Source organism: Tauraco erythrolophus, chromosome 16, assembly GCF_009769465.1.
Source record: "Tauraco erythrolophus isolate bTauEry1 chromosome 16, bTauEry1.pri, whole genome shotgun sequence".
Lineage (NCBI taxonomy): Eukaryota > Metazoa > Chordata > Aves > Musophagiformes > Musophagidae > Tauraco > Tauraco erythrolophus.
This window is the reverse complement of record NC_141480.1, coordinates 20,546,025-20,607,706: the sequence shown is the minus strand read 5'-3', so window position 1 is coordinate 20,607,706 and position 61,682 is coordinate 20,546,025. Positions and strand designations below refer to the sequence as shown.

The 61,682-nt window shown below is 54.3% G+C and overlaps 2 protein-coding genes and 3 pseudogenes across 2 annotated transcripts; all 5 read left to right on the top strand.

The window, feature by feature from the left end:
• Positions 1-3,684: 3,684 nt before the first annotated feature.
• Positions 3,685-6,242, top strand: LOC147527690 (protocadherin alpha-6 pseudogene; annotated as a pseudogene).
• Positions 6,243-13,781: 7,539 nt separating this feature from the next.
• On the top strand, positions 13,782-18,853 carry LOC147527689 (protocadherin alpha-2-like; annotated as a pseudogene).
• Positions 18,854-26,220: 7,367 nt separating this feature from the next.
• On the top strand, positions 26,221-40,266 carry LOC147527688 (uncharacterized). Its single transcript, XM_086621863.1, is given in 4 exon segments — positions 26,221-26,994; positions 26,996-28,693; positions 33,193-33,280; positions 37,541-40,266. Coding segments are annotated over 4 exon segments (5,286 nt in total).
• A 6,750-nt stretch (positions 40,267-47,016) lies between these two features.
• LOC147527687 (protocadherin alpha-2-like) lies at positions 47,017-51,870 on the top strand. The gene is made up of 2 exons (XM_086621862.1): positions 47,017-49,494; positions 51,799-51,870. The coding sequence occupies exons 1-2, from the start codon at positions 47,017-47,019 to the stop codon at positions 51,868-51,870; spliced, it is 2,550 nt and encodes an 849-aa protein (XP_086477988.1).
• Positions 51,871-53,701: 1,831 nt separating this feature from the next.
• Positions 53,702-59,738, top strand: LOC147527686 (protocadherin alpha-2-like; annotated as a pseudogene).
• The last annotated feature ends 1,944 nt before the right edge of the window (positions 59,739-61,682 follow it).

The window sequence follows — 61,682 nt, the reverse complement described above, 5'->3', positions numbered from 1 at the left end:
CACAGGCTGCCCAGGGAAGGGGTTGATCCACCATCCCTGGAGGTATTTAAAGACGTAGTGGTTAGGGTAAATGGTTGGACTTGATGGTGTCAAGGATCTTTTCAAAGGTAATGATCCTCTGATCATCTTTTAAAATAGTATTGCTTAAAGGTGTGTAAGATTTCCATCTGAGATTGCTGAAGCCTTGCAAAACATGAAGGGTCAGCTGCGGAGAGTCTGCTGGACACCGTGTGTGCCATATCATCTATGTGTTTTCCGATGGTGCTGTCATTGATGGAAGAGTCTGCAAAAACAGGGCTGAAAGGAAACTGAGACATGTTCATGGAGATGAATGTGGCAGTGGCACTGAGTACGTTTCTGGGCATATCCTGATGTGAAGGGTGATCTCGAGCAGTGGGAAGAGTTGTGTGAGGGAAGTGGAAATCCTTGTAAGAGCATGGGCCATGTCTTACGACAAGAATGGGAAATTATGCGCTTTTCTTGAGAATGCATGTTGAGAGTGGGAAATGGAGGATGCCTAGAGGAAAGCATGTGTCAGGATGGGCACAGAGTGTTCTTTTGCAGGATCCTTTCCCAGGCTCCAAGGGTCTGGAGTTGGAGGCCTTCTGGATCCTTGAGATAGTGACATGGTATTGAAACTCCCACAATGTCTTTAAGATTATGAAGATCTACCACCACAGACATGTAATTATTGCTGCTGCCTGACTGATGTAGGTAACATGTTGGTAAGTGGCGATGAGATGCAGACTTGCTGAACGTTGCCCGATGAACCGTTTCCCGCTTGTTTTGAGAAAAGTGGTGTGAGAGGGTAGGGCTCCAACGTGCTGTCGTTGTGTAGTGGTGGGCGTTTGTAGTAGCTTCCACAGCTGTTGATGTTGCCATGATGGTTCATTGTTCCTCTTCCTTCTCATGCAGGATTTGTAAGCAGGTGAGATGAGGAGATGCGTGTAATGTGTGTGTGCTTCATTTCCTCTCCTTGTGCATGGACTGTGTAGGACTGGATAATGTCTGCTTAGGTGGAGATTTCATTTCCCAGGGCTTGGGATAGAGTATTCAAATATAAAAACTTGGAAAACGCCCAACACACAGAGTTGCTTGCTATACCTCATAGGACCTCCAGAAGTTGTTGATATCCTTGTGCCTTGGTGTTCTCTGTGATGTGAAGACATCTCCCATACACACCTTTGATCCATTGTCTTTGATGGGGCATCGTGTGGTGAAACAGAAGCTTTTCCAAATTTTGATCAGATTTGGCGAGCCTTCTCTGAACCTCTCCTTGGTTACCTCTCTGCTCTTAGTCTTGCTAGTGAGAGAAAGAAGTGCTTAAAGGCTTTTGCAGAATGTGAGTCATTTTTCGTATCCTAGTCTTCTCCAGAAAAGGGGTGATAACTTTAAGGGCAAGTGTCTCTTAGAAGGCATTCCCCTCCCCTGCAAATGTTTATTTTTGAAAGAACTACAAGTGATGTTACAGGTAAGTCAATGATACCTAAAGAAGAAGAATGTGAGAGACAGATGTACTTTTGTTCCTGTTGAGTGGTGGTATCTTCATCTTGGATTGTCTGAATGTTGCCTGGATTGGAGTTGGACTCGATGGTCCCTATGGATCCCTCTAAAATGTGGTATGTATGATTCTGTGATTGGAGCAGCAAAGCACCACTGCCTGCTCTCATTCCTTTACTTGGTGCTTCCGGATACGGTGTGGGCAAGCATCAGCCAGCGTGGCTGGAGGAGAGACCCTAATGCGTTTTTTGGGATGGCTGTGTTGGGAGTTAAGGGGATGTTCTCAGTGCAAATGCTGTGATGTTACCTTGGTTGGCTTTGAAGGGTGGCTGATGCTTCGAGTGAGAGGGAGTAGACAAAGGCCCCGGGTGCCGTGGTTACTTGCTGTGTTGGCTTCTGGCAGTGCATGCCTGCCTGAAAGGGAAAGCAAGAGTTCACCCTTCATTGTGGAGGTGAAAATGAGGCCAGAAGAACAGCTCTGGTCGAGGTACATGAAGAGTGCTTGGGAGCTGTGTTTGCTCCGTTTCTTTTTCAGCATCGTGGAGAATAGTCATACTGGGCTGTGATAGATTAGAGTTTTGAAAGGAAAGACTCCTCATATGTGGGGTTTTTTTTTTTTTGGGGGGGTGCATTGTAGCCGTTTTACACAGATGCCCAAAGTACCTGGGGTTTAGTCTTGTATTTTAGAGGGTGATGGATTCATTTATTGAGAGGATGGGGGCTGAAGAGTGTGATTTTCTTCCAGAAGGGGAAGTGAAGGGTCAGAGTGTCTGTCTTTCACAGACAGAAAGGAAGAGGAAAGGAAGAGGAAAGCAGGAAGTTTGTTCCTGCTCTGGAAGGATGGAAGGCGTCAGGACAGAGGAACGAGAACTCTTGCCAAAGGGCATGTCCGTGATCCATGGTGAGCATTGTGTAGACATGTAGAAAATATTTTGGTAAAGGCAAAAAAAGGAGACAAGGATGGAAGCCGAAGAGAAGAAATGGCAAGGATAGGACAGGGAGAGGGAAAAAGGAAGGAGAAAGAGAAGGAATAGATAGAGGAAGAGATGAAGAATGGAAAAGGAGGAGAAAAGAACGAGAGATAAAGAAGGAATGAAAAAAGAAGGAGAAAGAGGAAAAAAGGTGGGAAGGAAGTAAAGGAAAGAAGGAGAAAGAAAAGGAAACCAGAACGAAGCAAGCACTAGAGAGAAAGAACATAGAAAGGATAAATGAGTTTACATACATGCACGGATGCAATCACTGTACGCAGAAAAGTGGTGAGGGAGAGAAAGGGAGAAAGAAATAAGCAAGGAAGAAACGAAGCAAGGAAGAAATTAAGGAGAGGAGATGACAAAGAAGAGACACAAGGAAGAAACAGTAAAGGAGATGACGAGATTGCAGCAACGTTACCTTGCACCAAAATGAGAGAAAGAAAGGAAAAAGGCTCCTTTCTTTTTACTTGGAATCTATGCAAGTAAAAAGCAAGGAAGGAAGGAAGAAAGAATAGAAGGAAAGGGAGGAAGGAAGGAAGAGATGATAGACAAGATGACCAGCACACACCGATGTCACCTCTAGACGCCGAAGGGAGCTGGTCCCCTACAGCCTCCGCCTTGGTTAGAGTACCGCGCTCCGGCACTGATAGCCCGTCATTAGCGCTGATGTCCCGTAATTAGCGCAGATGGCTCCGTCTTTGATGTTCGCCGCCGCGGCGCCCGAGGCGACTGTTGAGCTGCGGGCGGGGGTAAAGAAGAGCGAAGGATGGAAAGAGAAGGGAAAGGGGATGTGAACAATCGGGCACGGCCGGGATGAGAACGGAAAGGAGAAGGAAGACAAGAAAGCAAAAGAGGAAAGAGCAGAAAGCCGAGAGAGGAGAAGGAAGGAAAGAAAGTAGAAAAGGAAAATGCTAAAGCGGGAAAGAGAAAGGAGAACCAGGAAGAAGAAAAGCAGGGAGAAGGCAAGCGCGGCAAGCGAAGTGCGGGCGGGAGCGTGTGCGGCGTGGGAGCAGCACACGGTGTCGCTGCAGGCTCAGGAACGGCGTGGGAGCGGCGAGGCGGCTCCGCCCCGGTGCGGCGGAGAGCCCGGCTGTGAGCGCGGGGGGGGCGGCGCGGCGCGGGGCGGGGCGGTGAGGAGAGCCGGGGCGTGCGGGCGGCGGCGGGGAGCCGTGCGGGGCCCGGGTAAGGGCCGGTGTCGGCGGCGGCGGCGGCGATGGCGGGGTGGTGCGTGTGGGCGGTGCGGGTGGTGGTGCTGCAGGCGGCCTGGGCGGTGGTCGGCGGGCAGGTGCGGTACTCGGTGGCGGAGGAAGCGAAGGGCGGGACGGTGGTGGGGCGTCTGGCGCAGGACCTGGGCCTGGAGGCGGGCGAGGCGGAGGCGCGGCGGCTGCGGCTGGTGGCGCCGGGCCGGCGGGCGAGCGTGGAGGTGAGCGGGGCGAGCGGGGCGCTGGTGGTGAGCTCGCGGCTGGACCGGGAGGAGCTGTGCGGGAAGAGCGCGCCGTGCGCCCTGCGGCTGGAGGTGCTGCTGGAGCGGCCGCTGCGCGTCTTCCACGTGGAGCTGGAGGTCACCGACATCAATGACAACGCCCCGCTCTTCCCCGCCGCCCGCAAAAACCTCAGCATCGCGGAGCTGTCGCTGCCGGGTTCTCGTTTCCCGCTGGAGGGCGCGTCGGATGCCGATGTGGGAGCCAACGCGCAGCTCTCCTACACGCTCAGCCCCAGCGAGCACTTCTCTTTGGATTTACAAAAATCGAATGAGCGAAATGCTGTACCCGACCTTGTTTTAACGAAACCTCTGGACCGGGAGACGGTGCCTGTGCATCGTCTGGTGGTGACGGCGAGTGACGGGGGCCGTCCGTCTCTGACGGGCACGATGGAGCTGGTGATCTCGGTGCTGGACGCCAACGACAACGCGCCCCAGTTCAACCAGTCGGTGTATAAAGTGCAGCTGCCGGAGAGCGCTGGAGAGGGCACGCTAGTGACGCGGGTGAACGCCACAGATCCGGACGAGGGAATTAACAGTGAAGTGACCTACACGCGACGAACTTCATTCCCCTGAGTGGAAGAGATGTGATCTCCATCAATCCGAGGACGGGCGAGATCCGACTGACGGGCGCCCTGGACTTTGAAGAAGTCAGTGTATTTGATTTTCGCATTGAAGCGAGAGACAAAGGTTGGCCCCCTTTGTCGGGTCACTGCAGCGTTGAGCTGGAGGTGCTGGACGTGAACGACAACGCGCCGGAGGTGCGGGTGACGTCGCTGTCGGTGCCGGTGCCGGAGGACGCGTCGGTGGGGACGGTGGTGGCGCTGCTGAGCGTGTCGGACCGGGACTCGGGGGCGAACGGTCGCGTGCGGTGCGCGGTGTGGCCGGCGGGGCCGTTCGGTCTGGTGTCGACGTTCGCGGGGGTCGTACTCGCTGGTGGTGCGGGAGGCGCTGGACCGGGAGCGGGTGTCGGAGTACGAGGTGGAGGTGCGGGCGGAGGACGGCGGGTCGCCGTCGCTGCTTGGCAGGCGCGGGCTGCGGGTGTCGGTGTCGGACGTGAACGACAACGCGCCGGCGTTCGCGCAGGCCGTGTACACGGTGCTGGCGCGGGGAGAACAACGCGGCGGGCGCGGAGCTGGCGCGGCTGTGGGCGCGGGACCCGGACGAGGCGGGCAACGGGCGCGTGAGCTACTCGGTGGCGGAGGGCGGCGGCGGGGGCGCGGGGCCGGGCGTCGGGTGGCGCTCGGCGTCGAGCTACGTGTCGGTGGACGCGGAGAGCGGGCGCCTGTGGGCGGTTGCGTCCGTTGGACTACGAGGAGGTGCAGGTGCTGGAGTTCGAGGTGCGGGCGGTGGACGCGGGGGAGCCGCCGCTGTGCGGCAACGCGACGGTGCAGCTGTTCGTGGTGGACGAGAACGACAACGCGCCGGCGCTGCTGCCGGCTGCGGGCGGCGGGCCGGGGCCCGAGGCGGCGGGGGGTCCGGGTGCGGGTCCGGAGTCGGGGGTGTTGTGGGCGTGGGCGTCGTGGGGGGCGCCGGCGGGGCAGGTGGTGGCGAAGATCCGCGCGGTGGACGCGGACTCGGGCTACAACGCGTGGCTGCGCTACGAGCTGTGGGAGCCGCGGGGGAAGGGCCCGTTCCGCGTGGGGCTGTACAGCGGCGAGGTGAGCACGGCGCGGGCGCTGGAGGAGGCGGACGGCCCGCGGCAGAGGCTGGTGATCGTGGTGCGGGACCACGGGGAGCCGGCGCGCTCGGCCACGGCCACGCTGAGCGTGTCGCTGGTGGAGGGCGCCGAGGCGGCGCTGGCGGCCGCGGGCTCGTCGTCGTCGTCGTTCTCGTCGTCGTCGGGGTCGGGTGTGCGGGCGGCGGAGGGCCGCGCGTCGCCGTCGTCGTGGTCGTCGTGGACGAACGTGTGGCTGGTGGTGGCCATCTGCGCGGTGTCGAGCGTGTTCGTGCTGGCGCTGGTGCTGTACGGGGCGTGGCGGTGGGCGCCGCGGGCGGCCGTGCTGTCGGGGCCCGGGCCGGCGACGCTGGTGTGCGCCAGCGAAGTGGGGAGCTGGTCGTACTCGCAGCGCCAGAGCCGGAGCCTGTGCGTGGCGGAGGGCGCGGGCAAGAGCGACCTGATGGTTTTCAGCCCCAACTTCCCGCCGCCGCCCGGCCCCGCGGCGAAGGAGACGCAGCCGGAGGCGCCCGCTCTGCTGGACACGGTCAGTGGCCCTTCCTCGCCCCTTGCCCCGGGCCCCTTCTCCCTTGTTCCCCTTATGGACCTGGTGGCCCAAGTTGCTCTTCCGTGAGGGCCGCTGGTCAGGCGTTGGTGGGAGGGTGTCTGAGTCCGTGGGGCGTGTGGGCAGTGGGTGCTTGGTGGATGCTTGACGATGTTAATGGGGCCTTTGCCTGTGCCTCGGCGTCGTTGTCGGAGCCCCTCGGCTCTTGCTTTGCGGTTCTGGGTGTGAGCTGAATAAATCAGAGTTGATTGGGATGAGAGGTGCCAACAACATCAGTTTTCAGTATCATGACAAGCCCAGCTGAAGAGAATTTCCTGATCCCCATGAATATGACACCTCTGTGTGTTTGTATGTACCCTTCATTGCTGGGAAGCATCTGCAGAAGCTGGAATGAGCCTTGAGTTGGGCGGGAAGAAAACTGTGGCATGTGGAACGGGTGAATGTTGTTATGGCAGTGAGTAGGGCCTGGCCATGTCTTGATGTGAAGGATGACCTTGAGCAGTGGGAAGAGTTGTGTGAGGGAAATGGAAATCCTTGGGAAGAGAATGGGCCATGTCATAACACGACAGGAATGGGAGATGGTGTGCTTATCTGGAGAATGCATGTCCCAGAGTGGGGAACGGAGGATGCTTCAAGGTAAGCATGAGACAGGATGGGCAGAGAGCCATGCTACCCAGAATTCTTTTCCAGGCTCCAATAGTCTGGAGTTGGAGGTCTTCTGCATCCTGACATAGCATATGGTATTGAAATGCCAACAATGTCCTCTGACATTATGAATAGTTGGTACTAGAGAGAGTCCCTTGTGCTGCTGTCTGATTGCCGTGGCAATGTGTTGACAAAAGCAGGTGAGATACAAGCTGCTGAACACTGTCTGATGCTGTCACTGCTGATTTGGAAAAGTCGTTGTGGGACAATAGTGATTCAATCTGCTCTCCTTGCATAGTGGTGGGCATCTACAGGAGCTTCATCAGCTGTTGCTGATGCTGTGATGCTTCTGTTGTCCTCAGTAGAATTTTTAAGTGGCGGTAAAGGAGGAGGGTGTGAGCTCTGTGCACTCAACTTCCCCTTCTCATCCACTTCCATAGGTGGCCTCAGTAGAGATGGTGTGTCCTCTTGTCAATATTCTCTCATTACAATAGGTGCACGTACATACCAGACCCTGCAGAGCAGCCCAGCTCAGGTGTTCTGTCATAGAAATGCTACGGAAATCCTTGGGAAAGACCACAGGACGTGTCATAAGAAGAGAAGAATGGGAGATGATGTGCTTCTCTTGAGAACACATGTGCTAGCATGAGGAATGGTGGATCCTGGGATCTTTTTCTAGGCTGGAAGAGTCTGGACTTAGAGGCCTTCTGGGTCTTGAGATAGTTACACGGCATCAAAATGCCCACAGTGTCTTTTGAGGCTATGAAGATCTCCCACCAGAGACAGTCCCTTGTGTTGCTGCCTGCCTGGACATAGTTAGTGTGTTGATAAGTGCAGGTAAGGGAGCGATTGCTGAATACTGTCAGAGGGACCTTTTCTCTCTTCTTTTGAGAAGGTTGTTGTGGGAGGGTAGCGCTTCAGTTTGCTCTCATTGTGTACTGGTGAGCATCTGTAGTAGCTTCCACAAATGTTTATGTTGCCATGATGCTTCCTTTGTACTATTTGGGAAGGATTGGTAAAGGCACATGATGAGACGGGTATAATCTTTGTGCTCTTGATGTCCCCTACGTGTGCACTTGCACAGTAGCCTCGGTAGAGATGCTGTGTCCTCTTACACATGGCTCGTTCTGATGTGTGCATGTACACACCAAACCCTGCAGAGTAGCTCCGCTCTGGTTTTCTGTGGTGCAAATTTTCCCACCCAGTTGAAAATGTGAGCGTGTTTGTGCTTCGGCATTTGGTGTGGTTCTCTCAAAGAATGAAATCCATGTGGAGTGGGATCTGAGCTGTCACTGCTCTGATCACGGAATCTTGAAGAACTGTAACATGTAACTCTGTAGAGTTTCCAGCGGAAATTGCTGAAAAGGTGACAAGTATTTAGGTGCAAATGCCTGGGCCATGCTCAGGGTGGGGTTTTGAGCTGAGACGTGTCATAAGGAGACAAGAATGGGAGATGATGTGCTTGTCTTGAGAACCCATGTCCCAGAGTAGGTGTTGTGGTTTAGCCCAGCCAGTAGCTAAGCTACCATGCCACTGCTCACTCACTCCTCTCCCCCAGTGGGGTGGAGAGGAGAAAAATGTAACAAAAGGTTTGAGGGTTGAGATAAGAACAGGGAGGGATCACCCACCAACTGTGGGCCCAGGTGTTTGGAGACAAATGAATTCAATTTGTTGTCAGTTACTTGAGAGAGGATAATGAGAAACAAAGCCAGATCTTAAAAACACCTTCCCCCACCCCTCCCTTCTTCCTGGTTCTACTTCCTCCCCACTCAGCAGTGCAAGGGGATGGGGAATGGGGGTTGCAGGTCAATTCCTCACATGCTGTTTCTGCTGCTCCTTCCTGCTTAGGGGGACGATTCCTTACACTCTTCCCCTGCTCCAACATGGGGTGCCCCTCATGCAAGACAGTGCTCCATGATCTTCTCCAATGTGAGTCCTTCCTTAAGGATGCAATCCTTACCCATCAGATGGCTCCAGCACAGTTTTTCCCCTCATAGTCAGAATCTTCTTGGGATGCAGCCACTCGCTCCAGCGTGGAGTCCCTTCCCACGAACTGCAGATGCTTCTCTGCTCCATGTGTCAAATCTGTGTCAGGAGGTCTGGTGTCACAGGGCAGAGTAGAGGGGGAAAATCACCTCTCTGACCTGCTAGCCACACTTCTTTTGATGCAGTGCAGGACACGATTGGTTTTCTTGGCTGTGAGCACACTTTGCTGGCTCATATTCAGTTTTTCATCCACCATCACCTCCAAGCCCATCTCCTCAATGCTTCTCTCAATCCCCTCATTGCCCAGCCTGTATCCATCTTTGGGATTGCCCTGACCCAGGTGCAGGACCTTATTGAACTTCTTGAGGTTTGCAGAGGCCGACCTCTGTAGCATGTCAGGGTCTCTCTGGATGGCATCCCTTCCCTCTGGAGAATCAACCACAGCACTCATCTCGCTGTCATCTGCAAACTTGATGAGGGTTCACTCAGTCCCATTGTCCACGTCCTCGACAAAGATGTTATGTAATGCTGGTCCTGATACAGGCCCCTGAGGGACACCACTCGTCACTGGTCTCCACCCAGACGTTGCCATTGACCGTGACTCTTTGAGTGTGACTGTGCAGCCAGTTCCTTATTCATTGAGTGATCCACCTGTCAAATCCATGTCTTTCCATTATAGAGACAAGGATGTTGTGCCAGACAGTATCAGTCATCTTCCCTTGTCCACCAATGCTGTAACACTGTCATAGAAGGCCACCAGAATTGTCAGGTACGATTTGGCCTTAGTGAAGCCATGTTGGATGTCACCAGTCACCTCTCTGTATTCCATGTGCCTTAGCATAGTTTCCAGGAGGGTTTACTCCATGATCTTGCTGGGCAGAGAGGTGAGACTGACTGGCCTGTAGTTCCTGGGTCTTCCTTTTTTCCCTTTTTAAGACTGGTGGTTATGTTTCCCCTTGTCTGGTCACTGGGAACTTCACCGGACTGCCTCAACTTTTCAAATATGATGGATAATGGCTTAGCAACTTTGTCTGCCAGTTGCCTCAGGAGCAGTGGATGCATCGCGTCAGGTCTCATGAGCTAGTGCACCTTCAGGTTTCTTAGCTTGTCTCCAACCTGATCTTCTCCTAAGGTTGGTGGTACTTCATTCTCTCAGCTGAGTTTTGCTGTTCCAGGTGTGAGTCGTTCTACTTTAGAATAAAATCAGTGCCAATTGTGGTGAGAGGTGCCACAATATCAGCTTTCAAGAAGCTCTTGCTTGCTGATGTGCAGCATTTTCAGTCGAGCTTGATGAAGAACTGCAAGAGATGCAGGCTGTGGTGCTGACAGTCCCCCAGGCACCATTTACTGACATTTGTGTTGCTGACTGCTCCCTGTGCTTGTATCAGATGTGGGTTCTTGTGGAAAACTTTTTATGTTCTTTCAATATTTGGATCAGCAGTGACAACTTAAAGAATCTGTGTAAACTTTCTTTTCTAGCTAAAAAAACCAAACATCTCCAAATTGTCCTGCAGATTAGATATAATCTCTTTCAGTGCTGTGCTGATCAGCATTTGAGTTGCTCTTTCAGTGCATGAAATCAATGCCCGTTGCCATTAGAGCTGTCCCAACATCATGGATTTGTGAAAGGTATGTCCTGCTTAACTATCCTGATCTCCTTCTATGACAAGGTGACCCACTTAGTGAATGAGGGCGAGGCTGTGGATGTTGTCTATCTGGACTTTAGTAAAGACTTTGACACTGTTCCCCAGAGCACTCTCTGGGAGAAATTGGCTGCTCATGGCTTGATGGGTGTACTCTTTGCTGTGTCAAAGACTGGCTGGCTGGCCAGGCCCAGGAGTTGTGGTGAATGGAGTTCGTTCCTGTTGGCGGCTGGTCACCAGGGGTGTTCTGCAGGGCTCAGTACTGGGGCCGTTTTTGTTCAATATGTTTATCAGTGAAGGGATCAAGTGCACCTTCAGTAACTCAGACGACACCAAGAGAGGTGGGAGTGTTGACCTTCTTAAGGGTAGGAAGGCTCTACAGAGGGATCTGGACAGGCTGGATTGATGGGCCGAGGCCAATTGTATGAGGGTCAACAAGGCTACGTGTTGAGTCCTGCGATCGAATCACAACCACCCCATGGAACACTAAAGGATTGGGGAAGAGTGGCTGGAAAGCTGCTTGGTGGAAAAGGACTGGTGCATGTTGCTTGACAGCCGGTTGAACGTGAGCCAGCAGTGTGGGCAGGTGGCCAAGATGGCCAATAGCATCCTGTCTTATATCGGAAGTAGTGTGGCCAGCAGGACTAGGGAAGTGATTGTCCCCCTGTACTCAGCACTGCTGAGGCCACACCTTGAATACTGTGTTCAGTTTTGAGCCCCTCTCTACAAGAAAGTCTTTGAGGTGCTGGAGCTTGTCCAAAGGAGGGCAACGAAGCTGGTGAAGGGTCTGGAGCACGTGTCTTATGAGGAGTAGCTGAAGGAACTGGGGTTGTCTGGTCTGCATGCAAGGAAGCTGACGGGAGACCTCTACAACTCCATGAAAGGAGATTGTAATGAGGTAGGTGTCGATGTCTTTTCCCAAGTAGCAAGTGATGGGCCAAGTGGAAGCGGCCTCAAGTTGTGTGACAGGGGAGGTTTAGATTGGATGTTAGGAAAACTTTCTTCACCAAAAGGGTTGTCAAGCATTGGCACAGGCTGCCCAGGGAAGGGGTTGAGCCACCATCCCTGGAGGTATTTAAAAGACGTAGTGGTTAGGGTAAATGGTTGGACTTGATGGTGTCAGGGTCTTTTCCAAGATGATGATTCTCTGATCATCTTTTAAAATAGTATTGCTTAAAGGTGTGTAACATTTCCATCTGACATTGCTGAAGCCTTGCAAAACATGAAGGGTCAGCTGCGGAGAGTCTGCTGGACACCGTGTGTGCCGTATCATCTATATGTTTTCCGATGGTGCTGTCATTGATGGAAGAGTCTGCAAAAACAGGGCTGAAAAGAAACTGAGACATGTTCATGGAGATGAATGTGGCAGTGGCACTGAGTAGGTTCTGGGCATATCCTGATGTGAAGGGTGATCTTGAGCAGTGGGAAGAGTTGTGTGAGGGAAGTGGAAATCCTTGGTAAGAGCATGGGCCATGTCTTAAGACAAGAATGGGAAATTATGCGCTTTTCTTGAGAATGCATGTTGAGAGTGGGAAGTGGAGGATGCCTAGAGGAAAGCATGTGTCAGGATGGGCACAGAGTGTTCTTTTGCAGGATCCTTTCCCAGGCTCCAAGGGTCTGGAGTTGGAGGCCTTCTGGATCTTGAGATAGTGACATGGTATCGAAACTCCCACAATGTCCTTTAAGGTTATGAAGATCTACCACCAGAGACATGAATTTTTGCTGCTGCCTGACTGATGCAGGTAACATGTTGGTAAGTGGCGATGAGATGCAGACTTGCTGAACATTGCCCGATGAACCGTTTCCCGCTTGTTTTGAGAAAAGTGGTGTGAGAGGGTAGGGCTCCAACGTGCTGTCCTTGTGTAGTGGTGGGTGTTGTAGTAGCTTCCACAGCTGTTGATGTTGCCATGATGGTTCATTGTTCCTCTTCCTTCTCATGCAGGATTTGTAAGCAGGTGAGATGAGGAGGTGCGTGTAATGTGTGTGTGCTTCATTTCCTCTCCTTGCTGCATGGACTGTGTAGGACTGGATAATGTCTGCTTAGGTGGAGATTTCATTTCCCAGGGCTTGGGATAGAGTATTCAAATATAAAAACTTGGAAAACGCCCAACGCACAGAGTTGCTTGCTATACCTCATAGGACCTCCAGAAGTTGTTGATATCCTTGGCCTTGGTGTTCTCTGTGATCTTCCTATTCGATGTGAAGACATCTCCCATACACACCTTTGATCCATTGTTTTTGATGGGGCATCGTGTTGGTGAAATTTCGTGTTGGTGAATCGTATTTTCCAAATTTTGATCAGATTTGGCGAGCCTTCTCTGAACCTCTCCTTGGTTACCTCTCTGCTCCTAGTCTTGCTAGTGAGGGGAAGAAGTGCCTTAAAGGCTTTTGCAGAATGTGAGTCATTTTTTCCTTTCCATCTTCTCCAGAAAGCTGTGCTAACATTAGGGGAGAATGGCCCTTAGAAGGCATTCCCCTCTCCTGCAAATGTTTATTTTTTGAAGAAGCAACAAGTGACATTACAGCTAAGTGAATGATACCTAAAGAAGAAGAATGTGAAAGACAGATATGCTTTTGTTCGTGTCGAGGGGTGGTATCTTCATCTTGGATTGACTGAATGTTGCCTGGATTGGGAGTTGGACTCGATGATCCTTATGGGTCCCTTCCAAGCTGAGATATTTTATGGTTCTATGATTTGAGCAGCAAAGCACCACTGCCTGCTCTCGTTCCTTTCTTGGTGCTTCTGGCCACAGTGTGGGCAAGTGGCAGCCAGTGCGGCTGGAGGAGGGACTATAATGCGTTTTTGCGGTGGCTGTGTTGGGAGTTAAGGAGATGTTGTCGTTGAGAATGCCATAGTGGCTTTTGAGAGGTGGTTAATGCTACTGAGTGAGAGGTATTTGGAGGAGACTAATGCCCCTGTGTGCCGAGGCTCTCGCTGAGTTGTTCTGGCAGTGCATGCCTGCCTGAAAGGGAAAACAAGAGCTGACCAATCATTGTAAGTGGAAAAGAGGCCAGAAGAAGAGGTATAGGAGGAGTGCTCGGGAGCTGTGGTTGCCCCGTTCTTTTACAGCCTTCTCAGAGATTTGTTGTGCTGGGCTGTGATGGGTTTGAGTTTCCAAAGGAAAGACTCCCTGAGTGTTTTTTGGGCTCACTGGAGCGTTTTTGCACTGATGTACAAGGTCTTGGTGTTGTGTTTCAGAGGATGGTGGATTCATGTCTTGAGAGGACGAGGGCTGAAGAGTGTGATTTTCTTGCAGAAGGAGAGGTGAAGATTCAGAGTGTCTGTCTTGCATAGTCTGGAGGAAAGCAGGAAGGTTGTTCCTCGTCTGGAAGGATGGAAGGCGTGGGGGCAGAGGAACGAGAGCTCTTGCCAAAGAGCATGTCCGTGCTCTGTTGTCTTGGTAAAGGCAAAAAAGAGGAGACATGGATGGAAGCAAAAGTGAAGAGGAAACAAGGGTAAGACTGGTGAGGCAAAAAAAGAAGAAAGAGAAGGAAAAGAACGAGGAAAGAGGAAAAAGATTAATGGAAGTGAAAGGAAAGATGAAGAATGAAAAAGACACCGAAAAGAAGGAGAAATAAAAAATGAAACAGGAAGGAAGGAAGGAACGAGAAAGAAAATGAAACCATAAGCAAGCACCAGAGAGCAGGAAAATAACCTAAGAAAGGATAAATGAATTTACTACCACGCACAGAGGTAATGAGTGTACAGAGAAAGTGGTAAGTGAGTGAAAAGGAGAAGAAAGAAACAAGGAAGGAGAAGTGAAGCAAGAAGAAATGAAGAAGGGAGAAAGATGACAAAGAATAGAAACAAGAAAAAACAGTAAAGGAGATGACGAGGTTGCACCAACGTTGCCTGCAGAAGAATCACAGAAGGAAAGAAGAAAGCAGAAGGAAGTAATCTAGAGAAGTGAAAAGGCATGGAAAGAAGAGAAAATAAATAGAAGGGAAGGGAGGAAGGAAGGACGAGATAATAGACAAGATGACCAGCACGCACCATGTCACCTGTAGACGCCGAAGGGAGCTGGTCCCTACAGCCTCCGCCTCGGTTAGAGTACCGCGCTGCGGCGCTGAAAGCCCGTCATTAGCGCTGATGCCCCGTAATTAGCGCAGATGGCCCCGTAATTAGCGCTGATAGCTCCGTCTTTGATGTTCGCCGCCGCGGCGCCCGAGGCGACTGTTGAGCTGCGAGCGGGGGTAAAGAAAAGCGAAGGATGGAAAGAGAAGGGAAAGGGGAGTGAAGAATCGGGCACGGTCGGGAGAGAACGGAAAGGAGAAGGAAGACAAGAAAGCAAAAGAGGAAAGAGCAGAAAGTCGAGAGAGGAGAAGGAAGGACAGAAAGTAGAGAAAGAAGCTGCGAAAGCGGGAAAGAGAAAGGAGAACCAGGAAGAAGAAAAGCAGGGAGAAGGCAAGCGCGGCAAGCCAAGTGCGGCGGGAGCGTGTGCGGCGTGGGAGCAGCACACGGTGTCGCTGCAGGCTCAGGAACGGCGTGGGAGCGGCGAGGCGGCTCCGCCCCGGTGCGGCGGAGAGCCCGGCTGTGAGCGCGGGGGGCGGCGCGGCGCGGCGCGGGGCGGGGCGGTGAGGAGAGCCGGGACGTGCGGGCGGCGGCGGGGAGCCGTGCGGGGCCCGGGTAAGGGCCGGTGTCGGCGGCGGCGATGGCGGGGTGGTGCGTGTGGGCGGTGCGGGTGGTGGTGCTGCAGGCGGCCTGGGCGGTGGTCGGCGGGCAGGTGCGGTACTCGGTGGCGGAGGAAGCGAAGGGCGGGACGGTGGTGGGGCGTCTGGCGCAGGACCTGGGCCTGGAGGCGGGCGAGGCGGAGGCGCGGCGGCTGCGGCTGGTGGCGCCGGGCCGGCGGGCGAGCGTGGAGGTGAGCGGGGCGAGCGGGGCGCTGGTGGTGAGCTCGCGGCTGGACCGGGAGGAGCTGTGCGGGAAGAGCGCGCCGTGCGCCCTGCGGCTGGAGGTGCTGCTGGAGCGGCCGCTGCGCGTCTTCCACGTGGAGCTGGAGGTCACCGACATCAACGACAACGCCCCGCGCTTCCCCGCCGCTCGCAAAAATCTCAGTTACCGGAGAATTCACCCCTGCCGGGTCTCGTTTCCCGCTGGAGGGCGCGTCGGATGCCGATGTGGGAGCCAACGCGCAGCTCTCCTACACGCTCAGCCCCAGCGAGCACTTCTCTTTGGATTTACAAAAATCAAATGAGCGAAATACTGTACCCGACCTTGTTTTAACGAAACCTCTGGACCGGGAGACGGTGCCCGTGCATAGTCTGGTGCTGACGGCGAGTGACGGGGGCCGTCCGTCTCTGACGGGCACGATGGAGCTGGTGATCTCGGTGCTGGACGCCAATGACAACGCGCCCCAGTTCAACCAGTCGGTGTATAAAGTGCAGCTGCCGGAGAGCGCTGGAGAGGGCACGCTGGTGACGAGGGTGAACGCCACAGATCCGGACGAGGGAATTAACAGTGAAGTGACCTACACGGCGACCAACTTTATTCCCCTGAGTGGAAGAGATGTGATCTCTGTCAATCCGAAGACGGGGGAGATCCGACTGACGGGCGCCCTGGACTTTGAAGAAGTCAGTGTATTTGATTTTCGCATTGAAGCGAGAGACAAAGGTTGGCCCCCTTTGTCGAGTCACTGCAGCGTTGAGCTGGAGGTGCTGGACGTGAACGACAACGCGCCGGAGGTGCGGGTGACGTCGCTGTCGGTGCCGGTGCCGGAGGACGCGTCGGTGGGGACGGTGGTGGCGCTGCTGAGCGTGTCGGACCGGGACTCGGGGGCGAACGGTCGCGTGCGGTGCGCGGTGTGGCCGGCGGGGCCGTTCGGTCTGGTGTCGACGTTCGCGGGGTCGTACTCGCTGGTGGTGCGGGAGGCGCTGGACCGGGAGCGGGTGTCGGAGTACGAGGTGGAGGTGCGGGCGGAGGACGGCGGGTCGCCGTCGCTGCTTGGCAGGCGCGGGCTGCGGGTGTCGGTGTCGGACGTGAACGACAACGCGCCGGCGTTCGCGCAGGCCGTGTACACGGTGCTGGCGCGGGAGAACAACGCGGCGGGCGCGGAGCTGGCGCGGCTGTGGGCGCGGGACCCGGACGAGGCGGGCAACGGGCGCGTGAGCTACTCGGTGGCGGAGGGCGGCGGCGGGGGCGCGGGGCCGGGCGTCGGGTGGCGCTCGGCGTCGAGCTACGTGTCGGTGGACGCGGAGAGCGGGCGCCTGTGGGCGGTGCGTCCGTTGGACTACGAGGAGGTGCAGGTGCTGGAGTTCGAGGTGCGGGCGGTGGACGCGGGGGAGCCGCCGCTGTGCGGCAACGCGACGGTGCAGCTGTTCGTGGTGGACGAGAACGACAACGCGCCGGCGCTGCTGCCGGCTGCGGGCGGCGGGCCGGGGCCCGAGGCGGCGGGGGGGTCCGGGTGCGGGTCCGGAGTCGGGGGTGTTGTGGGCGTGGGCGTCGTGGGGGGCGCCGGCGGGGCAGGTGGTGGCGAAGATCCGCGCGGTGGACGCGGACTCGGGCTACAACGCGTGGCTGCGCTACGAGCTGTGGGAGCCGCGGGGGAAGGGCCCGTTCCGCGTGGGGCTGTACAGCGGCGAGGTGAGCACGGCGCGGGCGCTGGAGGAGGCGGACGGCCCGCGGCAGAGGCTGGTGATCGTGGTGCGGGACCACGGGGAGCCGGCGCGCTCGGCCACGGCCACGCTGAGCGTGTCGCTGGTGGAGGGCGCCGAGGCGGCGCTGGCGGCCGCGGGCTCGTCGTCGTCGTCGTTCTCGTCGTCGTCGGGGTCGGGTGTGCGGGCGGCGGAGGCCGCGCGTCGCCGTCGTCGTGGTCGTCGTGGACGAACGTGTGGCTGGTGGTGGCCATCTGCGCGGTGTCGAGCGTGTTCGTGCTGGCGCTGGTGCTGTACGGGGCGTGGCGGTGGGCGCCGCGGGCGGCCGTGCTGTCGGGGCCCGGGCCGGCGACGCTGGTGTGCGCCAGCGAAGTGGGGAGCTGGTCGTACTCGCAGCGCCAGAGCCGGAGCCTGTGCGTGGCGGAGGGCGCGGGCAAGAGCGACCTGATGGTTTTCAGCCCCAACTTCCCGCCGCCGCCCGGCCCCGCGGCGAAGGAGACGCAGCCGGAGGCGCCCGCTCTGCTGGACACGGTCAGTGGCCCTTCCTCGCCCCTTGCCCCGGGGCCCCTTCTCCCTCGTTACCCTTATGGCCCTGGTGGCCCTAGTTGCCCTTCCGTGAGGGCCACTGGGCAGGCGGTGGTGGGAGGGTGTCTGAGTCCGTGGGGCGTGTGGGCGGTGGGTGCTTGGCGGGACGGTCTTTCTTGGTGATGTGCGGCATTTGCTTCCGAGCTTGCTGTGGTGGTGACAGTCCCCCAGACACTATTTATTGCTTGTTCCTTTTGCTGTCTGCTGACCGTGCTGGTCTCAGATGTGGTTTCTTGTGGAAAACTGTTCTCATGTGTGCTTCTCCTCTGCCAGAGATGTGGTTCAAGGTGATAACTAGGACTTTATGCTATGGTGTAATTTCTGCAGTTTTGTTTGCTCATCAGGGTTATTATGAAAGTAGTGAAGGTATTATGGACTTGTGCTATGTTCTTTTTCCACATATGTTGTTGCTCTACTCTAGTGCTCTAAAGTGTTCAGGGAGAGGAGTGTGACTCAAGGTAGGTGTCAGACAGGGGATTTTTTGTTTTCTCCTCCTTCCCCTGCATACCATGTTATAGGCTTCTTTCTGTAGTTCTCTGTAGAACTGACATGTTATGATGTACGCTGGTCATTTTTGATAAGTTTTCAATTTTTGTATATGCATTGAAAGCCTTATGGAACCTTCAGAAACATTCTTTTCCAAAAATCCTAATTTGTCCTACACGTAAGATACCATCCATTACAGCGCTGTGCTCGTCAGCATTCAGGTTTTCTCTCACAAAATGCAAATCAGTGCCCGTTGCCATGAGAAGTGTCCTGACACCTTCTCTGCAAATGGATGTGTAACATTTCAGAAGTGTGCGGAGCTCCCAGTTGTGAAGCATTGCGAAACATGAAAGGTGGAGTACAGAGGGTCTGCTGAACCAAGGGTATGTTATACCATCTGTATGTTTTCTATGGTGATCTCATTGATGGGAACGGTTGTGGACTTGAATTGCTGGCCAGAGAAGCAGTGTGACGTATGCTGGCATGTCACGATATTTTTTCAATATCTGCATTAGCAGCCGCAACCTTTTCAAAGCTCCCGGAAATTTCCTTTACAAGCAAAAAATCCCCCACCAACAAACAAAGCAAGCAAGCCCAACCAGTCCACAGCCTCAATAACAAAATCACACAAACTCAAACTCTCCTGCGAAATTGATACCATCCGTTCCATCGGGTTTCTTGTCAACGATGGGGTTATTCTTCTCCCAGCAGGAAATCATTGCCATTGCCATTGAGATCTGTTGAAATATCACCTTTGTTAGAAAGAGTAGAGCGTCTGCTGGATACCATGATATCTATATGATACCATCTGTATGGATTTTTTATGGTGCTGTCATTGGTGGGAAGGGTCTGCTAAAGCTGGCATGAGCTCCAAGGTGGGAAAGGAAACTGTGGCATGTGGCAGAGATCAATGTGGCAGTGAGTAGGGTCTGGCCACATCCTGATGTGAAGGGTGACCTTGAGCAGTGAAAAGAGTTGTGTGAGGGAACTGGAAATCCTTGGGAAGAGCATGGGCCATGTCGTAAGAAGACAAGAATGGGAGATGATGTGCTTGTCTGGAGAATGCATGTCCCAGAGTGGGGAATGGAGGCTGACTAGAGGAAAGCACAAGGCAGGATGGGCACAGAGTGTTCCTGCCCAGGATTTTTTTTCCAGTCTCCAAATATCTGGAGTTGGAGGCCTGCTGGATTATGAGATAGTGTGTGGTATTGAAATGTCCTTAATGTCTTTTGAGGTTATGAATATCTGGCATCAGAAACAGTCGTTTGTGCTGCTGCCTGAGTGCCATAGGAAATGTGTTGGCAAGAGCGGGTGAGATGCAGCTTGCAGAACACTGTGTGAAGGGGGTATTGTGGGAGGGCAGTGCTTCAATCTCCTGTCCTTGTGTTGCGGTGGGCATCTACAGGAGCTTCCATAGCCATTGATGTTGCTGTAATGGTTCCTTTGTCATCCTTGGGAAGGGTGGTTGGCTTGTCCTCTTCATGCACTTACATAGGTGGCCTCAGTAGAGATGGTGTGTCCTCTTGTCAATATTCTCTCATTCTGATATGTGCACGTACATGCCAAACCCTGCACAAGCAGACCAGCTCTGGTGTTGTCTCCTAGAAACACTGTGGAAATCCTTGGGAAAGACAATGGCCATGTCATAAGAAGAGAAAAATGAGAGGATGTGCTTTTCTTGAGAACACATGTACCTTAGTGGAGAATGGAGAATTCCTAGAAGGAAGAATGTGGCAGGATGGGCATGGAATGTTCTTTTGCAGGATCTTTCCCAGGCTGGAAAGGTCTGGAGTTGCAGGCCTTCTGGATCTTCAGATAGTTACATGGTATTGACATGCCAACAGTGACCTTTGATGTTATGAAGATCTGCCACCAGAAGCAGTCCTGATGCTGCTGCCTCCCTGGTGTGGGCAATGTGTTGCTTAAGGGAGAGTGAGGTGCAGATTGCAGAATACTGTCTGAGGGACCTTTTCTCTCTTTGGAAGTGTGTTGTGGACAGGTAGTGCTTCAGTTTGGTCTCCTTGTGTAGTGGGGGGAATCTGTAGTAGCTACCACAGCCATTGATCTTGCCGTGATTGTTTGTTTGTCCTACTTGGGAAGGGTTTGTGAGGGCACATGATGAGGCGAGTATAATCTTTGTGCTCTTGACTTCCCTTACATGTGTACTTGCACGTCTGGCCTCGGTAGAGCTGCTGTGTCCTATTACATATGGCTCGTTCTGATGTGTGCATGTACACACCAAACCCTGCACAGCAGCCCAGCTCTGGTTTTCTGTGGTACAAAATTTCTCACCCAGTTGAAAATGAGTGCGCTTTTGCTTTGGCATTTAGTGTGGTTCTCTTGAAGAACTAAATCCGTGTGGAGTGGGATCTGAGGTGTCACTGCTCTGGTCACAGAATCTGGAAGAGCTCTTATGTGCAGCTCTGTTAGAGATTCCTCCCGAAATTGCTGGAAAGGTGCCAAGTATTTATGGTGAAGTTCTGGTATCTGAAAAGAGTCTTCCAGAGAGTTAGTGGAACTGCAGCCCTCCGTATGTTCTTTGTGCTGATGATGAGGGAAGATGAGGCTGTGCAAAGGCCTGGTTTATGCTCGGAGTGGGGTTTCGAGCTGGGTCATATTCTGGTGGTGAAGCAATGTCTGAGTATTGTGACAGCGATGCCTGTAGTCAGATGGGGTATGGGCTGGGCATGCATCGCTGGGAGGGTGACTTTGAGTGGGGAAGAGTCTTAGCTGATGGAGATGGAGTTGCTGGGTAGAGCACGGACTGTGTCATTGGGAAAGAACTTGAGAAAGTCTGCTTAGCTGGAGATCTCATTACTCATGGTGTGTCATAGAGATTGCCAGTAGAAAACCTTGAGAAGAGGCCTGATGCTGAGCTGCTTGCTTGGCATCCTCTTAGGACCTCCAGAAGTTCAGTACATCCTTTCGCCCTTTTGCCCTCTGTGGTATTCCTGCATGATGTGAAGACATCTGCCATAGGCTCCTTGAATCATTTTCTCTTGAACGTGGTATGTTGTTGGTCAAACAGAAGGCTTTTGAAGCTTGAATCATTCTGTCTGCCTTCTGTAAAGCTCTCCTCGGTCATCTCTCTGCTCATCTCTCTTGCTAGCGAAGGGGAAAGTGCTCTCTGTATTCAAGACGTTGACCAGCCTTGCATTTCAGTAAGTGGAATGGGAACCTTTGGTTTTCTTCTGTCAGCAAGAATTGTCGTTCTGGGCTGTGATGGGTTTGAGTTCCTGAATGAAGGATCCTTTGTGCGTTGTTTGGACTCACTGGAGCCTGTTTGCAGGACGTCCAATTACATGGAACTCAAGCCTGTGTTTCAGAGGGTGGTGGATTCTGCTGTGACGTAGCAGAGCTGTTCTTTGCCATATGATTGCTGTGCTTTGCTATTTGGCGAGTCCTCGAGTGGACTGGAGGCTGCTGAGTGTGATCTTGTTCCAGAAGGGCAGGAAGGTGCGGTCTTTCTGTGTTGCATAGCATGGAGGAAAGCAGGAAGGTTGTTGCCCATCTGTAGGCATGGAAGGCAGAAGGGAGGGGAATGAGCACTCTTGTCAAAGGACATTTCCATGCCTCCTGGCAAGTGTGGTGTAGTCATGTGTCAAATATTTGGGTAGATGGAAAAAAGAAAAGAGGAGATGAGAATGGGAGCAGCAGAGAACAGGAGTCAATCTAGGGCAGGAGAGACCAGGAAAGAAAAAGGAAGAGAAAAGAAAGAAGAAGGAAAGAGAGAAGAGAAAAGGAAGAAAGGAAGAGATGACAGAAGAGAAAGGGAAAGAGGACTTGTGAGAAAGGAAGAAGGAAAGAACGAGAAAGGGAGCAGGAAAGGAAGGAATCTATGCAAGAAAGAAGGAATCAGAGAAGGGAGGAAGGAAAGAATCTATGTAAGGAAAAGGGAAGGGATGGAGGGAGAAACAAAGTAGCAAAGGAATCTATACATGGGAAAAGGAAGCAGGAAAGGAATCTATGTGAAGAATAGAGTGTGAGTTATTCTCCTGTAGAATAAAATCAGTGCCAATTGAGATGAGAGGTGCCACAATACCAGTTTTCAGGACGGTCTTACTTGCTGGTGTTTAGCATTACCTTTCAAAATTGATGAAGACCTGCATGACACGCAGGCTGTGGTGCTGGCAGTCCCCGGGCACTCTTTACTGCCTTATTGCCTTTGCTGACCTCTGACCATGCTGATCTCACATGTGGTTTCCTCAGATGTCTTCCCCTTCTGTGATTCTTCTCTGAAAGAGGAGATGGGCAGTGCTTCAGTCTGCTCTCCTTGTCGTATGTTTGGCATCCATAGTAGCTTCTACAGCCATTGATGTTGCTGTGATGGTTCCTTGCTCCTCCTCAGGCTTGATTTTAAGGCGATGTGATGAGGTGAGTGTAATGTTTGTGCACTCGACTTCTCCTCCTTGTGCACTTGCTCAGTCGGCCTCAGTACAGATGCTGTTCTGCTCGTCATGCTTTACTCGTTGGGTTATGTGAACACATACACCAAACTCTCCAGAGCAGCCCAACTCTTTTCCCTTTGGTACTAACTTTCCTGTCCAGTTGATATCGTAAGTGCACATTACACTTCAACATTTGGTTTGAATCTCTCCAAGAACGTAATCCGTGTGGAGTGGGATCCAAGCTGTCACAATTCCAATCACAGAATCCTTAAGGACTGTAACGTGCAGCTCTGTGGTGTTTCCATCTGAAATTTCTGAAAAGGCACAAAGTCTTTAGGGTGAAGTTCATTCATTCAGTCTACAAGACAGTGAGTGGCTTTCCAGCTCTCCATGTGTTCTTTGTGCCAGTCACAAGGAAAGGTGAGGCTGTGCAAAGGTCTGGGTCATGCTCAGAGTGGAGTTTAGAGGGGGGGATATTGTTGGTGTTGAGCAATGTCTGAGTATTTTGGCAGTGATTGTGGTACCAAGTAGGGCCTGGACTTGTGTGATGGGGAGGGTGACTTTGAGCGGGGAAAAGTCTTTCCTGATGGAAATGGAGATGGTGGGTAGAAGATGGTCTGTGTCATTGGGGAAGGACTGGAGAATGTCTGCTTAGCTGTGGTGATGCTGTTTTCCGTGGCGTGGGGTAGAGGATACCAATAGAAAGTCTTGAGAAGAGGCCTGGGGTGCACAGAGCTGCTTGCCTGGACTCCTTTCAGGATTTCCCAAATTTCTGCATATCCTCATGCCGTGTTGTTCTCCATGGTATTACAGCTTGTGAAGATAACTGCTGTATGTGCCTTTGGTCTCTTTTTTTTTTAGTGTGAAATGTTGTTGGTCAAAGAGAAGCTTTCTGAAATTTGGATGACACTGCCAGCCTTCTCTGAACCTTCCTTGGTCTTCTCTGTTCTCTTACTCTTGCTAGGGAGGGGAAGAAGCAGTATCCATGTTCAGGATGTAGTCAAACCTTGCGTTTCAGTGCAGTGGAATGGGTTCCTTTAGTTTTCTTCTCTCCTCTCGCCAAAACCACCCACCATTTTGGTGGTTTTTTCTCAAATTGGAGATGTGTTGGTGGCAGTGGATGAGATGCAGGTGGCAGAATTTTGTCAGCTCTTGGGTGTCAGAGTTTGAGGCAGTTGGCCATCAGAGTAGGGGATGGCTTTCCAGTGTCCTGAGCTGAGGTTTACATTGAGAGAAAGTCCTTAGCTTTCAGGTGTCCCTCCTGCTTCCCCTTTGACAAAAGGGCATCAGGGAGGACTGTGACTGTCCAGTGATTTAAAGGTTTTTGTAGGATGTGGAACATTTTTTTCCTCTCCATCTTCCTCAGAAATCTGTGCTAACTTTAAGGGCAAATGTCCCTTAGAATCCATTCCCCTCCCCTGCAAGTGTTTCTTTTCTGAAGAAGCAACAAGTGATGCTACAGGTAAGTTGCTCCTACCTAAAGATAAGTCTGAGAGACAGATGTACTTTTGTTCCTGAAGACTGATGGTGTCTTCATCTTGGATTGGCTGAATGTTGCCTGGATTGGGAGTTGGACTCGATGGTCCCTATGGGTCCCTTCTAAAATGTGGTATTGTATGATTCTGTGATTGGAGCAGCAAAGCACCACTGCCTGCTCTCGTTCCTTTCTTGGTGCTTCTGGACACAGTGTGGGCAAGTGGCAGCCAGCGCGGTTGGAGGCGGGACCCTGATGCAGTTTTTGGAGTGGCCATGTTGGGAGGTACATGAACGTCGAGGTACATGAAGAGTGCTCGGGAGCTGTGGCTTTGGAGAATGGTCATTCTGGGCTGCGCTGGATTAGAGTTCCTGAAGGACAGACTTGTTATGTGTTGTTTGGGCTCACTGGAGCATTTTTGCACAGATGTCCAAGTACCTGGGCTTTGGTCTTGTTTTTCAGAGGGTCATGGATTGTCTACTTGAGAGGACAGATCCTAAAGAGTGTGATGATCTTCCAGAAGGCAAAGTGAATGGTCAGTGTCTGTCTTGCATAGACTGGAGGAAAGCAGGAGGTTTCCTCCTCGTCTGGAGGAAGAATGGAAGGTGTCAGGGTGGAGTAAGAAGAGCTCTTGCCAAAGGGCATGTCTGTGCTCCATGGTGAGCTTTGTGTAGAGATGTAGAAAATATTTTGGTAAAGGCGAAAAGGAGGAGGCAAGGATGGAAGCAGAAGTGAAGAGGAGGCAAAGAGGCAAAAAAGTAGAAGAAAGAGAAAGAAAAGAACGAGGAAAGAGGGGAAAGACGAATAGAAGAGAAAGGAAGAGATGAAGAATGAAAAAGGAGAAAAAAGAAGGAGTGAAAGAGAAAGGAGAAGGAAAAGGAAGACTGTATGAATGGAAAAAGGGAGCAAGGAGGAAAGAAAGAAGGAATAGAAAAGAAGGACGAAGAGAGGGTAGAGGAGATGCAGTGATGTCATCTCTACATGGTGAATGGAGTGGAGGACCTCAGCATCCTTGTTACTCAGAGACCCTGTGCAGGGCTTGATGAAAAGACGAAGCAGAACTCTTGCCTGAGGGTGTTTTCATGCTGCAGAGCGAGCGTGATGTAGTTGTGTAAAAAGCATGTTGATCAAGGAGACAACGCAGAAGCAAGGAGGGAAGAAGAGGAGAACAGGAGGGATGGATGGAGTGAGGCAAGGAAGGAAGGAATCAAGGAAGGAAGGAAGGAGAGAAAGAAATGGACACCAGAACGGAGCAAGCACTAGAGAGAAAGAAGACAAAATAAGAAACTATAAATGAGTTTACATACATGCACGGACGCTGTCACTGTACACGGAAAAGTAGTGAGGGAGAGAAAGGGAGAAAGAAATAAGCAAGGAAGGAAGGAAGAAACTATAGAGGGAAGGAAGATGACAAAGAAGAGAAACAAGGAAGAAACAGTAAAGGAGATGACGAGGTTGCAGCAACGTTATCTTGCAGCAGAAGGAGAGAAAGAAAGGAAAAAGGCTCCTGCCCTTTTACTTGGAATCTAAGGAAGTTGAAAGCCAGGAAAGAAGGAAGAGAAGAAGGGAAGGGAAAAAGGAAAGGGAGGAAGGAAGGAAGAGATGATAGACGGGATGACCAGAGCGCTCCAGTGTCACCTCTAGACGCCGAAGGGAGCTGGTCCCTACAACCTCCGCCTCGGTTAGAGTACCGAGCTCCGGCGCTGATGCCCCGTAATTAGCGCTGATGGCTCCGTCTTTGATGTTCGCCGCCGCGGCGCCGGAGGCGACTGTTGAGCTGCGGGCGGGGGTGAAGAAGAGCGAAGGATGGAAAGAGAAGGGAAAGGGGAGTGAAGAATCGGGCACGGTCGGGAGAGAACGGAAAGGAGAAGGAAGACAAGAAAGCAAAAGAGGAAAGAGCAGAAAGTCGAGAGAGGAGAAGGAAGGACAGAAAGTAGAGAAAGAAGCTGCGAAAGCGGGAAAGAGAAAGGAGAACCAGGAAGAAGAAAAGCAGGGAGAAGGCAAGCGCGGCAAGCCAAGTGCGGCGGGAGCGTGTGCGGCGTGGGAGCAGCACACGGTGTCGCTGCAGGCTCAGGAACGGCGTGGGAGCGGCGAGGCGGCTCCGCCCCGGTGCGGCGGAGAGCCCGGCTGTGAGCGCGGGGGGGCGGCGCGGCGCGGGGCGGGGCGGTGAGGAGAGCCGGGGCGTGCGGGCGGCGGCGGGGAGCCGGGCGGGGCCCGGGTAAGGGCCGGTGTCGGCGGCGGCGGCGGCGATGGCGGGGTGGTGCGTGTGGGCGGTGCGGGTGGTGGTGCTGCAGGCGGCCTGGGCGGTGGTCGGCGGGCAGGTGCGGTACTCGGTGGCGGAGGAAGCGAAGGGCGGGACGGTGGTGGGGCGTCTGGCGCAGGACCTGGGCCTGGAGGCGGGCGAGGCGGAGGCGCGGCGGCTGCGGCTGGTGGCGCCGGGCCGGCGGGCGAGCGTGGAGGTGAGCGGGGCGAGCGGGGCGCTGGTGGTGAGCTCGCGGCTGGACCGGGAGGAGCTGTGCGGGAAGAGCGCGCCGTGCGCCCTGCGGCTGGAGGTGCTGCTGGAGCGGCCGCTGCGCGTCTTCCACGTGGAGCTGGAGGTCACCGACATCAACGACAACGCCCCGCACTTCCCCGCCGCCCGCAAAAACCTCAGCATGGCGGAACTGACCACGGTGCCGGGGTCTCGTTTCCCGCTGGAGGGCGCGTCGGATGCCGATGTGGGAGCCAACGCGCAGCTCTCCTACACGCTCAGCCCCAGCGAGCACTTTATAATAGAGGAAGAAAACAGCAACTCTCTCACTAAATCCCTGTTCCTGGTGCTAGTGAAACCGCTGGACCGGGAGACGGTGCCTGTGCATCGTCTGGTGGTGACGGCGAGTGACGGGGGCCGTCCGTCTCTGACGGGCACGATGGAGCTGGTGATCTCGGTGCTGGACGCGAACGACAACGCGCCCCAGTTCAACCAGTTGGTGTATAAAGTGCAGCTGCCGGAGAGCGCTGGAGAGGGGACGCTGGTGGCGCGGGGTGAACGCCACGGATCCGGACTTGGGCAGCAATGGTGATATGACGTTTACTATGAGCAGTACTTTTCCTCAAGAAGGATTAAACCTTTTTATTTTAAATCCGAAGACGGGGGAGATCCGACTGACGGGCTCCCTGGACTTTGAAGACGTCCGTGCATACGAGTTGCAAATCGAGTCGAGAGACAAAGGGACCCCCCCTTTGTCGGGTCACTGCAAGGTGGTGGTGGAGGTGCTGGACGTGAACGACAACGCGCCGGAGGTGCGGGTGACGTCGCTGTCGGTGCCGGTGCCGGAGGACGCGTCGGTGGGGACGGTGGTGGCGCTGCTGAGCGTGTCGGACCGGGACTCGGGGGCGAACGGTCGCGTGCGGTGCGCGGTGTGGCCGGCGGGGCCGTTCGGTCTGGTGTCGACGTTCGCGGGGTCGTACTCGCTGGTGGTGCGGGAGGCGCTGGACCGGGAGCGGGTGTCGGAGTACGAGGTGGAGGTGCGGGCGGAGGACGGCGGGTCGCCGTCGCTGGTTGGCAGGCGCGGGCTGCGGGTGTCGGTGTCGGACGTGAACGACAACGCGCCGGCGTTCGCGCAGGCCGTGTACACGGTGCTGGCGCGGGAGAACAACGCGGCGGGCGCGGAGCTGGCGCGGCTGTGGGCGCGGGACCCGGACGAGGCGGGCAACGGGCGCGTGAGCTACTCGGTGGCGGAGGGCGGCGGCGGGGGCGCGGGGCCGGGCGTCGGGTGGCGCTCGGCGTCGAGCTACGTGTCGGTGGACGCGGAGAGCGGGCGCCTGTGGGCGGTGCGTCCGTTGGACTACGAGGAGGTGCAGGTGCTGGAGTTCGAGGTGCGGGCGGTGGACGCGGGGGAGCCGCCGCTGTGCGGCAACGCGACGGTGCAGCTGTTCGTGGTGGACGAGAACGACAACGCGCCGGCGCTGCTGCCGGCTGCGGGCGGCGGGCCGGGGCCCGAGGCGGCGGGGGGTCCGGGTGCGGGTCCGGAGTCGGGGGTGTTGTGGGCGTGGGCGTCGTGGGGGGCGCCGGCGGGGCAGGTGGTGGCGAAGATCCGCGCGGTGGACGCGGACTCGGGCTACAACGCGTGGCTGCGCTACGAGCTGTGGGAGCCGCGGGGGAAGGGCCCGTTCCGCGTGGGGCTGTACAGCGGCGAGGTGAGCACGGCGCGGGCGCTGGAGGAGGCGGACGGCCCGCGGCAGAGGCTGGTGATCGTGGTGCGGGACCACGGGGAGCCGGCGCGCTCGGCCACGGCCACGCTGAGCGTGTCGCTGGTGGAGGGCGCCGAGGCGGCGCTGGCGGCCGCGGGCTCGTCGTCGTCGTCGTTCTCGTCGTCGTCGGGGTCGGGTGTGCGGGCGGCGGAGGGCCGCGCGTCGCCGTCGTCGTGGTCGTCGTGGACGAACGTGTGGCTGGTGGTGGCCATCTGCGCGGTGTCGAGCGTGTTCGTGCTGGCGCTGGTGCTGTACGGGGCGTGGCGGTGGGCGCCGCGGGCGGCCGTGCTGTCGGGGCCCGGGCCGGCGACGCTGGTGTGCGCCAGCGAAGTGGGGAGCTGGTCGTACTCGCAGCGCCAGAGCCGGAGCCTGTGCGTGGCGGAGGGCGCGGGCAAGAGCGACCTGATGGTTTTCAGCCCCAACTTCCCGCCGCCGCCCGGCCCCGCGGCGAAGGAGACGCAGCCGGAGGCGCCCGCTCTGCTGGACACGGTCAGTGGCCGTTCCTCGCCCCTTGCCCCGGGGCCTCTTCTCCCTTCTAGCTTTCTGGGTGGCCCTAGTGGCCCTTCTGTGAGGGCCGCTGGGCAGGCGTTGGTGGGAGGGTGTCTGAGTCCGTGGGACGTGTGGGCAGTGGGTGCTTGGTGGATGCTTGACGATGTTAATGGGGCCTTTGCCTGTGGCTCGGCGTCGTTGTCGGAGCCCCTCGGCTCTTGCTTTGCTGTTCTGGGTGTGAGCTAAATAAAATCAGAGTTGATTGGGATGAGAGGTGCCAACGACATCAGTTTTCAGTATCATGACAGCCCAGCTGCAGAGAGTTTCCTGATCCCCATGAATATGACACCTCTGTGTGTTTGTATGTTCCCTTCGTTGCTGGGAAGCATCTGCAGAAGCTGGAATGAGCCTTGAGTTGGGCGGGAAGGAAACTGTGGCATGTGGAACGGGTGAATGTTGTTATGGTAGTGAGTAGGGCCTGGCCATGTCTTGATGTGAAGGGTGACCTTGAGCAGTGGGAAGAGTTGTGTGAGTGAAATGGAAATCCTTGGGAAGAGAATGGGCCATGTCATAAGAAGACAAGAGTGGGAGATGGTGTGCTTATCTGGAGAATGCATGTCCCAGAGTGGGGAACGGAGGATGCTTCAAGGCAAGCATGAGACAGGATGGGCACAGAGCCATGCTACCCAGAATTCTTTTCCAGGCTCCAATAGTCTGGAGTTGGAGGTCTTCTTTACATAGCGTATGGTATTGAAATGCCAACAATGTCCTTTGCTATTATGAATAACTGGTACTAGAAAGAGTCCCTTGTGCTGCTGCCTGATTGCCGTGGCAATGTGTTGACAAAAGCAGGTGAGATATAAGCTGCTGAACACTGTCTGATGCTGCCACTGCTGATTTGGAAAAGTTGTTGTGGGACAATAGCGATTCAATCTGCTCTCCTTGCATAGTGGTGGCATCTACAGGAGCTTCATTAGCTGTTGCTGATGCTGTGATGCTTCTGTTGTCCTCAGTAGAATTTTTAAGTGGCGGTAAAAGAGGAGGGTGTGACCTCTGTGCACTCAACTTCCCCTTCTCATCCACTTCCATAGGTGGCCTCAGTAGAGATGGTGTGTCCTCTTGTCAATATTCTCTCATTATGATAGGTGCACGTACATACCAGACCCTGCAGAGCAGGCCAGCTCAGGTGTTCTGTCATAGAAATGCTACGGAAATCCTTGGGAAAGACCACAGGCCGTGTCATAAGAAGACAAGAATGGGAGATGATGTGCTTCTCTTGAGAACACGTGCTAGCATGAGGAATGGTGGATCCTGGGATCCCTTCCTAGGCTGGAAGAGTCTGGAGTTAGAGGCATTCTGGGTCTTGAGATAGTTACACAGTATTGAAATGCCCACAGTGTCTTTTGAGGTTATGAAGATCTCCCACGAGAGACAGTCCCTTGTGTTGCTGCCTGCCTGGACGTAGTTAGTGTGTTGATAAGTGCAGGTAAGGGAGCGATTGCTGAATACTGTCAGAGGGACCTTTTCTCTCTTCTTTTGAGAAGGTTGTTGTGGGAGGGTAGTGCTTCAGTTTGCTCTCATTGTGTACTGGTGAGCATCTGTAGTAGCTTGCACAAATGTTTATGGTGCCGTGATGCTTCTTTTGTACTATTTGGGAAGGATTGGTAAAGGCACATGATGAGACGGGTATAATCTTTGTGCTCTTGATGTCCCCTACGTGTGCACTTGCACAGTAGCCTCGGTAGAGATGCTGTGTCCTCTTACACATGGCTCGTTCTGATGTGTGCATGTACACACCAAACCCTGCAGAGTAGCTCCGCTCTGGTTTTCTGTGGTGCAAATTTTCCCACCCAGTTGAAAACGTGAGTGCGTTTGTGCTTCGGCATTTGGTGTGGTTCTCTCGAAGAATGAAATCCATGTGGAGTGGGATCTGAGCTGTCACTGCTCTGATCACAGAATCTTGAAGAACTGTAACATGTAACTGTAGAGTTTCCAGCGGAAATTGCTGAAAAGGTGACAAGTATTTAGGTGCAAAGGCCTGGGCCATGCTCAGGGTGGGGTTTCAAGCTGGGACGTGTCATAAGGAGACAAGAATGGGAGATGATGTGCTTGTCTTGGGAATGCATGTCCCAGAGTAGGTGTTGTGGTTTAGCCCAGCCAGTAGATAAGCTACCATGCCACTGCTCACTCACTCCTCTCCCCCAGTGGGGTGGAGAGGAGAAAAACGTAACAAAAGGTTTGAGGGTTGAGATAAGAACAGGGAGGGATCACCCACCAACTGTGGGCCCGTGTGTTTGGAGACAAATGAATTCAATTTGTTGTCAGTTACTTGAGAGAGGATAATGAGAAACAAAGCCAGATCTTAAAAACACCTTCCCCCACCCCTCCCTTCTTCCTGGTTCTACCTCCTCCCCACTCAGCAGTGCAGGGGGATGGGGAATGGGGGTTGCAGGTCAATTCCTCACATGCTGTTTCTGCTGCTTCTTCCTGTTTAGGGGGACGATTCCTTACACTCTTCCCCTGCTCCAACATGGGGTGCCCCTCATGCAAGACAGTCCTCCATGATCTTCTCCAATGTGAGTCCTTCCTTAAGGATGCAATCCTTACCCATCAGATGGCTCCAGCACCGGTTTTCCCCTCATAGTCAGAATCTTAGGATGCAGCCACTCGCTCCAGCGTGGAGTCCCTTCCCACGAACTGCGGATGCGTCTCTGCTCCACGTGTCAAATCTGTGTCATGAGGTCTGGTGTCACAAGGACAGAGTAGAGGGGGAAAATCACCTCCCTGACCTGCTAGCCACACTTCTTTTGATGCAGTGCAGGACACGATTGGTTTTCTTGGCTGTGAGCACACATTGCTGGCTCATATTCAGTTTTTCGTCCACCATCACCTCCAAGCCCATCTCCTCAAGGCTTCTCTCAATCCCCTCATTGCCCAGCCTGTATCCATCTTTGGGATTGCCCTGACCCAGGTGCAGGACCTTATTGAACTTCTTGAGGTTTGCAGAGGCCTACCTCTGTAGCATGTCAGGGTCTGTCTGGATGGCATCCCTTCCCTCTGGAGTATCAACCACAGCACTCATCTCGCTGTCATCTACAAACTTGATGAGGGTTCACTCAGTCCCATTGTCCACGTCCTCGACAAAGATGTTATGTAATGCTGGTCCTGATACAGGCCCCTGAGGGACACCACTCGTCACTGGTCTCCACCCAGACGTTGCCATTGACCGTGACTCTTTGAGTGTGACTGTGCAGCCAGTTCCTTATTCATTGAGTGATCCACCTGTCAAATCCATGTCATTCCATTTTAGAGACAAGGATGTTGTGCTAGACAGTATCAGTCATCTTCCCTTGTCCACCAATGCTGTAACACTGTCATAGAAGGCCACCAGAATTGTCAGGCATGATTTGGCCTTAGTGAAGCCATGTTGGATGTCACCAGTCACCTCTCTGTATTCCATGTGCCCTAGCATAGTTTCCAGGAGGGTTTACTCCATGATCTTGCTGGGCAGAGAGGTGAGACTGACTGGCCTGTAGTTCCCTGGGTCTTCCTTTTTTCCTTTTTTAAGACTGGTGGTTATGTTTCCCCTTGTCTGGTCACTGGGAACTTCACCGGACTGCCTCAACTTTTCAAATATGATGGATAATGGCTTAGCAACTTTGTCTGCCAGTTGCCTCAGGAGCAGTGGATGCATCGCATCAGATCTCATGAGCTAGTGCACCTTCATGTTTCTTAGCTTGTCTCCGACCTGATCTTCTCCTAAGGTTGGTGGTACTTCATTCTCTCAGCTGAGTTTTGCTGTTCCAGGTGTGAGTCATTCTACTTTAGAATAAAATCAGTGCCAATTGTGGTGAGAGGTGCCACAATATCAGCTTTCAAGAAGCTCTTGCTTGCTGATGTGCAGCATTTTCAGTCGAGCTTGATGAAGAACTGCAAGAGATGCAGGCTGTGGTGCTGACAGTCCCCCAGGCACCATTTACTGACATTTGTGTTGCTGACTGCTCACTGTGCTTGTATCAGATGTGGGTTCTTGTGGAAAACTGAATATTTGGATCAGCAGTGACAACTTAAAGAATCTGTGTAAACTTTCTTTTCTAGCTAAAAAAACCCAAACATTTCCAAATTGTCCTGCAGATTGCTGTGCTGATCAGCATTTGAGTTGCTCTTTCAGTGCATGAAATCAATGCCCATTGCCATTAGAGCTGTACCAACATCATGGATTTGTGAAAGGTAGGTCCTGCTTAACTATCCTCATCTCCTTCTATGACAAGGTGACCCACTTAGTGAATGAGGACAAGGCTGTGGATGTTGTTTACCTGGAATTTAGTAAAGACTTTGACACCGTTCCCCAGAGCACACTTCTGGGAGAAATTGGCTGCTCATGGCTTGATGGGTGTACTCTTTGCTGTGTCAAAGACTGGCTGGCTGGCCAGGCCCCAGGAGTTGTGGTGAATGGAGTTCGTTCCTGTTGGCGGCTGGTCACCAGGGGTGTTCTGCAGGGCTCAGTACTGGGGCCGTTTTTGTTCAATATGTTTATCAGTGAAGGGATCAAGTGCACCTTCAGTAACTCAGACGACACCAAGAGAGGTGGGAGTGTTGACCTTCTTAAGGGTAGGAAGGCTCTACAGAGGGATCTGGACAGGCTGGATCGATGGGCCGAGGCCAATTGTATGAGGGTCAACAAGGCTACGTGTTGAGTCCTGCAATCGAATCACAACCACCCCATGGAACACTAAAGGATTGGGGAAGAGTGGCTGGAAGCTGCTTGGTGGAAAAGGACTGGTGCATGTTGCTTGACAGCCGGCTGAACGTGAGCCAGCAGTGTGGGCAGGCGGCCAAGAGGGCCAATAGCATCCTGTCTTATATCGGAAGTAGTGTGGCCAGCAGGACTAGGGAAGTGATTGTCCCCCTGTACTCAGCACTGCTGAGGCCACACCTTGAATACTGTGTTCAGTTTTGAGCCCCTCTCTACAAGAAAGTCTTTGAGGTGCTGGAGCTTGTCCAAAGGAGGGCAACGAAGCTGGTGAAGGGTCTGGAGCACGTGTCTTATGAGGAGTAGCTGAAGGAACTGGGGTTGTCTGGTCTGCATGCAAGGAAGCTGACGGGAGACCTCTACAACTCCATGAAAGGAGATTGTAATGAGGTAGGTGTCGATGTCTTTTCCCAAGTAGCAAGTGATGGGCCAAGTGGAAGCGGCCTCAAGTTGTGTGACAGGGGAGGTTTAGATTGGATGTTAGGAAAAATTTCTTCACCAAAAGGGTTGTCAAGCATTGGCACAGGCTGCCCAGGGAAGGGGTTGAGTCACCATCCCTGGAGGTATTTAAAAGACGTAGTGGTTAGGGTAAATGGTTGGACTTGATGGTGTCAAGGGTCTTTTCCAAGATGATGATTCTCTGATCATCTTTTAAAATAGTATTGCTTAAAGGTGTGTAACATTTCCATCTGAGATTGCTGAAGCCTTGCAAAACATGAAGGGTCAGCTGCGGAGAGTCTGCTGGACACCATGTGTGCCGTATCATCTATATGTTTTCCGATGGTGCTGTCATTGATGGAAGAGTCTGCAAAAACAGGGCTGAAAGGAAACTGAGACATGTTCATGGAGATGAATGTGGCAGTGGCACTGAGTAGGTTCTGGGCATATCCTGATGTGAAGGGTGATCTTGAGCAGTGGGAAGAGTTGTGTGAGGGAAGTGGAAATCCTTGGTAAGAGCATGGGCCATGTCTTAAGACAAGAATGGGAAATGATGTGCTTTTCTTGAGAATGCATGTTGAGAGTGGGAAATGGAGGATGCCTAGAGGAAAGCATGTGTCAGGATGGGCACTGAGTGTTCTTTTGCAGGATCCTTTCCCAGGCTCCAAGGGTCTGGAGTTGAAGGCCTTCTGGATCTTGAGATAGTGACATGGTATCGAAACTCCCACAATGTCCTTTAAGGTTATGAAGATCTACCACCAGAGACATGAATTTTTGCTGCTGCCTGACTGATGTAGGTAACATGTTGGTAAGTGGCGATGAGATGCAGACTTGCTGAACATTGCCCGATGAACCGTTTCCCGCTTGTTTTGAGAAAAGTGGTGTGAGGGTAGGAGCCCTAGGGTAGGGCTCCAACGTGCTGTCGTTGTGTAGTGGTGGGCGTTTGTAGTAGCTTCCACAGCTGTTGATGTTGCCATGATGGTTCATTGTTCCTCTTCCTTCTCATGCAGGATTTGTAAGCAGGTGAGATGAGGAGGTGCGTGTAATGTGTGTGTGCTTCATTTCCTCTCCGTGTGCATGGACTGTGTAGGACTGGATAATGTCTGCTTAGGTGGAGATTTCATTTCCCAGGGCTTGGGATAGAGTATTCAAATATAAAAACTTGGAAAACGCCCAACGCACAGAGTTGCTTGCTATACCTCATAGGACCTCCAGAAGTTGTTGATATCCTTGCGCCTTGGTGTTCTCTGTGATCTTCCTATTCGATGTGAAGACATCTCCCATACACACCTTTGATCCATTGTTTTTGATGGGGCATCATGTTGGTGAAATTTTGTGTTGGTGAATCGTATTTTCCAAATTTTGATCAGATTTGGCGAGCCTTCTCTGAACCTCTCCTTGGTTACCTCTCTGCTCCTAGTCTTGCTAGTGAGGGGAAGAAGTGCCTTAAAGGCTTTTGCAGAATGTGAGTCATTTTTTCCTTTCCATCTTCTCCAGAAAGCTGTGCTAACATTAGGGGAGAATGGCCCTTAGAAGGCATTCCCCTCCCCTGCAAATGTTTATTTTTTGAAGAAGCAACAAGTGACATTACAGCTAAGTCAATGATACCTAAAGAAGAAGAATGTGAAAGAGAGATGTGCTTTTGTTCATGTCGAGGGGTGGTATCTTCATCTTGGATTGACTGAATGTTGCCTGGATTGGGAGTTGGACTCAATGATCCTTATGGGTCCCTTCCAAGCTGAGATATTTTATGGTTCTATGATTGGAGCAGCAAAGCACCACTGCCTGCTCTCGTTCCTTTCTTGGTGCTTCTGGCCACAGTGTGAGCAAGTGGCAGCCAGTGTGGCTGGAGGAGGGACTATAATGCGTTTCTGGGGTGGCTGTGTTGGGAGTTAAGGAGATGTCGTTGAGAATGCCATAGTGGCTTTTGAGAGGTGGTTAATGCTACTGAGTGAGAGGTATTTGGAGGAGACTAATGCCCCTGTGTGCCGAGGCTCTCGCTGAGTTGTTCTGGCAGTGCATGCCTGCCTGAAAGGGAAAACAAGAGCTGACCAATCATTGTGGAAGTGGAAAAGAGGCCAGAAGAAGAGGTATAGGACGAGTGCTCGGGAGCTGTGGTTGCCCTGTTCTTTTACAGCCTTCTCAGAGATTTGTTGTGCTGGGCTGTGATGGGTTTGAGTTTCCAAAGGAAAGACTCCCTGAGTGTTATTTGGGCTCACTGGAGCGTTTTTGCACTGATGTACAAGGTCTTGGTGTTGTGTTTCAGAGGGTGGTGGATTCATGTCTCCAGAGGACGGAGGCTGAAGAGTGTGATTTTCTTGTAGAAGGAGAGGTGAAGATTCAGAGTGTCTGTCTTGCATAGTCTGGAGGAAAGCAGGAAGGTTGTTCCTCGTCTGGAAGGATGGAAGGCGTGGGGGCAGAGAACAGCATGTCCGTGCTCTGTGTCTTGGTAAAGGCTAAAAAGAGGAGACGGATGGAAGCAAAAGTGAAGAGGAAGCAAGGGTAAGACTGGGTGAGGCAAAAAAAGAAGAAAGAGAAGGAAAAGAACGAGGAAAGAGGAAAAAGATTAATGGAAGTGAAAGGAAAAGATGAAGAATGAAAAAGGCGCTGAAAAAGGAGAAATAAAAAATGAAACAGGAAGGAACGAGAAAGAAAATGAAACCAGAAGCAAGCACCAGAGAGAAGGAAAATAACGTAAGAAAGGATAAATGAATTTACTAACACGCACGGAGGTAATGAGTGTACAGAGAAAGGTGGTAAGTGAGTGAAAAGGAGAAAGAAAGAAACAAGGAAGGAAGAAGTGAAGCAAGGAAGAAATTAAGAAGGGAAGAAGGATGACAAAGAATAGAAACAAGGAAGAAACAGTAAAGGAGATGACGAGGTTGCACCAAAGTTGCCTTGCAGAAGAATCACAGAAGGGAAAGAAGAAAGCAAGGAAGGAATCTAGAGAAGTGAAAAGGCATGGAAAGAAGAGAAAATAAATAGAAGGGAAGGGAGGAAGGAAGGACAAGATAATAGACAAGATGACCAGCACGCACCGATGTCACCTCTAGTCGCCGAAGGGAGCTGGTCCCTACAGCCTCCGCCTCGGTTAGAGTACCGCGCTGCGGCGCTGAAAGCCCGTCATTAGCGCTGATGCCCGTAATTAGCGCTGATGGCTCCGTCTTTGATGTTCGCCGCCGCGGCGCCGGAGGCGACTGTTGAGCTGCGAGCGGGGGTAAAGAAGAGCGAAGGATGGAAAGAGAAGGGAAAGGGGAGTGAAGAATCGGGCACGGCCGGGAGAGAACGGAAAGGAGAAGGAAGACAAGAAAGCAAAAGAGGAAAGAGCAGAAAGCCGAGAGAGGAGAAGGAAGGACAGAAAGCAGAGAAAGAAGCTGCGCAAGCGGGAAAGAGAAAGGAGAACCAGGAAGAAGAAAAGCAGGGAGAAGGCAAGCGCGGCAAGCCAAGTGCGGCGGGAGCGTGTGCGGCGTGGGAGCAGCACACGGTGTCGCTGCAGGCTCAGGAACGGCGTGGGAGCGGCGAGGCGGCTCCGCCCCGGTGCGGCGGAGAGCCCGGCTGTGAGCGCGGGGGGGCGGCGCGGCGCGGCGCGGGGCGGGGCGGTGAGGAGAGCCGGGGCGTGCGGGCGGCGGCGGGGAGCCGTGCGGGGCCCGGGTAAGGGCCGGTGTCGGCGGCGGCGGCGGCGATGGCGGGGTGGTGCGTGTGGGCGGTGCGGGTGGTGGTGCTGCAGGCGGCCTGGGCGGTGGTCGGCGGGCAGGTGCGGTACTCGGTGGCGGAGGAAGCGAAGGGCGGGACGGTGGTGGGGCGTCTGGCGCAGGACCTGGGCCTGGAGGCGGGCGAGGCGGAGGCGCGGCGGCTGCGGCTGGTGGCGCCGGGCCGGCGGGCGAGCGTGGAGGTGAGCGGGGCGAGCGGGGCGCTGGTGGTGAGCTCGCGGCTGGACCGGGAGGAGCTGTGCGGGAAGAGCGCGCCGTGCGCCCTGCGGCTGGAGGTGCTGCTGGAGCGGCCGCTGCGCGTCTTCCACGTGGAGCTGGAGGTCACCGACATCAACGACAACGCCCCGCGCTTCCCCGCCGCCCGCAAAAACCTCAGCATCGCGGAATTCACCACGCTGCCGGGGTCTCGTTTCCCGCTGGAGGGCGCGTCGGATGCCGATGTGGGAGCCAACGCGCAGCTCTCCTACACGCTCAGCCACAGCGAGCATTTTAGAATAGAGGAAGAAAACAGCAACTCGCGTAGTAAATCTCTGTTTCTCGTGCTCACGAAACCTCTGGACCGGGAGACGGTGCCTGTGCACCGTCTGGTGGTGACGGCGAGTGACGGGGGCCGTCCGTCTCTGACGGGCACGATGGAGCTGGTGATCTCGGTGCTGGACGTTAACGACAACGCGCCCCAGTTCGATCAGTCGGTGTACGACGTGCATTTGTCTGAAGACGCTTTAGAGGGCACGCTGGTGGCGCGAGTGAACGCCACGGATCCAGACTTAGGAATATATGGAGAAGTGGTTTATGAAATTGATAGTATTCTTCCTCCTTCTTCCTCCGATGTGTTCAGCATCGATGCGAAAAGCGGGGAGATCCGACTGACGGGCGCCCTGGACTTTGAGACAGTCACTTTCTACGACCTACAAATTAAAGCGAGAGACAAGGGGACCCCCCATTTGTCGGGTCACTGCAAGGTGGTGGTGGAGGTGCTGGACGTGAACGACAACGCGCCGGAGGTGCGGGTGACGTCGCTGTCGGTGCCGATGGCGGAGGACGCGTCGGTGGGGACGGTGGTGGCGCTGCTGAGCGTGTCGGACCGGGACTCGGGGGCGAACGGTCGCGTGCGGTGCGCGGTGTGGCCGGCGGGGCCGTTCGGTCTGGTGTCGACGTTCGCGGGGTCGTACTCGCTGGTGGTGCGGGAGGCGCTGGACCGGGAGCGGGTGTCGGAGTACGAGGTGGAGGTGCGGGCGGAGGACGGCGGGTCGCCGTCGCTGCTTGGCAGGCGCGGGCTGCGGGTGTCGGTGTCGGACGTGAACGACAACGCGCCGGCGTTCGCGCAGGCCGTGTACACGGTGCTGGCGCGGGAGAACAACGCGGCGGGCGCGGAGCTGGCGCGGCTGTGGGCGCGGGACCCGGACGAGGCGGGCAACGGGCGCGTGAGCTACTCGGTGGCGGAGGGCGGCGGCGGGGGCGCGGGGCCGGGCGTCGGGTGGCGCTCGGCGTCGAGCTACGTGTCGGTGGACGCGGAGAGCGGGCGCCTGTGGGCGGTGCGTCCGTTGGACTACGAGGAGGTGCAGGTGCTGGAGTTCGAGGTGCGGGCGGTGGACGCGGGGGAGCCGCCGCTGTGCGGCAACGCGACGGTGCAGCTGTTCGTGGTGGACGAGAACGACAACGCGCCGGCGCTGCTGCCGGCTGCGGGCGGCGGGCCGGGGCCCGAGGCGGCGTCGGCTGCGGGTCCGGAGTCGGGTGTGTTGTGGGCGTGGGCGTCGTGGGGGGCGCCGGCGGGGCAGGTGGTGGCGAAGATCCGCGCGGTGGACGCGGACTCGGGCTACAACGCGTGGCTGCGCTACGAGCTGTGGGAGCCGCGGGGGAAGGGCCCGTTCCGCGTGGGGCTGTACAGCGGCGAGGTGAGCACGGCGCGGGCGCTGGAGGAGGCGGACGGCCCGCGGCAGAGGCTGGTGATCGTGGTGCGGGACCACGGGGAGCCGGCGCGCTCGGCCACGGCCACGCTGAGCGTGTCGCTGGTGGAGGGCGCCGAGGCGGCGCTGGCGGCCGCGGGCTCGTCGTCGTCGTCGTTCTCGTCGTCGTCGGGGTCGGGTGTGCGGGCGGCAGAGGGAGGCACTTCGTCGTGGTCGTCGTGGACGAACGTGTGGCTGGTGGTGGCCATCTGCGCGGTGTCGAGCGTGTTCGTGCTGGCGCTGGTGCTGTACGGGGCGTGGCGGTGGGCGCCGCGGGCGGCCGTGCTGTCGGGGCCCGGGCCGGCGACGCTGGTGTGCGCCAGCGAAGTGGGGAGCTGGTCGTACTCGCAGCGCCAGAGCCGGAGCCTGTGCGTGGCGGAGGGCGCGGGCAAGAGCGACCTGATGGTTTTCAGCCCCAACTTCCCGCCGCCGCCCGGCCCCGCGGCGAAGGAGACGCAGCCGGAGGCGCCCGCTCTGCTGGACACGGTCAGTGGCCCTTCCTCGCCCCTTGCCCCGGGGCCTCTTCTCGCTCTTCTGGTTGGCCGTGGTGACCCTTTTGTGCTAGCTGTTGGGCAGGCGGTGGTGGGAGGGTGTCTGAGTCCGCGGGTAGTGCGGGCGGTGGGTGCTTGGCGGGTGCTCGGGGATGTTAATGGGACCTTTGCCTGTGGCTCGGCGTCCTTGGCGGAGCCCCTCGGCTCTTGCTTTGCTGTTCTGGGTGTGAGTTGAATAAAATTAGCGTTGATTGCGATCAGAGGTGCCAACGACATTATCTTTGTGCTTTTTCTCTGTGCGACATGGCATTCAAGTGTGATCCACGGTTGATGTTAAAAACAGGATTTTTCTTTTCCTCCTTCTCCTTTCCCCGAGGCTGTGGATTTGTGTTTCTGGCCAGTGAAGTATCATTGAATGGTATGGGCTGGAAGGGACCTCAAAGATCATCTAGTTCCAACCCCCCTGCCATGGGCAGGGAAACCCTCCACTACACCAGGTTGCATAAAGCCTCATCCAACCTGGCCTTGAACACTTCCAGGGATGGGGCATCTACAACTTCTCTGGGCAACCTGTTCTAGTGCCTCACCACCCTCAGAGTGAAAAATTTCTTCCTGTATCTAATCTAAATCTGCCCTCTTTCAATTTAAAGCCATTGCCCCTTGTCCTGTCACTACATGCCCTTCTAAAAAGTCCCTCTCCAGCTTTCATGTAGGCCTCCTTTAAGTACTGGGAGGCTGCAATAAGATCACCCCGGAGCCTTCTCCTCTCTAGGCTGAACAGCCCCAACTCTCTTAGCCTGTTTTCATAGCAGAGGTGTTCCAGCCCTCGGATCATCTTCGTGGCCCTCCTCTGGACCCGCTCCAACAGCTCCATGTCCTTCTTGTGTTGGGGACTCCAGAGCTCCAGTCATGAACTATGCTGGCCTGTTTTGATGTTCTGTCAATATTTGGGTAAGCAGCGACAACCTTAGAGAATCCATTTACACCTTCTTTTCAACCCCCAGAAAAAAAAAAAACAAAAACATATCCCCAAATTGTCCTACACATTAAACATCATCCATTTCAGTGCTGTGCTCATCAGCATTTTGGTTGCTCTCTCACCACATGGCATCAGTGCCCATTGCCTTAGAGGTTTCCTGATATCATGGGTTTATGAAAGGCAGGTCTCTCCTGACTATGCCAAGATGATCTATCTAGGATATCTAATCCTTCTATGCCAAGATGATCCGCTTAGTGAATGGGGGCAAAGCTGTGGATGTTGTTTACCTGGACTTTGGTAGAGTCTTTGATACCGTTCACCAGAGCATTCTCCTGGAGAAACTGGCTGCTCATGGCTTGATGGGCATACTCTTTGCTGGGTCAAGAACTGGCTGGCTGGCCAGGCCCCAAGAGTTGTGGTCAGTGGAGTTAAATCCTGTTGGTGGCTGATCACCAGTGGTGTTCTGCAGGGCTCAGTACTGGGGCCAGTTTTGTTTAATATGTTTATCAGTGATCTGGGCAAGGGGATTGAGTGCATTTGCCTTTGCTCTGCGTCTTTTGCAAAGCTGCACACTCTTGCTTTGGCAGAGAAAGAAAGAATGGTGATGAGGTGCGATGATATTGGTTTTCGGGATGATCTTGCTTGCTGATGTGCAGCATTTGCACCCGAGCTTGTTGAAAGGCTGCAAGGCCTGCAGACTGTGGTGGTGACAGTCCCCCAGGCACTATTTACTGCTTGTTCCCTTTGCTGAACTGCTGACCGTGCTGGTCTCTGATGTGGTTTCTTGTGGAAAACTGTGTCCTCCTCCTGTGTGCTTCTCCTCTGCGTGAGATAGGGTTCAAGGTGACAACTAGGACTTTATGCTGTGGTGTAATTTCTGTCATTTCATTTGCTTGCCAGGGTCCTGCGAAAGTCGGGAAGGCAATATGGACTTGTCCTACATTCTCTTTCCATGTATGTTGTTGCTCTTTTTAGTAGTCTGAAGTGTTCAGTATTTGTGTCAGCATTGATACCCTTAGGGAAGCCCTGTAAACCTTCTCCAAAAATCCTTATTTGTCATACTCATGAGATACCATCCGTTACAATGCTGTGCTCGTCAGCGTTCGAGTTGTTCTTTCACAGGAGGCAAATCAATGCCCATTGCCATGAGAGCTGTCCTGACACCATCTCTACAAATGGATGTGTAACATTTCAGAGGTGTGCAGAGCTCCCAGGTGGGAAGTGTTGCAAAACATGAAGGATCAGGTACAGAGGGTCTGCTGAACCAAGAGTATGTTTTACCATCTGTAAGATGTTTATGGTGTTCTCATTGATGAGAACGGTTGTGGACTTTCATTGCTGGCCAGAGAAGCAGTGTGACATATGCTGACCTGTTATGATGTTCCTTCAATAAACACTTCAGCAGCCGCAACCTTACAAAAAACCCAACAAGTGAACAATCAAGAATACCCAAACAAACACTGAAATAAGGGTCTGCAAAAGCTGACGTGAGCCATGTGGTGGGAAAAGAAACTGTGGCATGTGGCAGAAAGGAACGTGGCAGTGACAGTGAGTAAGGTCTCACCATGTCTTGATGGGATAGGTGACCTTGAGCAGTGGGAAGAGTTGTGTGAGGGAACTGGAAATCCTTGGGAAGAGCATGGGCTGAGTAATAAGAAGACAGGAATGAAAAATGATACGCTTGTCTTGAGAATGCATGTCCCAGAGTGGGCAACGGAGAAAGCCCAGGGGAAAACATGAGGCAGGATGGGCACAGGTTCTTTCTCAGCATCCTTTCCTAGCCTGCAAGTCTCTGGAGTTGGAGGCCTTCCTCGTCTTGAGGCTGTGTGTGGTATAGAAATATCCACAGTGTCTTTTGAAAAGATTAATATCTCCCTCCAGAGACAGTCGCTTGTGCTGCTGCCTGATTGGTGTACGCAGTGTGTTGGTATGAGGGGGGAGATGCAGCCTGCTGAATGCTGTCACTATTGTTTTGGGAAAGGTGTTGTGGGTGGGCAGTGCTTCAGTCTGCTCTTCTTGTGTCATGGTGGGTATCCATAGTAGCTTCTACAGCCATTGATGTTGCCATGATGGTTCCTTGCTCCTCCTCAGGCAAGATTTTAGCGTAATGTGATGAGGTGGAGGTAATACTTGTGCACTCCACTTCCCCTACTTTGCACTTTTAAAGTTGGCCTCAGTACAGATGCTGTGTCCGCTTGTCATGTTCTATTCATTTGGTTACACGCATGTTCACATCAAACTCTCCAGAGCGGCCCAACTCAATTCCTTGGGTACGAATTCTCCCACCCAATTGATATCGTGAGTGCACTTCAGCTTTGGCATTTGATGTGGTTCCTTCCAAGAATGAAATCCGGGTGGAGTAGGATCCGAGCTGTCACAATTTCAATCACAGAATCCTTAAGAACTCTAACGTGCAGCTCTGTGGTGTTTAGTCCTACAATTGCTGAAAAGGCACCAAGTATTTAGTGTGAAGTTCAGGCATCTGGGAAGTGTCTGTCAGACAATGAGTGACTTTCCAACCTTCCATTATTTCTTTGTGCCAATGATGAGGGGAGGTGAGGCTGTGCGAAGGTCTTGGGTCATGCTCGGAGTATGGTTGAGAGGTGGGGATGTTGTTGGTGTTGAGCAATGTCTGAGTATTTTTGCTGTGATTGTGCAAGTGGTACTGAGTAGAGACTGGACATGTGCGATGGGGAGGGTGACTTTGAGCGGGGAAAAGTCTTCCCTGATGGAAACAGAGATGGTGGCTAGAAGATGGTCTGTGTCATTGGGGAAGGACTGGAGAATGTCTGCTTGGATGTGGTGATGCCATTTCCCATGGCGTGGGATAGAGTAGAAAGTCTTAGGAAGAGGCCTGGGGCAGACAGATCTGCTTGCCTGGACTCCTCTCAGGATTTCCCAAAGTTCTGTATATCCTCATGCCTTGTTGTTCTCCATGATATTACTGCTTGTGAAGATAACTGCCATATGTGCCTTTAGTCACTTGTTTTTGATGTGGAATGCTGTTGGTCAAAGAAAAGATTTCTGAAATTTGGATGACACTGCCAGCCTTCTCTGAACCTTCCTTGGTTTTCTCTCTGCTCTTAGTCTTCCTAGGGAGGGGAAGAAGTGGTCTTCGTATTCATTATGTTGGCAAACCTTGCATTTCACTGCAGTGAAACAGGTTCCTTTAGTTTTCTTCTCTCCTCTCACCAAAACCACCCACCCATTGTGTTTTTTCTCTCACATTGGCAATATGTTGGTGACAGTGGATGACATGAAGATGGCAGAATTTTGTCAACTGTTGGGTATCAGAATTTGAGGCAGTCGGCCATCAGTGCAGGGAATGGCTTTTCCAGTGTCCTGAGCTGAGGTTGATGTTGAGAGAATGTCCTTAGCTTTTAGGTGTCCCTCCTGCTTCCCTGTGATAGGAAAACGTGAAGGAGCACTATGACTGTCCAGTGATGTAAAGACTTTTGCGGAACGTAGGTAATTTTTTCCTCTCCATCTTCCCCAGAAATCTGGGCTAACATTAAGCTCAAATGTTTTGAGCCAGAAGCCAAAACAAGAAGCCATTCCCCTCCCCTGCAAGTGTTTCTTTTCTGAAGAAGCAACAAGTGATGCTACCGGTAAGTTGTTCCTACTTAAAGAAGATGAGGCTGAGAGACAGATATATTTTTGTTCCTGTTTTTGTTTTTGTTGTGGTATCTTCATTTTGGATCGACCGAATATTGCCTGGATTAGGAGTTGGACTCCATGGTCCTTATGGGTCCCTTCCAAGATGAGATATTGTAAAACTGGAGCAGCAAAGCACCACTGCCTTCTCTTGTTCCTTTCTTGCTGCTTTTGGTCACAGCGTGAGCAAGTGGCAGCCAGCGCAGCTGGAGGAGGAACCCTGATGTGTTTCTGGGAGTGTCTGAGTTGGGAGTTAAGGGGATGTTGTCAGTGCAAATGCCGTGGTATTACCTTGGTGGCTTTTGAGGGGTGGCTGATGCTGCTGAGTGAGAGGTATTTGGGGGAGACAGACTAATGCCTCTGCATACTGAGGTTCTTGCTGAGTTGTTCTGGCAGTGCATGCCTGTCTGAAAGGGAAAGCATGAGCTTGCCATTCATTGTGGAGGTGGAAGATGCAGCCAGAAGAACAGCTCTTCCTCAAGGTACGTGAAGAGCGCTCAGGAGCTGTGGCTTTTGGATAATTGTCATTCTGGGCTCTGATGGGTTTGAGTTCCTGAAGATAAAACCCCTGTACGTTGTTTGGGCACACTGAAGCCTTTTTGCAGATATGTCGATGTACCTGGAGCTTGGTCTTGTGTTTGAGAGGGTGGTGGATTGCCTTCCTGACAGGATGGGAGCTGAAGAGTGTGGCCTTCTTCCAGAAGGTGAAGCGAAGGGTCAGAGTGTCTGTCTTGCATAGACTGGAGGAAAGTAGGAAGGTCGTTCCTCATCTGGAGGGGTGGAAGGCCTGAGGGCAGAGGAATAAGATCTCTTGCCAAAGGGCATGTCAGTGCTCCACGGTAAAGGCAAAAATGAGGAGACAATGATAGAAACAGAAGTGAAGAGGCCAAGAGGCAAAAAAGTAGAAGGAAGAAAAAGCAAAGAAGGAGGAAAGAGAGAAAAGATGAGTAGAAGAGAACGGAAGAGATGAAGAATGAAAAAGGTGAAAGAACAAGAAAGAAAGAAGGAGTGAAAGAGAAAGGAAGAAGGAAAAGAAAGACTGAATGGAAAAAGGAAGCAAGGAGGAAAGAAAGAAGGAATAGAAAAGAAGGAAGGAAAAGACGATAGAGGAGATGCACTGATGTCATCTCTACATGGTGAATGGAGTGGAGAACCTCAGCATCCTTGTTACTCAGAGACACTGCGCAAGGCTTGATGAGAAGTGGTGAGGAAGAGGAAGGAGAGCTCTTGCCTGAGAGTATGTCCCTGCTCCTTGGCGAGTGTGATGTGATCGTATAAAAAGCATTTTGGTCAAAGAGACAATGCAAAGAGTGAAAAAAGGGAAGAAGAGGAGAACGGGAGGGAGGGAAGGAAGGAAAGAAGGAAGGAAGGAAACCAGAACAAAGCAAGCACTAGGGAGAAAGAAAATGTTATAGAAAAGGATAAATGAGTTTACGTGTATGCACGGACGCTATCACTGTACAAGGGAAAATGGTGAGGGAGAGAAAGGGCGAAAGAAATAAGCAAGGGAGGGAGAAGGGAAGCAAGGAAGAAATTAAGGAGGAAAGATGACAAATATGAGAAACATGGACGAAACAGTAAATGGATGACGAGGTTGCAGCGACGTTACCTTGCACCAGAATGGGAGAAGGAAAGGAAAAAGGCTCCTTTTCTTCGCATCTGTGGAAGAAAAAGCAAGCAAGAAAGGATGAAATAACAGAAGGAAGGGACGAAGGAAAGAAGAGATGATAGACAGGATGACCAGAACGCACCGATGTCACCTCTACTCGCCGAAGGGAGCTGGTCCCTACAGCCTCCGCCTTGGTTAGAGTACCGCGCTGCGGCGCTAATAGCCCGTAATTAGCGCAGATGGCCCATAATTAGCGCTGATGGCTCCGTCTTTGATGTTCGCCGCCGCGGCGCCGGAGGCGACTGTTGAGCTGCGAGCGGGGGTAAAGAAGAGCGAAGGATGGAAAGAGAAGGGAAAGGGGAGTGAAGAATCGGGCACGGCCGGGAGAGAACGGAAAGGAGGAGGAAGAGAAGAAAGCAAAAGAGGAAAGAGCAGAAAGCCGAGAGAGGAGAAGGAAGGAAAGAAAGTAGAAAATGAAGATGCGAAAGTGGGAAAGAGAAAGAAATGATAAGAAGAAAAGCAGGGAGAAGGCAAGCGCGGCAAGCGAAGTGCGGCGGGAGCGTGTGCGGCGTGGGAGCAGCACACGGTGTCGCTGCAGGCTCAGGAACGGCGGAGAGCCCGGCTGTGAGCGCGGGGGGGCGGCGCGGCGCGGCGCGGGGCGGGGCGGTGAGGAGAGCCGGGGCGTGCGGGCGGCGGCGGGGAGCCGTGCGGGGCCCGGGTAAGGGCCGGTGTCGGCGGCGGCGATGGCGGGGTGGTGCGTGTGGGCGGTGCGGGTGGTGGTGCTGCAGGCGGCCTGGGCGGTGGTCGGCGGGCAGGTGCGGTACTCGGTGGCGGAGGAAGCGAAGGGCGGGACGGTGGTGGGGCGTCTGGCGCAGGACCTGGGCCTGGAGGCGGGCGAGGCGGAGGCGCGGCGGCTGCGGCTGGTGGCGCCGGGCCGGCGGGCGAGCGTGGAGGTGAGCGGGGCGAGCGGGGCGCTGGTGGTGAGCTCGCGGCTGGACCGGGAGGAGCTGTGCGGGAAGAGCGCGCCGTGCGCCCTGCGGCTGGAGGTGCTGCTGGAGCGGCCGCTGCGCGTCTTCCACGTGGAGCTGGAGGTCACCGACATCAACGACAACGCCCCGCACTTCCCCGCTGCCCGCAAAAACCTCAGCATCGCGGAATCGTCGCTGCCGGGGTCTCGTTTCCCGCTGGAGGGCGCGTCGGATGCCGATGTAGGAGCCAACGCGCAGCTCTCCTACACGCTCAGCCCCAGCGAGCACTTTACGCTGGATGTTAAATCCTCTGATGAAAATAGGAAATCTCTGTTTCTCGTGCTCACGAAACCTCTGGACCGGGAGACGGTGCCAGTGCACCGACTGGTGGTGACGGCGAGTGACGGGGGCCGTCCGTCTCTGACGGGCACGATGGAGCTGGTGATCTCGGTGCTGGACGTCAACGACAACGCGCCCCAGTTCAACCAGTCGGTGTATAAAGTGCAGCTGCCGGAGAGCGCTGGAGAGGGCACGCTGGTGGCGCGGGTGAACGCCATGGATCCGGACTTGGGAACATATGGAGAAATTCTTTACGAAATTGATACTTTGATCCCTTCTTCGGCGTCCAATATATTCAGCATCGATGCGAAAAGCGGGGAGATCCGACTGACGGGCACCCTGGACTTTGAGACAGTCACTTTCTACGACCTGCAAATTAAGGCAAGAGACAAAGGGACACCCCCTTTGTCGGGTCACTGCAGCGTTGAGCTGGAGGTGCTGGACGTGAACGACAACGCGCCGGAGGTGCGGGTGACGTCGCTGTCGGTGCCGGTGCCGGAGGACGCGTCGGTGGGGACGGTGGTGGCGCTGCTGAGCGTGTCGGACCGGGACTCGGGGGCGAACGGTCGCGTGCGGTGCGCGGTGTGGCCGGCGGGGCCGTTCGGTCTGGTGTCGACGTTCGCGGGGTCGTACTCGCTGGTGGTGCGGGAGGCGCTGGACCGGGAGCGGGTGTCGGAGTACGAGGTGGAGGTGCGGGCGGAGGACGGCGGGTCGCCGTCGCTGCTTGGCAGGCGCGGGCTGCGGGTGTCGGTGTCGGACGTGAACGACAACGCGCCGGCGTTCGCGCAGGCCGTGTACACGGTGCTGGCGCGAGAGAACAACGCGGCGGGCGCGGAGCTGGCGCGGCTGTGGGCGCGGGACCCGGACGAGGCGGGCAACGGGCGCGTGAGCTACTCGGTGGCGGAGGGCGGCGGCGGGGGCGCGGGGCCGGGCGTCGGGTGGCGCTCGGCGTCGAGCTACGTGTCGGTGGACGCGGAGAGCGGGCGCCTGTGGGCGGTGCGTCCGTTGGACTACGAGGAGGTGCAGGTGCTGGAGTTCGAGGTGCGGGCGGTGGACGCGGGGGAGCCGCCGCTGTGCGGCAACGCGACGGTGCAGCTGTTCGTGGTGGACGAGAACGACAACGCGCCGGCGCTGCTGCCGGCTGCGGGCGGCGGGCCGGGGCCCGAGGCGGCGAGGGGCTCGGCGGCGGGGGGTCCGGGTGCGGGTCCGGAGTCGGGGGTGTTGTGGGCGTGGGCGTCGTGGGGGGCGCCGGCGGGGCAGGTGGTGGCGAAGATCCGCGCGGTGGACGCGGACTCGGGCTACAACGCGTGGCTGCGCTACGAGCTGTGGGAGCCGCGGGGGAAGGGCCCGTTCCGCGTGGGGCTGTACAGCGGCGAGGTGAGCACGGCGCGGGCGCTGGAGGAGGCGGACGGCCCGCGGCAGAGGCTGGTGATCGTGGTGCGGGACCACGGGGAGCCGGCGCGCTCGGCCACGGCCACGCTGAGCGTGTCGCTGGTGGAGGGCGCCGAGGCGGCGCTGGCGGCCGCGGGCTCGTCGTCGTCGTCGTTCTCGTCGTCGTCGGGGTCGGGTGTGCGGGCGGCGGAGGGAGGCACTTCGTCGTGGTCGTCGTGGACGAACGTGTGGCTGGTGGTGGCCATCTGCGCGGTGTCGAGCGTGTTTGTGCTGGCGCTGGTGCTGTACGGGGCGTGGCGGTGGGCGCCGCGGGCGGCCGTGCTGTCGGGGCCCGGGCCGGCGACGCTGGTGTGCGCCAGCGAAGTGGGGAGCTGGTCGTACTCGCAGCGCCAGAGCCGGAGCCTGTGCGTGGCGGAGGGCGCGGGCAAGAGCGACCTGATGGTTTTCAGCCCCAACTTCCCGCCGCCGCCCGGCCCCGCGGCGAAGGAGACGCAGCCGGAGGCGCCCGCTCTGCTGGACACGGTCAGTGGCCCTTCCTCGCCCCTTGCCCCGGGCCCCTTTTTTCCTTGTGGCTCTCGTGGCCCTTGTGGCCCTTCGTTGCCGAGCGCTGGTCAGGCGGTGGTGGGAGGGTGGCTGAGGCCGTGGGGCGTGTGGGCGGTGGGTGCTTGTGGATGTTAATGGGACCTTTGCCTCTGGCTCGGCGTCCTTGACGGAGCCCCTCGGTCTTGCTTTGCTATTTTGGGTGTGAGTTGAATAAAATTATGGCTGATTGCGATGAGAGGTGCCAACGACATCATCTTTCGGGACGATCTTGCTGGTGTGCAGCATTTGCACCCGAGCTTGCTGAAGGGGTGCAAGACTCGCAGGCTGTGGTGGTGACAGTCCCCCAGGCACTTTGTCGCCCTTTCCCCGGTCTCGCCCCTCTGGCTCTTCTTTCCCGGCCTCTGGGCAGGCGGTGGTGGGGGCCGGGCTCATCCCCCGTGGTGTGCGGGCAGTGGGTGAATGGCAGGTGCTTACTCTGTTTGCTGGCTACAGTGTTCCTTGTGTCTGCTTTCTCTGCAAGCTGTTTCACTTCTGCGGGTTTTTATGCCACTGCGTCCTTTTCCTGGTTGGCGGAATTGGGTGGAGCCGTTTTGCAGCCATTTTCCCTAGCGTCATGACCTCAATGGGAATATTTTCGGATGATTGTTTACTCCTTTATTTCTAGCTGAGATGTTAATTGGTAGACTGCTGTTTCCTGTAGCGCCTCGTATCTTTTTCTAGAGGAGACGGGGAGATCGAGAGCGTAAGTGGGAATTCAAAGGATGTGTGGAATTATCTAGTTCAAACCCATCCTGAAAGGTGGACATGTTGAAGTTGGATGGGTTTTCTGGCTTTGTTGTCCAGTCTAGTTTTTTATCTCTTTACTCCTTATCATTCTTTGTGGTAATTGTGCTTTGAAAACCTATGTCTTTCTCACCATCAGTTTTTTATTTTATAGTACGAGAAAATGTTCCTCAAACAGGAGCTGCTCTTAAATCTTTGTTCATCTTGCTGGCCTTCTCTGGAACTCTTCCTCGTCCTCTCTGAAAGTCTTCCTGGTCTTCTCTCTTCTTCTTACCGTATTAAGAAGGGGAGAACCTCTACAAAATACTCAAAGTGTTGGTGAACCTTATATTTCCACAAAGTTGAATGAAATGCATTGTTTTCTTCCATGGTCTCATAGGTCTTACCTTTTTAATTGGCGCTGTGAACAGAGCTGATATGTTTACATCACTGTCTTCTTTTTAGCAAAGAAGTAATTTCAGAACCTGAAATGGTTGGTTCAGAGTTAGTTACAGTCTCTGTTGAAGCCACATTTTTTGTCTCATCTTCTCAGCTTTGCGGTGTCCTGTATGGAAAATATTTTGCCATTTTCCCACCTAGGTCTTCAGGATTATCAACTTTTTCTGCAGTTCTTACCAGCAGACCTGTATTTTAACTCTGCTGTGGAGAGTCATATCTGCCATAACCTTTTTTACATCAGTGTCCATAACTTTTTGAGATCCGTTGATGAGGTATTAAATGGCACAATTCCTGGCAAAGATCTCTGCTCGACTGCAGTGTTGACCTTATTATCTTGCTCAAGTGACCAGGTTTGGTTTTCCTGCCATCTGTGTAGTTAATCACAACTCTAAGTGCTGTATGGAGTGTCCTCATTTGTGTACATTTTCCTGTCTTGCAGGTAGGACAGTTTTAATGAACTTTTTGCATTTGGCTGCTGCAAAGTGCTGGATTCCAGTCTTTTCTTGATTAGAAGTCTGTCCTCCTTTTTTAATTCTCCTCTGAAACAGAGATCATGACAGGTGACCACAGGTGGTACTCCAGGTTCTTCTCTGTTCACCTTGCATGACATATATTAGTTCATGAAGTACTACAGAATTACTGTGGACATGGAAAAGATAGTAGAATCATTTCACATTGTCCCTTTCTAAGTATGTGATGCAAATGTACTTTCTAATGCAAAGTATTTAACGGCAGAAGAGCACAAACCAAGGTGAGTGTGAAAAACATGCAGTTATAGTGCTATATTAGGCAAACTGTGTTGTTAGAGGACTTGGTTTTGGTGGGCAAATATATTTGTAGACACACCTCAGCTATGGTTCCTGCCTGACTCTGCTGGTTCTGTGTACGCTGCAGTGGTAGGCTTTGTATTTCCTTTCTTTTTTTTTTTTTTTTTTTCTTTCCTCCTTCCTGAGAATACTTTTTAAAATAAACCATTATTTTGTGTCTGGTTGCGTGTGTGCCTTGTGATGATTGCGTGAATATGAACTGGGATGACACCTGAAACTCTTGGTTCCTCTGTAGACAGTGTGGCTTCGCTTGCCTTTCTCAGGAGATGTGTCAGTGATTGTGAACAAGGGCCATGTTGCCAAATAGTGTTGACTGCCTGATTGCAGAATTTGTGCCCTTTGCCATCACTGTGGTTCACTGTCTTGTTGTCTTTTAAGGTGACATTTACCTCAGGAGAATGCCGACAGGCTTCAGGTTTAATTTCTGTTTCTGCCTTTGTAGAAGTGGAAACAGAAGCGCTGGCAGTACAGAAGGGATTTGAGAGGCTGGACAAAACCTGTTTGCTCTTCCAGCCCTGCTCTTCCCTGAAATTGTGATCAGCGATCCCTGAACTCGGCCCTGGCAATGGAGACCTGGAATTAAATCGACAGCTCTTAGGCTAGTAACAGCTGTATTAAAGATAACCTATTGACAGACCCACTTGGATTTTTTTTTTTAACATTTGGTATCTTCATTTTGTTTTGATCTCCTTTTGCATCGTTGATGTTTGGGTGGTAGAACCAGCAAATCACTTCCGTGTGAAATCCTTTTGTGTTGCTGCCTGGCCTGTGTGGTGGGGTAGCAGCGAATGTCCATAGTTGTGTAGAGAAGGGGCCTGGATGTGTTTATGTCAGTGGATGAGGTGGGAGCCTGGGAACACATTGTAAGATGAACTGTTCCTTGCCAGAGCAGTGGCGCGACCCTTTTGTCTTCAGCTACGGCCTGGGTGGATGACTCTGCTGTATCCTGCAGCGGCTCATCTCCAACAGTAACGGGCACATGGTTTTGCTGTACTGGGAGTGCCTACAAAGGTAAGAAAGAACTTGTTCACCGTGCAGCTACAAGTGGGGAATACAACTTCCCGGAAATACTTTACTGAGATACATAAAGACTACCAGAGAGCTCAGGTTCCCTGAGCTATTTCACCCTTCCGAAAGGATTTGTGCTATGTGGTTTGTGTTTAGACTGATATGTAAAGTCAGAGAGTCACTGAGGGAGTGGAAAGTCTTTGGAACTTGTATGCATTGACATTTTCTTACGTTGGACCTATGCTTCGAAACGCAAATCCATCCTGTTACGAACAGACTCAGATATTTTTGTAATTTGATGTCATCACTGTATTCGTTAACATATGAAAACCAAGGAGAGTGCGTGGGATTGCTCTGTCACAAAGCCATGAAAAAGTAAGCAATTTCTGCTTGTTTTTAGTATTGCTACACCAGGCACGAATAAATTGCATGTGAATCTGTGTCTGCTGGAGACCTGAGTACTTTCCATAGATGGAAAATCAAGGCTACAGTCTTAAGTCTGTACAGGAAATAGCTGAACTCTCTTCACAAATAAAGAAATGAGGAAACTGAGTTATGCCTCCTCAGCAAGACATAGGAAGACAAAGTCAGGAGCTCGGCAGTGGACTACGTTCTTCTCAGTAAGGAGCTTTCCAGAGGTGATTCCTGCATTAATGTAGGCGTTTAGGAAACGTCTTGGCAAGTATATATCAATTGAAGTGCTATCAGGGAAGAGAAGAGAAGAGAAGAGGAAAGACGAGAAGAGGAGAGGAAAGAAGAGAAGAGGAAGGAGCAGAGAGGAGAAGAGGAAGAGAACCACCCACTTTTTTTTTGACTAGCGAAGTGTTTCGCAGAGAAAGGGCGGAGCTCGTCGGGCGGACGGCGGGAGGCGGCTGCTCGCGGGAGGCGCCGCGCTCGGACACCAGGTGCCGCTGTTGGCCGCGAAGGCGCCGTGAGCCCGCGGGACGGCGGCAGCTCCTCCCCGAGCCGCGGTCATGATGGCGTCAGCGGGCGGCGGCGGCAGGATGCGGCGGCCGGGCGGGGCGAAGGAGAGTGGAGCGGCGCCCCGAGCCCACCGGGGAGCCCTTAGGGCGGTCGTCCGGGCGGCGGCGGGGAACCGGGTGGGGCCCAAGTGAGGGCCGGCGGCGGCGATGGCGGGGTGGTGCGTGTGGGCGGTGCGGGTGGTGGTGCTGCAGGCGGCCTGGGCGGTGGTCGGCGGGCAGGTGCGGTACTCGGTGGCGGAGGAAGCGAAGGGCGGGACGGTGGTGGGGCGTCTGGCGCAGGACCTGGGCCTGGAGGCGGGCGAGGCGGAGGCGCTGCGGCTGGTGGCGCCGGGCCGGCGGGCGAGCGTGGAGGTGAGCGGGGCGAGCGGGGCGCTGGTGGTGAGCTCGCGGCTGGACCGGGAGGAGCTGTGCGGGAAGAGCGCGCCGTGCGCCCTGCGGCTGGAGGTGCTGGTGGAGCGGCCGCTGCGCGTCTTCCACGTGGAGCTGGAGGTCACCGACATCAACGACAACACCCCGCTCTTCCGCGGGAACGAAGAAGCCTTTACCATCGCGGAATCGTCGCTGCCGGGGTCTCGTTTCCCACTGGAGGGCGCGTCGGATGCCGATGTGGGAGCCAACGCGCAGCTCTCCTACACGCTCAGCCCCAGCGAGCACTTCAGACTCGATCATCAGAGGAATAACGACCAGAGCGAGTCTTTGGCTCTTGTTTTAACGAAACCGTTGGACCGGGAGACGGTGCCTGTGCACCGTCTGGTGGTGACGGCGAGTGACGGGGGCCGTCCGTCTCTGACGGGCACGATGGAGCTGGTGATCTCGGTGCTGGACGCGAACGACAACGCGCCCCAGTTCAACCAGTCGGTGTATAATGTGAAAGTCTTGGAGGGTACAGAGCCTGGAACACTGTTAATCACGCTTAGTGCCACGGATTTAGACGAAGGGATCAATAGCGATATTATATATTTATTTAGTAGACACGCCACTGCAGAAGTTAAAGAAATGTTCAGTATGGATGAAACTGAGGGAAAAATCAGACTTCGAGGAAAGTTAGACTACGAGGAAATGGACGGTTTCGATATCACGGTAGAAGCAAGAGACAAGGGGACCCCCCCTTTGTCGGGTCACTGCAAGGTGGTGGTGGAGGTGCTGGACGTGAACGACAACGCGCCGGAGGTGCGGGTGACGTCGCTGTCGGTGCCGGTGCCGGAGGACGCGTCGGTGGGGACGGTGGTGGCGCTGCTGAGCGTGTCGGACCGGGACTCGGGGGGCGAACGGTCGCGTGCGGTGCGCGGTGTGGCCGGCGGGGCCGTTCGGTCTGGTGTCGACGTTCGCGGGGTCGTACTCGCTGGTGGTGCGGGAGGCGCTGGACCGGGAGCGGGTGTCGGAGTACGAGGTTGAGGTGCGGGCGGAGGACGGCGGGTCGCCGTCGCTGCTTGGCAGGCGCGGGCTGCGGGTGTCGGTGTCGGACGTGAACGACAACGCGCCGGCGTTCGCGCAGGCCGTGTACACGGTGCTGGCGCGGGAGAACAACGCGGCGGGCGCGGAGCTGGCGCGGCTGTGGGCGCGGGACCCGGACGAGGCGGGCAACGGGCGCGTGAGCTACTCGGTGGCGGAGGGCGGCGGCGGGGGCGCGGGGCCGGGCGTCGGGTGGCGCTCGGCGTCGAGCTACGTGTCGGTGGACGCGGAGAGCGGGCGCCTGTGGGCGGTGCGTCCGTTGGACTACGAGGAGGTGCAGGTGCTGGAGTTCGAGGTGCGGGCGGTGGACGCGGGGGAGCCGCCGCTGTGCGGCAACGCGACGGTGCAGCTGTTCGTGGTGGACGAGAACGACAACGCGCCGGCGCTGCTGCCGGCTGCGGGCGGCGGGCCGGGGCCCGAGGCGTCGGGGGGCTCGGCGGCGTCGGGTACGGAGTCGGGTGTGTTGTGGGCGTGGGCGTCGTGGGGGGCGCCGGCGGGGCAGGTGGTGGCGAAGATCCGCGCGGTGGACGCGGACTCGGGCTACAACGCGTGGCTGCGCTACGAGCTGTGGGAGCCGCGGGGGAAGGGCCCGTTCCGCGTGGGGCTGTACAGCGGCGAGGTGAGCACGGCGCGGGCGCTGGAGGAGGCGGACGGCCCGCGGCAGAGGCTGGTGATCGTGGTGCGGGACCACGGGGAGCCGGCGCGCTCGGCCACGGCCACGCTGAGCGTGTCGCTGGTGGAGGGCGCCGAGGCGGCGCTGGCGGCCGCGGGCTCGTCGTCGTTCTCGTCGTCGTCGGGGTCGGGTGTGCGGGCGGCAGAGGGAGGCACTTCGTCGTGGTCGTCGTGGACGAACGTGTGGCTGGTGGTGGCCATCTGCGCGGTGTCGAGCGTGTTCGTGCTGGCGCTGGTGCTGTACGGGGCGTGGCGGTGGGCGCCGCGGGCGGCCGTGCTGTCGGGGCCCGGGCCGGCGACGCTGGTGTGCGCCAGCGAAGTGGGGAGCTGGTCGTACTCGCAGCGCCAGAGCCGGAGCCTGTGCGTGGCGGAGGGCGCGGGCAAGAGCGACCTGATGGTTTTCAGCCCCAACTTCCCGCCGCCGCCCGGCCCCGCGGCAGAAAACGGTTCTGCTGGTAAGGGTCCGTCTCTGTCCCCACTTGCTTCAGGCGTGGTAAGTTTATTGGCAAATATTTTTTTCAACCTCTCTTAGGTAGTTTGGGTACCTGTCACATTTAATGGATCATCTATGTATCATAAGACCTTTTTTTTTAATGGTAATCATTTTACAATGCGAGTCTTAGTCTTGGGGTGCTTTTGGATATAACCTTAGTGATCCGCTCTAGAAATACGTGTGCACATTTCGCAATTTCATTGTTCGACTTTCTGAATGCCTCGCAGAATTTCTTTCTCCTTTTGTTTTAGTTGGGGTTTTTTTTCTTCGCATTGAACGTTATGATTTAAGGTTTTCTTTGCGTTGTAAGATTCCCCACCCCTCACTTGGTGCCAAATGGCAGTAGCAGATGTTAGCGGATATTTTGTTGCCCTCTTGCAGTGTGTTTCAACGTGTGAAAACACCCGGGAGGTGTCCAGGAGTTTGGTAACTCCCTCAGTATGACTGTTATTAGGATACTAGTTATCTTTGGAAACAGGTGTGGTCACGCTTGATTTGATGAATGTTGTGTTTATGTGCGCCAAGGCTCGCTCGGGGTTTTATTGATTCGGAAACTCACTGGTTGGTGGGTTTCGCCAGTCATAAGAAGCTGAAATATCCACAGTTCCAGTTATGGGGTGCAGTGAGGGTGAAGAAGCGTTGGTGGAGGTCTTGAGTACTATTCTGCCTCTGGAAGTCTGGTGAAAATGTGGGGGCAGTTAGAATGACACACACTGGATCCTCGCTGAAAAAGTGGAGAAGTGTTTGAGGGAGGGGGTGCTCCCTGCGCCTCTCCCCATGGCCTGATCCCTCTCTCTTCGTGGTGGTCTGGCGTCTGTTCTACCCCATCCACCCCAGAAACGTGCTGCGGAAAGTAAGAGTCGAAAGTTGTTGGGAGTCGAGAGAGGGAGGAAGAGTGGTTAAGGGAAAAGTTGAAAGGAGAACTTCTGTATGCAGAATCAAATAGTCTAGAGATGGTTGGTGGAAAACTCTTGGTTCTACTAGCAGAAAAAGCAGGGAAACACAAATTCAGCTGAAAATAAGTTTTCGATGCTGTTTTCCACTTCCATTTCCCTGTGTGGAGAGTGGTTCTCTACTTACCGGGTGGTTTTAACACCGTTATCGAAGCAGCTGATCCTGTCCCTGCCCTGATGGTGCTGGAGCGACTCTGTTCTCATCGAGACCATCTCCAAAGCGCTCTCTGAGGTGACATGTTAGGATCATGTTTAGGATTCCTCATTCAGTGTTAGAAACTGGGTACAACTTTTACAGGGAAAGGAGAAGATCTCTCATATCTGATTTTTATAGCGTAAAAAACGAAGTCTGTAGGGCTGCTGGGGTAGAAAGAACAAGCAATACTTCTACATCATTCTTTTTCGTGTTACGCATTCAATTCGCCAAAAACACTCGTTTGGATAATTACAATGCTTTTGTGGCAAAGCGATATCTGTAACGCGATATTTCTTCTGAGAACGTACATTTTGTCGGGTTCTGTATAAATAGAAGCGTTTCAGGCGAAGGACGTGGACTAAAAAAGTAAAATTGCAGAATGTTGGTTACAAATTGACAAGAACGGTGCTTATAGGGGTACCGAAATCCAGTAAAGAAAGTTGAAAACTTCGTGTTGGTCTTGAAAAAAATCGGAGTGCGTTATCTCCCGCTGATCCATAGAAAAATGCCAGCGTGTCCCACGAATTTCTCTTTCCTTCCTGCTTCTATTTTAGATCCCTTTAACACGGGCTTTATGTTTGAGTTCTTTGTGTATTTGCTGGGAATTGTGTTTCTAGTCGCCTTTGATCATGTCCGATAGCTGATGTGCTTAAGGGAAGTGAGTCATCACCTCTTAAGTGCGCGTGAACGCTTTTGAAGAAGGAAGGCTTATCCCAGAGCTGTAGAGCTGGCGCTTTCTTTCCTTAATTCACATGGATGTGATAAAAGGCAGGAACGGCAAACCGCCACCTTACCGCCACCTCCTAAAGGAGAATCTCCTCGCTAAGTTTATAAGAAGGTTTAACTAATTCTGCAGAACAGGATGGAAAAACTCCGCACCTGAGCACCGAGGTGGGAAGCAACTCAGTTTCCTTGGGCGATGTGGAGTCTCTAAATGTCGATCGTTTGGGGCACGGAAGGGTTTGGCTTCCGTGCGGTTCCTCTTGGTTTCTCCAACTGCGGCAATGAACCGAATATCTGAACAGGATTTATTATAGACATAAACTATCCGGAAATATTTCGGTATTCCTTTAGAAACATAAAGCAATCTTAAGTTTAGAAACGGAGCTCGTAGATGCTTTGGCTTCGTGGCGTAGTCCGGGCAGGAGCCGTTAACAGAAGGCGCTGGAACATCCAGCCGGTGCCTGGAATAAAACATCACAATTTCGCTCAGTCGGTGCAATCCTCGGCTCTCCAATGCGTACTGATTTGGGAAATTATACTGATTAACAGTGACGTTATGAGGCGCAACGCAGCCGACGCAGAGCGTGCCGCTGACTGCGCGTAGAGCTCTTCCGCGGGAGCGGGAGCGGCGGCGGGGCCGCGGCTGCAGCGCCAGCACCGCCGCGGTGGCCGGAGGCTGTTTCGCAGCTTCACAACCGGAGATTTTACAGGCAGGGAAAACGCCGGAGGAGTTGGCGAGATGCGCCGGGTGCTCGGCGTCGGAGCTGCTCTGCCGCACGATCGGGACTGGTCGATCCCCCGTACCCGCGGTCACTGGTCTCCCCCCCCCGGCAGATTCTCCCAAACCCGGTGGTCTCTGACTGGGGTAAATAGACCAGCCTGTGCCCTCGCGTTGAAGAGGCGGGTTCTTGCCAGCGACGTGCTGAGTAAGCACCTTGTGAGTCCGTGTTTCTGCTGTTCGATGTGGGTAATGAGGATTTTCGTGGGGTTCGCTGAAATCTAAGAATCCTCTGCGTACCAGGTTGTTCTCCCGGGCTCCTTTTAGTTATCTCCGCTCCCGCTGTCCCCTCGTAGCAGCTGCGAGCTCCCGTGGCTTATTGAAGAGCATCCTGACATCAGACACAGCCCCCGCGGGGCAGGGGAGAGAGGCGGGGGGGTCTGGGAGCTGCGGGATCTGCAGCGGATCAGCTCGGCGGTGATGCAGCAGACTTGCTCTGCTCGCCTCTTGCACCGGGGGGGGGGGGGTGTGGGGCTGAGTGAGCCCGCGGAGGGGGGGCTCCCGCAGCGGGACAGCGTGGGCTGCCCGCCACGCCGCGTCCCAAGCGGGAGGAGCCCGGTGTTTCGGGTCGCGGGAGGTATCACCGTCCTTGACCTCATCTCTACCCGGAGGAGCCTTTCTCCTGCACGTCCGTCGGCGGCTCTGCCGTAGCGATTTGGGTTCGGTCCGAGCAGGAGCCCCTGCTTCTGGGACCGGTCTTCCTCTGTCCGTAGGCAGATCCGATATACTGCCGGGCTTCCATCAGTGTCCGAGGTTTTCACATGCTTCTTCCAGGCGGAGATGAGATCCGGGGCTGCCGGTCGGTCCGGGGCTGCCGGTCGGTCCGGGGCTGCCGGTCGGTCCGGGGCTGCCGGTCGGTCCGGGGACGGCTGCCGGCGCGGAGAGCTCATTGGTTCCCCTCGGAGGAGAAACCGTAGGGCTGTCCCTCCGTCTGCTCCCCCGAACGGATTCAGCCCCTTCTTCTGTCTCCCACTGAAGCGTCATGTCCTAATTAAGCACCATCGGGGTCCCCCGGTTCCGGTGGGAGCCCCCGGTTGATTTTCCCGAGCCTCGGTACCGAGCGGGACGTGTTCGTGCTCAGCAAACCTCTGCCGAAGGCACCGCTCCGCGTCTGTGCAGCCTCTGATGCGTTGCTCGCGGAAACGGCGCCTTAAAATCATCGCTGACGTAGATGATGATGTTCATACACGAGTGGCTCTTCGTGTGGTGCCTCCATGTGCTCCGCAGCCCCGACGTAACCCGGTTTTCCTACTCACCTTCATTTCTTTTTGGCGTTCGCTCGCTTAACAGTTTTTTCTGGCCGCTGCCATTGTCCCGAGCGCAGCCTGCACGGGCTGGCTTAATGACGTCTTCTTGCCGGAAAAGGAGATGATTGGCTGAAAATATAAGACGGGGTGGGAGAAAGAGTACGACGTAAGGGATGCTCGGGGCTCTGAGGCGGTGTAAAGGCAGGACTGCAACCGCCTGTGGGGCGGAGGGACTCGGAGAAAGCGCTCCGTGAGCAGGGGAGATGACGAGGGGGGGGTTGTGTTGGCGTGGGTGAGACTCCAGAGGTGCCGGACCGTGCCCTCGGGGTCGCAAAATGTTGAATTCCTCGACGACTCGGGTCAAACCGGCTTTAAGAATGGGTCCAACCGAGGGAAGGGTTCGGAAATGGCAAATCGAGATCAAAGACGAGAGGTTTTAAACAGTGGTTACATTATCTACTGTGATACCAAGGAAAATGTCTACATTAAAGGTGTTTAATACGACTGTGAAAATACCATAATTAGCGTAAGTGACTTGAGATGGAGAGGAGAACTTTGAGACTGGAGACCATATAAAGAGGGGTTAGATGGAAGGGCGGCCAAACAAGAGTGAGAGTGGAGAAACTCAGTGTAAAAGCACCTTGAGACCCCCGGGGGCAGCTGGATGTGGGAGACTGAGCATGACCGGTCTGGGATTCTCCAAGGTTCACACAGGGATGGGGCTGGATCCGGCCCCCATGGCACAACAGTGTTACTCCCTTCACGGCAGGAGTGGCTGTGGTGTAGCTGACCCTGGATATTTAATGTTAGAAAGCACTGGATTTTGTCCGTGACCCAGAGGTATCTGCCTGAGTGGTGTGTGGGTCAGGTGCTCATCCAGGCTGGATTGGGAAGGCAACGAGGTAGGAGCTGGGTGTTGAGATGCTGTCAGAAACACATGTGTTCTGGTGAGTGAAGCTACTTGACTGCTGGGAATGTCACTGTCTGCAGCAGAGAAAGGAAAGGGACAATAGGACAAGGGATGCTGCAATACTGAAAGGGGCAATAGGACAAGGGATACTGCAATACTGAAGCAGGGCTGTAAGGTTAAAAAAAAAAAAACATCAAAAAGAAAGACAATTGAAGGCAGATTCGCGTAGAGCCCTATAGACAAACGTTAGGCAATGCTAGAAAATTAGAGATGTAGCAGAAAGCTGAAGAAGTTATTTTGGATGATAAATGAGTAGTAAATGAGGGAATTAAACTAAAAATCGGTGTGGGCTGCCAGATCCTTCTGAAAAGGTGAGTAGATCTTGGAAAGAGGCTAATGTACAATTACTTTCACTGATTTTGACTGTTGTTCATGAATAGTGTTTTTTTCCTTGCACTGCTGGTATTTCAGGCACACATAACCAGAACTTGTTATTCCAATATTAAGATTTAAAGAAAATCTGCCTTTGAGTGGGTTTGTCTGTTCAAACAGGAGGATCTTGTCACCGAAATTCTTGGGTTTCTTTGTTGCAAACCCAGTCACAGACGGGTGAGTAGAGTCTGTGTGTTCTGTCTGTGTGTGCAGCTGGGACCTCAACACTCACCTTCCAAACCTTCCCGGGTGGATGGATTTATTTTTGCTGT

Coding starts and splice junctions, on each gene's coding strand:
- LOC147527687 (XM_086621862.1), top strand. CDS start 47,017: ATGGCGGGGTGGTGCGTGTGGGCGGTGCGGGTGGTGGTGCTGCAGGCG. Junction 49,495..51,798: donor CGCCCGCTCTGCTGGACACG/GTCAGTGGCCCT, acceptor GTTCCTCTGTAG/ACAGTGTGGCTTCGCTTGCC.